This window comes from Phascolarctos cinereus, unplaced genomic scaffold (assembly GCF_003287225.1).
Source record: "Phascolarctos cinereus isolate Bilbo 61053 unplaced genomic scaffold, phaCin_HiC Scaffold_2;HRSCAF=192, whole genome shotgun sequence".
In the NCBI taxonomy this organism is placed as follows: Eukaryota; Metazoa; Chordata; class Mammalia; order Diprotodontia; family Phascolarctidae; genus Phascolarctos; species Phascolarctos cinereus.
This window is the reverse complement of record NW_027555625.1, coordinates 240,395,829-240,446,463: the sequence shown is the minus strand read 5'-3', so window position 1 is coordinate 240,446,463 and position 50,635 is coordinate 240,395,829. Positions and strand designations below refer to the sequence as shown.

Below are 50,635 nucleotides of genomic sequence, written 5' to 3'. Positions count from 1 at the left end.
TCTCCTTCTTATCCTACTGGAGGCCTTGACATCACCCAGACAAGAACACTCCCACAAGGCAAAGTCGTAACTGCCAAGGCCTCCTAAGGGTTCCATCCTCCAGTTAAGGGTCCCAGAATCTGTCTTTGTGCTACTGCGGCTCTGAGAAAAGTTGTCTTTCCCCATGTCCAATAATCCTTCTGTCATAGGAAGAGAGTTTAATAACAGCCCTAGATCATAAGAGTATGTACGTAATAAATGTTAGCCTGGTCCAGGCCAGGCCACACTGAGAGTTAAGGGTATGGGTCCTTATCACTGTCTCACATTGGGTGGCTGGGGCTGAAGATTAGGAGGCTGTGAGCTGGCCAGCTGACAGATCCTCTTGCCAGGTCTACTAATCAGTGGCTCTGGGAGCCTGAAGTCCCAGCCTTTGGTGGTCTCATTACCAAAAAAAGAAAACAAGTTATAAAATGAGTCAGGTCAGCCTTTCATTTTCACTCACTGGCTGACTTTTTGGAGGCTGAACCTTCTCACAAGGCTCAAAAGCAAGTGAAAGGGGCAGACACTGTGGGTTTGTTTTTTTTTTTTAAGACACATGTTTGATTGATGCTTTTTCAACTTTACCATCACTTCCTAATAACATCTCTCCCTGTCTTGTAAAAGCCTTCTCTTGTTAAAAAGTAAAGTTAAACAAAACAGACCAGCACACCAGCTCTGCTTGACAACATATGCCTCATTCCATACCTATAATCCCCGGCCTTCCTACAAGAAAGAGGGAGCCATGCTTGCCTTGGCTCCTCTGAAGTTACGACTGGTGACTGGAGTGATGAGAGTTCTGAACTCTTTCAACATGTTTTTTCTTTACATAATGGTAGTTGTGTAAATTATCAGAGTGCCTGGTCACATAGTAAGCACCTGATACTTTACCTATCTAAATTGTTCCACTGATTCTGTTTATTGTTCCTTGCATCTTTTCATATGTCTCCCCATTTTTCTTTGAATTCTTCATCTTCATATGGGGTGGCTTTTTAATTTTCTCCTTCTTTGGCCTGAGCTCCCTCAGTCTTTCTGGGCTACTGATAAACAGATTCATAATCTGTACATCGTAACAGAGGCAGCATGGTGTATCAGGTAGAATACTGGATTTGGACTCCAGAAGACTTGGTTTCAAATCCTGCCTCTGATACTTAAAGTTACTAAGCCTCTCTGCCTTAGTTTTCTCAGCTGTAAAAGGAGGGGGCATTCTTGTTTATCATATTTATCATTTCTTATAGTGCAATAATATTCCATTTTTCATGCACCACAACATATTTAAGCATCTACCTCATTTCCAGTTCTTTGCTAATACAAATATCTTGATATCTTTCTTCCTGTCATTAACTTTTTGGGCCACATAGTTATTTTCAAAACTACTAGATTAAATTGAAAACTCTCCTTTCTCCACAGAGTAATTTGCATAGAATAATATAAATTGTGTAAATTTGCTTTGTTTTTCAAAGTTTATTTAGGTTTAACCTTTACTTAAAACATTTTTTGAGTTCCAAATTCTCTCCCTTTCTCCAGCCCTTCCCCCACCCCCTTGAGAAGGGAAGCAATATAATACAATATACAATATCAATTATACATGAAAAGTCATGCAAAACATATTTCCATATCAGCCATATTGCTTTAAAAAAAAGGCAAGAAAAATAGAGTGAAAAAAGTATTCTTCAATCTGTACTCAGAATTCATCAGTTCTCTCTCTGGAGGTAGATAGTATGGGTCCTTTACAATTGTCTTGTATCATGAGATTGATCAGAGTAGCTAAGTCTTTCGCGTTTGATCACCATTACAATATTGTTGTTACTATATGCAATGTTCTCCTTGTTTTGCTCATTTCACTTTTCATCAGTTCATGTAAGTCTTCCAAAGTTTCTGTAGGGAAATGGGAAATGGGGGAAAAAATTTTAGAAGCCCCTTTTTGTGGCCCATTTTAGCAGAAGACCAAACATTTATGCACTGAATGGAAGGCAGGATCATGTCTACATGAAATCTTCCTGGATATCCAGATTCAGCACTAAGACTTCCTACCTATATCATTAGTTCCTTCATTCATTCCTTCAGTGAACACTTATTAATCACCCACTAACTGTACGAGATGCTACAAAGATGAATACAACACAATCTTTGTCCTCACAAAGCTAACAGTCTGTAAGATTTCTCACTCTTTTCTGTACAAGGTATATGCATCTATGTCTCTGCCTGTTTATGTGATGCTGGGCCTCAGTTTTTCACATTTGCATAATTAGTGAGTTGGACTAGATGATTTCTAAAAGCCCTTCTAGCTCCAACATTCTGTGACTTTACCATTTGCCACTTGGATGTCTGGTACCAACTTGAACCCAAAATTCTTTCGACTGGGGGAAGGAGACAGCATAGACTGGGGAAAGAGGTAGAGTTGGGGAAAAACCCTCAAGAGAAAAACAGAAAATTCATAGTGGGGCAAGAAGGGTCTAATGTAGTTGTAGAGCCCAGGCAATGGTTTTTAGAGGACTAGAAAACAAAATACATTTGTATCTTCAGCACATAAGTCATCCTTTCCCACAGAACGTAAAACATAATACAAAGATGTCTGCCCGATAGAGTATGTTGGATGAAGCAGTCCAACTTTTCTGGCAAGTGGAAAAGGCATTTCAAATAGTTAGGGTAGGGGTTAGAAAGGCTAGCATTTTATGAAAAGTAGAATGTAAGATCCTTGCAGGCAAGAAATGTTATTTTTAATCTTTGTATAAATACCTAGCATGTTTATAGTGCTTACTAAATGCCGAAAAATCTAAACAGCTTATTAAATGTGAACAGTAAGTTACTTGGAGATGGCCTAACTTGAGAGAAGCTGATTTTCCTATTCCCTACTCACACTTTTTTTCAGACAAGATCATACCATCCAAATTGGGGAGAGGCAGCTGGTGGCTGCTTACATACTCCTAAGTCATGCTTAAATAAATAGAACCAGAAATCACACTCCCAAAGGAGGCAGGGGAACCATCAACAGCTGCTTCGGGCGCCAGGAGAATGTCCTGATGGATGAATAAGGAAGGAGCTGGGGTCATGACTGGAGTGTGAGGTTTGCAGAACCAAAGCAGAGAACATTGCTCTGTCTAATGGGAGCTCATTCCCCAGTGGAAATCAAGACATCTGAATCAAGCCACATATGAACATAAGAAGAAAAGTACTACTGAAATACTGCTAAAAAAATCTTTCAGGTTATGCTTTCCTGCTTCCTGGGGAAGGGGAGAGAGAGAGAAAGGGAGAGAGAGGTGGGGGGGAGAGAGACAGAGAGAGAGACAGACAGACAGACAGACAGACAGACAGAGACAAAGAGAGAGAGACAGAGAGAGAGAGAGGGAGTGGAGGGGAGGGAGGAGAAAGGGAAAGAGAGAGACAGAGAGCCAGACAAAAACAGAGAGACAGAGAGGGCCTTAGCTTCTCTCTCTCTCTCTCATCCTCAAAAAATATTGCTATTAATATTTCAAGGATCTGCGATTTCAGAGGTGTGGGTGCTCCATTAGCAGAGATCACAACCTTTCCATGATTTGGTAAATAGTCTTTGGGAGAGGCTGCAATGGAAAAATGTATCACCCTGAGGCCAAACTTCTGATAATGAACCTCTCTGACCTTTTCCTTCACAACAGATATAGTCAGTCATGGGGCCTGTATTCCAAGCCCTTCACTCTTGGTAGGAACCACCAGAGCTTGTGTTCCACGGCAGAAAGGCTTCTCCGGATAATAAAGAAAAGTTAATACAGTAAATGCTCTTACTAGGCACGGCTAATTGGGAGGGGGGTGCTCTTATGAATTAATAGAGGTGGAGCCCTATGACAAAATGCTCTTTAAAATTTCATTGGAAAGGAGATCTCTATCAAGTCAAATCTTAAATGGCACACAGCAAACACTTAATAAATGCTTGTTGAATAACTAACTGAATATATGAACATATGCCTTTGAAGAAATTGTGAGGAATGAAGTGTAGTTCTTTGTTGGGTAGCATCCAGTGGGCAGGACATCAAAATGTGAAACCAGCATAAGTAGAAATTTATTTTACACTAGTCAATTGAACATCGTGCATGGGCCACCAAATCACAGAATCTCAGAGCTAAAAGCGACTTCAGAGCTCCTTTAATCAAGCACTCCCTGAAGCAGACATCTCCTCTTTTCCTGACAAGTGTTGTCCAGCTTTGGCTTGAACACCTCACTTGATGGGGAGCTCACTTTCTCTCCTGAGCAGCCCACTTCCTTCTTGGACAAATCCCTCTACCAAATCCAAATCTTCCATTCACTTCTCCCAGTTCTGCTTTCTCAGACCAGGCAGAACAAACAATCCCTCTTTTTTTGCAGTAGCCCTTCAGATATTTAAATATTGCTATCATGTCCTCTTCAGTCTTCTCTTCTTCAGGATAAACAGCCCCAGCTCATAGATCATGGGATTATAGACCTAGCTCCAAAAAACACCTCAGATGCCATCTAATCCAACTTTCTTATTTTATAGTTGAGGAAAATTACATTCAATGAGGCAAATGATTTGTCTAAAGTCCTTCCAATGGATTCTCATATGGCAAGGACTCAAGTCACCATTGTGACAGCTCTCCTTTTGGCTTGTTTCATTTTCTCCAAGTGTTTCCTAAAATGTGGCCCCCCAGAAAATGAAGATTTCCAAAGAATTCCCCCAAAATTAAAAAAACAGAAAATATCTTACAATTTAAAACTACATCGAACATAATTTACTTACCATTTGATGATTCAGTAAGCACTTTGGAAAGAAAAGACCTTGGAAGGCTCATGGTCACTATAAACATGAATTATCCTTGTTCAGTTGCTAATTAATGGAGAGCTCTGGTAACTACAGCTGTATCTGTACAGCCAAAAGCTTTTGGTAACCAGATCTCACACCTTATATCTGCTCCTCACAAGCCTTAGCAAAAACACAGAGACCCCAGTTTCCTGAAATGTTTGAAAAGAAATGATAATTGGATACCATTTCCATGGAGTCAGCAACTGGCTACATGAACTACACTGAGAAAAGACCCCAACCCCTGCCTGGAAGCCTCCCTGTTCAAACAATGAGAGGACCTTCAACTTACTTTGTTTCCCAAACTTCAGCTTACAGTAGCATCGTGGAAAATATCCGACTGCATGATAACAGCTTCTTATAATCAAAGGCCTCTGGGTATCTCATCCTGGCCTGGGAAAGAATGAGGAAGGACAAATCCTTTCATGTGTCATGTTAGAAGCAGAACCCAGGAGTTCCAATCCCTAGTCCTGTGTCCTCTAAATGAGATTTACATAGGACCACTCCAGGATTTTATTAGCTAATATAATTATGCCTACTGAGCTAATGGTACAAAAAGAACCCATAGGGGATCCTAGCAGAATCCCAGAAGGATCACTGTTTTCATTGTAATCATTGCAGAAGGCTTTAGATTTGTCCAGACATTACTGTACATCCACTCGTGCGTGGATGAGACATGCAAATGTTTCCTGTTAACCCAGCCTGGGAAGGGGCTGGGAAGTCCCCTTGACCAGCAAGCATTTAGGTGCCACAGATCCCAGGTGACAGGAGAAATCCCTTTGGCCAGGGGCCTTCCTGTTATGCCTTAGGGCCCAGGCCTTGCCCCATTAAACCTGCTGGGGAGGCCAGGGATGAAGAAAGGAGGAGGGTCTGCCAGGCTCTGGCCACCTCAAGGAATGCAATGTGCCTCAGCTTTTAATAACAAGCATTAAAATAATCATTCTAAAAATGTCATCTATCAGGCCTGGAAAGCCACTCTGTGGATGGCAGTGCCTATTTTTAGTTGTTTACAATTCAGGTCACAGAATGAACCAATTTCAATTGTTCAATGGGGGAGGGTGGATGTTGGGAGATGGGGGGGGGTAGAGATTTGTTTTTATTTTTCTTCTCTGCCTTCAGAGTTTTTCCACTGGCTCCATGGTTACCAGGCAGATGCCACAGCCATTTTAAGGTCAAGGGGGAGTAGATAGCAGCAGAGCAGTCTATCAGTAAGAGCAGGAGGTACCCCAGGAACTATCTGGTGGGGCACGGGGTACCCAGGGGCCAGCTGGGGGCTGATGCATGAAGGCTATTCACCATCAGTGGACTCTTTTCAGGATGCTTCTGAATCTGGGATTAGGGCTTTTTACTTATTTATTTATTTGGGAAACAAAGAAACTCCTGCCTCAGCAGGATTCAATTGGGCCATGAAATAAAGAGAGAAAGGGCCCCAGAGTTGGGGGTGGGGGAGCCGGGTAAGGGATTGGAAAAGGGGACAATTAGCATACTCTTTTTTTTAATGTGGGGAGAAAAGGTTAAAAAAATAATTTGGGTGCCTCCTCGCCCTCTACCCAATTGTCCCTCTGGAAGTAAATAAGACAGAGGAGAGGAAGTTTGGTCAAAAGAACACTGGATTTAAAGTTTAGGTTCTGCCACTGACTGGCTTCATTTGGTTTCCCTGGGCCTTGGTATCTTCATGTGTATAATGAAGGGATTGGGCTAATGGTCTCCAAGGCCTCTTCCAGCCTCAGATTCTTTGAACCTGCGATTACCTGGATGATTGAGGATATATCTCAATAGTCCCTATTCTCCCACTCTAACCTATTCCAGTAGGGAATTTTCCAAAGTAGAGAAAGCTGAGAAAGGGACCTCCATGAAAAAGACAGTATAGCTGAAGACAGAAGCAAGGGGTTCACCAAGAAGCCTTTGTTCTCAGTCTGGCACCAAAGCCCTCCATTGGCTGAGGGGTAAAAAAATAATTCCTTCTTTTTAAGGCAGAAGTCCTAAGAGTAGTTGGTAGCAGGGTTGCTCATTTGGAATTTTTCTCCCAGGTTCCTATGTACAAGGGTCTAAGCCACTAGGACAGGCATTTATTGCCGCCCACCCCCCAACCTGCCGTCCCAGGCTCAGGCTACCCATTTCCAGTGTTGACCTTCCCCTGACCTGGGAACCTGGCAGGATTTATACCTAATCTTCATCATTTCCTGTAGGATGAGAATCTTTGCCAAAGTTAGATCTGCCTTCCCGGTTTTTTTCCAGCCAGTTCTGCCCACTGTGCCCATTCTACCTGCTACTAACAGAAAAAGGCTTATTGTCAAAAAATGAGCACTCTAGCCCAGAGACGCGAAGGGTTGAGCTGGGGCTCCTCAGCTCCTTCGGGTGTCCAGACCATTGTAGTTTTTGCCGTTCTTACACATTTTTCATTCCTCTTCTACTCTTCCATTCTTCCTTCCTCTTTCTTTTTCCCTCTTGTATCCCTATGTCTTTGGCTTTGCTTATTTTTGCAGCCTGGAGTTGCTGCAGAGTCATTTTCAGTTGTGTCTGACTCTCCACGACCCCATTTTGGGAGTTTCTTGGTAGATAGCACTGGAGTGGCTTGCCATTTCCTATTCCAGCTCACATTACAGATGAGAAAACCGAGGCAAACAGTGTAAAGTGACTCGCCCCGGCTCACACAGCTGATAAGTATCTGAGGCCGGATTTGAACTCAGGTCTTCCTGACTGCAGGACTGGTGCTCTACATGTGCCATCTAGCCTCGGTTTTCTTCAAATTCAACCTCTATATGCTCTTCAAAGCCCAGTTCAAATCCTAACCCATCCATGAAGCCTTGTCTGAAGCACTCCAGACCATGTGTGGCTCAATCCCTTCTCTGAACTCCAATTCTACATGTTACTTGGCCGGGGCGGGGGGGGGGGGGGGCGCGGGGGAGGATGAAAACAAAACCAAAAAACCTTCTCCCAAGCACAGCTATCCAAAAAGCGGAACGATGCAGCGGGTTCCCCTTCATAAGAGGTCTTCACTTGGCAAGAATATAGTGGATGAGGTGGCCATGAGGTTCCTTCGGTCTCTGAAATCCTGTGATGCTGCACTTTCTATCAGGCACCAGAATCATATGTGCCTTGTGACTCTCCTGTACTGTCGCTGTGCTGACAGTGTGACCTCCATGGGAGCAGAGATGGAACCTTTTATTTCTTTGTATTCACAACACCAAGCCTAGGCTGGTCCCATGAGAGATGATCCTTGCTTCAATACTCCAAGGGTCCACGATTTCATCAATGGGTTCATCCTCTATCAGCACAAAGAGTGACCCCTTTACTCCTTAGCAGACAGCCTTCCTGAGTTGCTAGGGCAAAAAAATTGATCATCCTGGGATCAAACTGGTGATGACCTTTTTCATTCAAATTTCGCACATCTGGGAACCTCATCGTCCAAGATCAAATCAACCCTGGTACTCAGACCTTATTAGTACCCTCTGATTGGAGAACAGGTTGGAGTTCCTCCCCAAGCCTCCGTTTAAGGAAGGTTCCAAGGCATCTCTTCACTTCCTATCTGGTTGTATTCCTTTCTATTTTCCATCATGTCCCAGAACCGGGTACCTTCCTCCCTACCCACTTTTGTGTGCTGTCTTTCCCCATTAGAATGTAAGCTTCTTGAAGGCAAGGCCTGTCTTTTTAATATTTGTATCTCCAGTATGCAGCACAGTGCCTGGCACATAGTAGGTGCTTAATAATTATTTATTGAATGACTAGCAACTTGTTTGAGACTTGGCAGAGGATACACTTCACTGTCATGGCCTTTGAAAAGCCAAGGCATTCTCTACAACGAAATGAGCGACGAGTCATTATAAAAGGGTTTTAGAGGCACTCCATAAATAAACTGTGCTGGGTGGTTGGATGAATGGTTCATTGATTGCCTGAGCCAGCCTACCTTTAGGAGTGGCCATGGCAGTGACAGATCTTATGGAATGTAAGCACCTTGAGGGTAGACTATTTTGTTTTTGTCTTTGCATCCCTTATAGCCTTACACTTTGTGGACACTTAATAAACACTCATTGGATTAAATTGGCCAATCTGCATGCATAAACATCTATCTGACACCTATGCATCCATTCCTGTATGATGTCCCCAGTGGTCCAGAGAGACTCACAGATCAATTAAACTAAATTCTTGACGCTTGATGATAAGTTACTTGGTCAAGGTAAGGTCAAACAAAATGTGTTTTCTTTTATCTAAAAAGACTTATTAGTGAAGTTTTCTTCAAAGGTGTTAACCCTCTCAAAAGCTACTGTCTTTGACTCAAAAGCAGATGGAAGGTTTTGATTTTTTCAATTGATCTGAATGGTCTGTTGAATACTCTTACCGAATATTCACTAGAACCCAAAGCACAGAAATCTTGCTTTTGTCTCAGGGGAATTTTAAAAACCTATTAAAGTTTTTAGAGCTAATACTTTCTTCTGTCTTCTTGGTGTTGCTAGGCTGATAGTAACACACCCTGAGGTTTCCAACAGGAAATATTCAGTCCCCACAAGTGTCTTAACAAGATAAGTCACATCAGAGTGTCTGGAGCGCATGAGTATCACCCTAAACCCCTCCCTTCCCCACCGATACTTTATTGGGACAACAAATGTTTTTTTAATGGCTGGGTCAGGAGCTGTTGGTTAACCTTGTTGACCTCCATTCGTGTTTTCAAATTTAGAAGCACAAGGAGATGGGCGGGGGGTGCTCTCTGTAATGAGAAGTAAAGCCCTGGAGAGACTGGTGTCTAGATTCAGACTTTGGAAATCTGAAACCACTCTCCGTCAGATGCTGGGATATTCCCTATATGTCGGAAACAGGAATTTTCTGCATGTAAAAATAGAAGCAACTGGGAAAGCAAAGGGACGAGTGATGCTGAACACATTACAGCAGAGAGCCCTTCAGAGAAACGTGTACAAGGTTCATCTCTTCTCTTGCATCAGCCCTATGGTGCACACTACAGAAGGCCAGCCACCTGGGACCCCTTTAAAGCATAGGTACGCATGCTAGGGTCCTGCTTCAGTCTTCTAATGGGCATAGCAAAACAGAGAACTTGAGTGAGAAAATATTTAGGAAGTGGGCCCTACTCAAAAAGCTTAAGTCAGGTGAAAATGCTATGTTTGGGATGTATGGTGGAAACAGACTGGCCTTTGGGACGAGAAACCTGAGTTCTGGACCTAGCTCTGTCCCTCAACTTGTCCTAGGATCTTCAGCAAGTCCTTCAAGTTTCTGAGTAGCTTGGCAGGTCCTCTTCCCAACATCTCTGTTTTGGTTCATGAGGACATTATTCTTCTGGGCATCAAGGTTTAAGACACTGAAGTCTCACATCCAATCATTCACCAAGTCGTATCTAGCCTTCCTTTGCAAGGTCTCTCCCGTTATTAACAGGAACACAGAATCAGACCAGGAAGAGGCCATACAGATAATTTGCCTACATTCCTGATTTTATGGATGAGGAAACTGGTGTCCAAAGACAAACTGCCTTTTTACCAACCATCCCACTGACATCATCCTAGCTCAGTCTTTTCCTGTACCTAGACTGTTGGAATGACCTCTTTTTAAAAAACACCCTTTAATTTATTTTTAAAATTTATTCATGGATCTTGTTTCAACACAACATATACTTCCCAACAAACTGTCTTGAAAAAAGCACAATCTCCCACTTAATCACTTGTTAACAAAAAGGAAGGAGCTTTGGCAGTCAGGTATGCAATGGCTTGTTACCTGATCTTTGTCTCCAGTCTCTCTTTCCTCTCTTAGCTATCCTACACAGCTAAGGATGCATAGGGGAAAGTGTACCAGCTCTGGGGTCACAAAACCTGGGTTCCAATTCTTCTCGTGACACTTTGGCAAGCCACTTATTCCTGAGCCTCGATTTCCTCACCTGTAAAATGACGGGCTTGGCTTGGAAGGTTTCCAAGGTCCTTTTAAGATCTACAATCCTATGTCATCATATTGAGTTTCCTGGAACATACTTTTCATTCTGATACTCTCCTGCTCAAATGCCTTCCATGTGTCCCTATTGCCTATTGAACACAGCCCAAATTCCTTAGCCTGGAACTCAAAACTCTCCACAATCTGCACCCTACCCCCTCAACCTAGTCTTTCTTGACTCTCTTATCTTCCATAAAACTTCTCCAGCCAAGTTGTTCTGTTTCTTCTCTCACTAATTTTGTGTTTTCCTGCTTCTACCATTTTGTCCCCTTTGCTCCCTCTGCCTGGAATACCTTCCCTCCCTACATCCCCCATCTAAATCCCACCCTCACTTTAAGGCCCATCTGGAATCCCACCTGTTCTGTGAAGTCCTCTCCTTACTTAACCCTGAAGGCCAAAGGTGAGCTTTAACTCCCTTGAGTCCTATGACTCTTTGAATTTCATTATGGTATTTGGTATCTCTAGCTGAAACCACAGGGCCAGACATTCTGAGCCAAGAAGGACCTTGGATAACATCTATTTCAAGCCCTTCTCTTTAAAGATGGAGAGGCTGAGGTCCAGAGTGTTTACATGAGTTGCCCGTGGCCACATAGTCAGTGTTCGAGACAGAATTTGAACTCCAGATCTCCTACAGTTAATCTAGGGTTCATCCGACTGTGCCACTGGAAAATCCTTTAGTTGGAGTAAGGTCAGTGAAAAGCCAAATGCAATGCAACTGACCCTGGGGTGTGGCAGGCCTGAGATTTCTAGCAAAAAGAAAAAAACATTCCCCCAATTATACTATTGTGCATATAGATAATGGAAGGAGAAGGCCTCATTGCCTCTCTACCTTCTACCTCCTTACAGAACGTCCTCTTTGCTACCAGGCAGCTAGAAGGTATAGAGAATAGAGCATGGGGCCTGGACTGAGGAAGATTGGAGTTCAAATACTTGCTTGTCTCTGCCTGCCTCTGTTTCCTCATCTGTAAAATGAGCATAATAATAATAATACCTACCAACCAGGGCTACTGTAAAGATAAAATGAAATGATATCAAGGTGCTTTGCAATCCTTAAAATACCATAAAAATGCTAGTTGCTGTTATTATTACCAACTATCATGTTTGTGAGCTTAGGTCAATAAAATTAAATGTAATCATCTACAGAACTGAATTCATGCTTCCTCATTATAAAATATTTGTAAAGACCTAACACAATATAGCAGGGGCTATAGCAGGCTAGCATACAGTAAGTGCTTAATAAGTGCTCGTTCTCTTCCTTTCCTTGCCTCTTTCCTCTGAACACATATGGATTCCTGATCATGGGGCCCTACTATCAAAAAATCTGGATTCCCCTGTCCTAAATCTCAGTATAATGCTGCATATCTATCAGGTACTTGGTCTTCGTGGAATGAAATAGAATGACATTCCAGTGGGATTAAGAGGAAAACAATTGTAATGTAGAGAGAGAAATTATGCATATACTATGTAATACATGTATATGATACTATATATAACTATATCTTATGTATGTATTATACACATGTAAAAGATATGTGTATATGATATATACATGTGTGGTATATATCATTGTGTATATAAAATATGCATATTGTATATATAACTATTATATATAACAGTTGTTATACACACAAAATGCATCTATAAATATAATACATGTGTGATATATAACATGCTACATATGTGTAGTATAATATAAACATTTCTATTAATACTATATTATTAGAATATAATTGTATATTGCATTATTTCATCATATAACATATTATAATGCAATATATTATATAATACCTATGTATTATGTAATACACGTGTAATACATGGTACATGTATTACATATTATATGTTATTTTGCTATTCCTGCTTTTTAAACATATTACAAGTTCTCCATAAAGCATTCCTCTCAAATAAACTAAAAGCTTTCTGCTTCGCTTTGCCATATAGCAGAAGTGGCCTCCAGGCTGGGAAGACTACACTGTCAGAGCCCAAGGCTCCAGGGGTCCCAACAAACCAGAAAAGGGGTGAGACCAGCCTGGCTAAGTGAAGAAAGGCTTGTCATTGGGGAGGTGGCCACCATTTTGAAATGTAATTTGCATTCTTTATATTTTTTAAAAATTCATGTTTCTACATAGCACCATTAACACTTACAAGGTATCTGCCTTACCAGAATGTGAAGTATTTTACAGACGAGCAAACGGAGGCTCAAAATAGAATACATCTGCAGTAAGCACCTACCAAGTGTCAAGCACTATGCTAAGCACTGAGAATATACAAATAGAAAAGCAAGAAATCCCTGCTCTCAAAGATCTCATGTTCTAATTGGAAGAGACAACATGTACAAGTGAGTTCATTACAGGACAGAGAAAAAGGCCTGTTGATTCTTAGGATGAAGCTTCAGAGCTGACGGCAAGGCCTAGCAGTCTTTAGAGGCCACTATTAGGATAACAATAACTAATAACATTTATATAGTATTTACTAAGTACCAAGCACTTTATTATCTCATTTGATTCTCACAACAACCCTGGGAGATAGGGGCTATTATCCCCACTTCACAGATCAGGGATCAGAGCCAAACAAAGGTCAAGTGACTTGCCCAGGGTCACACAGCTAGTAAGCGTCTGAGGCCAGATTTGAACTCATGGCTTCCTGACATCAGGCCCAGTGCTCTATCCACTGCACCACCCAGCTGTCCCTAATGAGACAGGGAGCTCATAATGAGGAACAGGTAGTGGAGTACAGGTTGGGGTTACTTGGGGAAGGTACTAAGCCCTCCAGCGGAGGCTACCCTCTAGCACAACATGATGGCCTCTGGGACAATGGGGATATGGGCCCAGGCATTAGGCCACGAGAAGAAAAGTGATTTGCCTAAGCTCAAACTAGTCACACCACACAGTCTCATTCCTTGGTTCTTGTGAGTGGCTTTTTTACAAGGCTGAAACTACCAAGTCTTCTTGACCACATTGGCCCATCTTAGAAGTTCAGTTCAAGTTAAAGCTCTCTACTTTTTACTGGTGAAAAGCAAGAAGGCAGTGTTTAAAATAACTAAAATGCGACCTGTTACAGGTCACTGGAAATCTGACCTTTCTTCACTCCGAGTTTCAAGCAAAACTCCAAAAGCACCTCCACCAGGCCTCCCTGCTGCAAAAAGAATTCTTTAGTAGACCCTAAGCTTATCAATAGCAACACAGTTGGGGCAGCTAGGTGGCGTAGTGGATAGAGTACCGGCCCTGAAGTCAGGAGGACCTGAGTTCAAATCTGGCCTCAGACCAAACACTTGACACTTACTAGCTGTGTGACCCTGGGCAAGTCACTTAACCCCAATTGCCTAAAAAGAAAAAAAACCCTAAAATAAAACAGCAACACAGTCTTCTACTGTCCTCCAATCTCCTTAACAACTATGTATTACAGCCCAGCAGGTCCCCACGGCTTGTGAAAGCTGGCTCACCCACATGTAGCCCAGCCCTGACTACTTTGTTGGAGGGATGAAGTAGAGAGTGTTCAGTATTTACATAACTTGGCTGCATCTTCAGAACCAGTTCTTAAAACCCAGAAACCAAGAATGCCAAATTCAAATAACCTCAAAGGGACAATGAAATCCAAACAGGCCTGGGCACAAGGTTCCAAATATTCTAGGGACCCCGCTATATGTGATAGGTGACATTCGGCCTCACAACCCAGTGCTGGGACAAACCAGAAACTAGGGATGGACTCCCTGAATGGTAATGCTTTTGTTTGAGGATTTCAGTTTCTACTTCTGAAAAATAAGGTTGGACTAGGAGATTTTCTTTCCAGTTCTCTTCTAGCTCTAACGTCCAAGGATTCGGGGTTTTGGAACCCTAATGGTTAGTCCTCTAAAACGACAGACAGTGTGGGTGCAGGTGATGGCTAAAGGTAGCCGGATTTTTAACTAGAGGGTGGAGGAATAGCTAGGCTAACCAATCCTGGCGAAATTACTCTGCTAATATTAGATCATAGGAACCTTCCTGGCTCTCTCCATTGGGGATTCCCCACTCTGATTCCTAAGTAAGAGTAGATCCCACTCCATTCCATCATCATTGACTTAGTCTTATGTCCCCTTCTGGGGAGTGTGAGGGGGTGAATAATATACAATTATCACATAGAAGAACAATCTGAAACAGTTTATTGCTTTCTTGGTAAAAATCCACTTAACTTATATAGACTGTTTTCTTTATTTAGACAGCTGTCGTACCACAGGCATAAAATGTCCTTTTTCCTTTTGTTCAGATAGGTTAACACCATTGATCCGTTCCTAGCATTTTCCCTGGTTCTGCTGGCTCCCATCCTACAAACTTCCTTTATTTTACATAAATACTGTCATCATTTTCTCTCCATAGGTTGCAGCAATAACAAAAGAGCTTCTAAAGTATACAATACGTTCTGTATTCCTGGGGTAATAAGGGAGGAGCAAGTAGCATTTTTTCCCCATTTAAAAAATATACTTAAATTTTGAGATCTGAACAGTGTAACAATTAAAATAAGAAAAATATTACAGTGCGTTGTTGACTGTAGGAATATTTTACTTTCCACCGAGGACAATATTCCCTTTTGCATGTTGAAGTGATTCAGTCATTTTCTTAGAAACTTACCTACATAAAATAATTTAGTAAATGAGAATTAAACCAGGCAGATACTTACTACCAACCTTCTGTCTGCAATTCACAGCTCATGCGAATAAAATCGCAATAAATATTCAAAAAATAGTTCTTTTTTTTTCTTCAGTAAGGCATCTGAGTATTATTACAAAGTTTTTGTACAACCAGAAGGGGGGGGGCAGGGAAGAGAGAAGATTGTTACTCTGATTGGCCGAGTATCTCTTTGTACCTCATGGTAAAGAGCAGGCTTGCAGGTTGACATGTCAGGAGTGGTGGGAAGGAAGAGAGAAGAAAGATGTTGGAAGATGAGACGTATTGGAAGCAGACCACGAAATTGTGCAAGTAATTGTATGGTTTTCAGTTAGATTTTTCCACCATTTTTAGGCCATCATCAAGACACTGTCCTGATTATAAAAACAAAACAAAACAAAAACCAAAAACAGAACTCTCTTTTCTTCCATGAGAATAGTAAAGATTTGAAAGGGTTTTTGCCTACCCTTAATACTATATAAATAGCTCAGGCATTCATATGCACCTAAAAAGTTTTTCTGGTGGGGTTTTTTGTCTCTTTTATGGTGGGTTGGTTTTTTTGTTTTGTTTTTGTTTTTTTTTTTTTGCTGGTTTTTTTTGTGTTTTGGTTTTGTTTTGTATCCTCACTGTTGGAGCGTCTTGCTGTATCCTCCAGAGGTCAGACTGTCCTTCCTCAGGTCTCCTCACTGCATCCGGTCAGGCTGCAGCTGGGGGGGCTGATACTGCACAAAAGTGGTGGTGCCAGCTGCAGGGTTGGTGGCAGCGAGTGGAGCCTGCACGGCGCTGGTGTAGCCGTATCCCACGAAACCAGCAGCAGGAGAGGAGGCGTAGGGGTACTGGTCATAGGCAGCTGCGGTATACTGGGTATAGGCTTGGCTTGCTGTAGCGTAGTCTATGTACGGGGACGCAATCGACTGGACAGGAGCGGGGATCACCACGCTGGGCTGGACGATCGCTTGTGGGTAAATATAGTGTGGGGTGAGCCTGTGGAGCCAAAGAAAGAGGGGAAAAGAAGACAAGAAACAGTTAGAAAGCTGAAGAAGAAAGAGGGGACTAGCTCAGTTAAATTCACAGAATGATAGCAGCTACTGTGGTGGAAGCCCTCTAGGACCCGAGACCATTCTAGTTAGGCGGCATCATTACAGGACCACAAGTCCCAGCTCTGACCCTTTGCAATCACATGACTATGAACAAATCTCTTTATCTTTATCCTTCGTGAATCCTCCCCCACAAACCTAACCTGCAGTGATTTCTTCCTTTCTTCTGTCTGTATCAATCATCTGGCACTTAGGGTAACTGATTCCTTTTTTTTCTGCTTATATCAGTTGTTTGGCACTCAGCTTACGTTGCTTCCTGGTACCTCTTGTGTCTACAACCCTTCCAGCTGTTAGCTGTAATACATTTTAATTCTTCCATGGCAGCCTATTCTTCTCATCCCCAAGCAGATGGTAAGCTTCTCGAAGGCTAAGACTGGGTATATGTGTGTACATAGATCTGTATCGACCACAGGGCCTTCAACTTAATAAATGCTTACTGAATAAGTGAATGTCTACCAAGTTACTCACTGTGTGTATAGCCATTATAGGGGAAATCATATGAAACGCAATCCCTGCTCTTAAGAAGCTACAATCTAATGAGGAGTGTGGGTGGTGAGAGAGGAAGACCTACAAAATATAATGACACAAATCCTAATGATAGCAGCAGCTAGGTGGCACTGCCCTGGAATCAGGAAGATCTGAGTTCAAATCCAACCTCAGACACTTAGTAGCTGTGTGTGCTTGGGCAAGTCATTTAACCCCAATTGCCTCAAAAAAAAAAATCAAAACAAAACAAAAAAAAACCTAATGATAAAGGGAATGTGAGATAAGCGCAGAGGAGAGGCCTAGGGAAAGTATTATGAAAAAAATACATTATATGAGTGAATCAATGAATGACTAAATAGGACACTTAGGAAAAGAGAAGCCAAGCCACAGTGTTTAAGTTAGAACAAAAGATGCATGATGAACTCAGATTCCTCTTGGAGGCTGAGCCAGCCATTCTTTTCTCCTTGGTCAGTGTCTAGTAAATACAATGTTAGGCCTTTCTTGTGGGGGACTGGCCATTACTCTTCAGTCTTGCTGGAAATCAAGAAAGGGCTGAATGAGAAAAAAAGGGTGGGAGAGAGAAAGAGAGAGGGAAAGAGAGACAGGATGGGGAGAGAGAGAGAGGATGGAGGAGAGAGGGAAAGACAGAAAGGATAGGGAGAGAGGGAGGGGGATGGGGAGAGAGAGATGGAGAGAGAGAGTGACAGAGAGAGAGAAAGAGAGACAGAGAGAGAGAGGAAGGAGGAGAGAGACAGAGACAGAGAGGGAGAGAATCTGACACAGAGCAGACTCTTAAGAAAAGTGTGTTGATTGACTGGAGTAGAAAGAACATTAGACTAGGTGTTGGGAGACCTGGGTTCTGGTCTCAGCTCTGCCCCTAATTCAATTCAACAGAACAAACTGTTGTTATTCCCCACTTGTGATTTTGCTGGTGCAGGCAATTATGCCCAGGAAACTCTCACCAATGCCAAAATTATTCTGCAACTTACAGTCAACAGAGTTGCCCAAGAACTTAAGTACATCATCAGGCCACAGCCTCCTGTGTAACTCTGGGCAAGGTACCCTTTCAGGCTTGGTTTCCCTATCAATAAAATAGGACAACACTCTTGCCTTGCCTACCTCAAGTGGTTCTTTGGTACAGGGGAGGAAACGGGCATTTATGTAACACCATCACCTTCCTGATGTCATGACAATGAAGGACAAACACCAGCAGCAACTATGTTCCAGACCCTGGGCTAAGCTCTTTACAAATGTCATCTCAATTAATCCTCACAACAACCCTGGGTGGCAAATGCTATTATTATCCCCATGTTATAGCTGAGGCAACTGAGGCAGACAGCAGCAAAATAATTTGCCCAGGGTCACACTTACAGCTAGTGTGCGGCTGGATTTGAACTCGGGTCATCTTGGCTCCAGGCCCAGCACTCTCTGTCCACTGAGCCACTTAGCTCATGGTACAATGCAAACAGCATGGGCTCTGCAGTCAAAGGGCCTGGGTTCAAATTTCATCTCTGAAGGATTTTTTCACCTGGATGAGCTTGGATTATGTAACATTTCCTCTCTCTGGGCCCGTTTCCTCATTTGGAAAACAAAGGGGCTGGGCCAGAAGGCTCTAACTCTCTGGTCCTATCTGATCCTCACCATGAGATAACTGATTAAAGGTACTTTGGACAAAAATGTAATGCTCTATAAAGATGGGATTTATAATGTTCATGAAGGCACTATGAAAATTACAGAGCATGATAGGGAACCTTAAAAAAAAATAACACTATTGGTCAAAGGAGGGGAAAAGATCTAAAAGCTCTCTGGGACGTAAAACTCTAGGGGACACGAACTTTGGGCTAAGGTTCAAGTCAGGTTTTATTTTATCCACAATTGCTTGTCTGTCCCTGGTCTGACTTAGGGCTTCATTTAGGCTCCAGTTTGCTACAAATAGCTCCTGGGTCCTAATGGGCAAGTAATGGACCCCAAGCCTGGATTCTTCACTCAGGGATACCTTTAAATTTCCTTGCCTGCCTCCATACCTCTCTTAACACTGGTGGTGCTAGGTAAAACACAGCATTCATTCTGTTTACTTTCTTCAGTGCGATAGTCTTCCTGCTGTTACCATGTCAACACACCCAAGCCTTTAGAAACAGGCAGTGACTTGCTTTATATTCTGCTATGGTGACCTTTGATGATGTTTGTCTTTCAGGCCCCGAGAACCCAAGCTGGGGAGGGAAAGAGGGAGAGGTTTTCACCCTCTCTCTGGTCAGTCCTACCAGACCAAAGAAACAATAAGAGACTCTCCCCTTTTGGGGGAGAAGTCATGCTGGAAGGCAGGAATGAGCTGTAAGAACTGCATTTCTCCCCACCCCCCCACCCCCCACTCTGGGAGTGTGTGTGTGTAGAATTCAGACCTTGGGGTCATAGGATCAGAGATTCCAGAAGAGACCTCAGAAGCTAACTAGGCTGACTTCTTCATTATACAGATGAGGAAAGTAGGGACTGGGAAGGTTTAGAGGGCTTGTGCAGATGATAAGGGTCAGCGTTGGAATTTGAACCCAAGTCCTCTGACTTTAGAATCTTACACCATACCACAAGTCACCTCTCTAGCCCATCCAGAGAGCCTCCAGTTTTCTGGTTCTTGGTCAACCCCAATCCCCTCTTTTCTAGGTGAGGGTACTATTTGCCAGGACCTCCACAAGGAGGAAACTAAGAGTCAAGAAGAGTTTGAAATGCAACTGTCATTCTCCCCACACCCTCCATGGCAATTCCCCCAAAAGTTCGAGAAGATTCAGTGCAATAACAGGGGAGAAGCTATAGTGCTGGTGGCCAAAGATGCTACCAACTTTTCTTGTATCCACTCCCCTCTGGATCTTGGGGGGTTAGACTGGATGATCTCAAGGTCCCCTCCAGCTCTAACAAGTAAGGTTTCTTATATAAAGTTCATAGAAAATCCCCTTATGATTTCAGGGTAATGGAAAATACCTGCAGGTTACCTGGACAGCAGGCCTAGGTTTAGGGTCTCCCTTGCCCTTCCCTATACACCCTCCTACCTTATTTCCTCTCACTTTGTACCACAAACCTTCCCCTTCCATTGCCCTCCAGTGAGATGGCAGCATCTGGTTTCCATCCACTGCTTACGACAGGGCAGAGCAACTATGGTCCCTCAGTACCTCTGGGCAGACAGGGCAAGTTTTTTCCCTGGGACTCTAACAGACCACAGGTCTATCCCTGCAGCAGCTAATTTCTGTCAATATTTACCACTCCAGCCTCGCCTCAAATGGGGTTTTAAACAAACAAACAACAACATGATAACCCAGACTCCCCCATGGCCTGCTGGGGCATGTGCCTGGGTTACTTTCTAATCAGGCCACCCTCCTTTGGTTCACGGAAGAAACTAGAAGCTTATCTGCTCTGGTCACTGACGGGGAGAGGTGTTGGGTGGAGGGTGGGACACCCTGGCAGAGAGGGCAAACTTTAAGCTACAGATTCTCTGCCCAGGTCTTCCTACTTCACCAGCATGTGATGGTATGGGCCAAGCTCCCCAAGGCCAATTAGGCAAAAGTCCCATGATACCAAGCCATGTGCCAGACAGAGAAAGTCTCAAGGGACCCCATCACAGCTGGGAAACAACAGGTTTCCTTGGGGGAAAAGAAGGCAACTGGCTCTAGCTAATGATAATGTTATAAATAATCAATCAATAAGCATTTAAGCATCTACTAAGCGCCAAGTACTGGAGAGACAAAGACAAAAAATTAAATCATCCCTGCCTCCTATGATCCAAAAAGGGAAAAACAACATGCACATATAAGTAGATGCAAAACAAACACACAGATGTGTAGTAAATGGAGGGGGGTGCACTAGCAGCTGGGGGATCAGAAGAGGTCTCATGGGGAAGAAGGGGTTTAAGCTGAACTTGGAAGGAAACCAGCAATGGGATCATTGTTCTGAGCTTGTTAGAGACTGTAAAAGCCATCTGGTCCAAATGACCCATTTTAAAGATGAGGAAACTGAGGCCCAGAAAAGTGAGATGACATTCTAAGGTCACATGGTAGCAAAAAGAAGAGCTGAGACAGGACCTGTGACTTTCAATTTGGGGCTCCTTATTGTTGCTATTACCAACATGTCACATTTATGTAATATAAAGCAGAAGTTTTGTTTTTCCTTTCGTTCCCCAGTTGGGGAGGGTAGAGAGGGAAAGGGAGAAAGAGCAAAAGTGGGTTTCTGTTGATTGAAAAAAAATGTAAGTAAAAAAAATTTTTCTGTTGGGTGTTCCAAAAGTCAATACTATAACAACATCCCCAACAAGTGATGAAGCAGCCTCCCAAAGCAACCCATTCCACTTTCAGACGGCCCCTAGCAAGTTTTTCTTTGCATGCAACCGAAATCTGCCTCCTCTGAAACCTCCACCCACCACTTTTAGTCAGGCCTTGCCTTCCACAGACAAGCAGAACAAGGGAGTGTAGTGGAAAGAGATCTGGTTCTTGACAGAGAACGTAGATGTGCTCCTTGCTTCCTGTGTGATCCTGGACAAGATCACTTCCCTCAATGAGCCTCAGTTTTCCAATCTATAAAATGGTGTTTGGACCAGATTAGCTATCTAATGTTGCTTCTAGTTCTAAATTCTACGATCACGTGAGTCTAAACCTTCTTCCACACTTTTCATATACTCTGGGCCTCTCTTTCTTCTATAAAATGATAATCAGTAGTACCGGTAGTAGTGATGCTCAAAGGGCTAGCTCAATCACCAAATGGGATATTGCAAGTCAAGCCTCCTGATGGTCTTAAAACCTGTTATTATTACTACTCTTTCTTTCACCCATCTCAGGACAGCTATCCCCACGCTGGCCCCCTCCCACTACTACCACCAGAAACCCTTCTTGGCCCCAGGTTAAACATTCCTGCTTCCTTCTCTTCACCCCGACATGGCGTGACCTCGAGGCCCCTTGCCATCTCGGTCACTCTCCTGTGGGGGCTTTTTGCTTAGGTCATAAATCTAAAGCAGGAGTGGACCTCTCACGTCTAGGCTGCCTCCCTTACTTTACAAAAGAGGAAACTGAGGTTAAGCAGTGAAGCCCAGAATTGGAACCACACCCAGAGCTCTTTTGTCCCCCACTACACCTGGGGGTGCAGAACCAACCAGATATTCCAGACACTGTCTGCCAAAGGCAGACTACAATAGGGCTGTCACCTTTCATCCTGTGTACACTATGCAACTCTCTTTATATAGCATCATATGACATTAGCTTTCTCGCTGGCCGTGTCACACTGGTGACTCATACTGAGCTTGCTGAAACCCCCAGTCATTTTTTTTTCCATTCACTGTTGCCTGGCTATGCCTCCACAGCTTTGTAATTGTGAAGGTGATTTTTCAGAAGCCAAGTACAGAACTATACAGGGTATTCCACAAGTCTGAGTGCAGTTTTAAGTTTTAACGGTTCAAAACTGCACTAAGACTTTTGGGACATCCTGTGTATTTCTCTCCCAAATTTCTTCTTGTTGGATTTGTTCCTTTTTTCTAATCTGTTAAGATCTTTTTGGATCTGAATTGTCATCCAGTGTCTTAACCATTACTCATAATGTTGTATCATCTTCGTTACCACTAACCCTGTGGTGGGTTGTGACTCCCACAAACTACCAGGGTCCTGACCCATCATCTCCAAGCGAGGAAGAAACACCATGATCTGACTCAACCGTGTCAAGATACCCAGGACTTCTCCTTGAAGTTTTTATTATGTAAGGCCTCTATTAACCCCCCCTTAATTTTTCCCTAAAACTTGAGAGGCAAAGGATGATACAGGTTTTGTCCTGGGGAAAATGTACCCAGGTCTTTATAATCCTCACCCAAGACATAATCCCAAATGCCTGAACTGGGCAGTCCAACACCCTTTGGATCTAGCAATTCACTGAGGGGTGAGCTGATATTTACCTCTACACTCTTTAACAAACCCTTTCTTGGTAAAGTCATGGTGTCAGCAAAATTGCAAGGGAAATGTTTAGCCTACCTAAGGAAACAACCTGTTTTCAAGAACTAGGCCTAGGCAGGACCACTCGCCTGAATCTATTACGCTAATTATAAACTAAACTTAAATATTACAAGGATTCAGGATTTCCTAAGTACGTGTACCCCTTCCACCAGTTAGGCAGACTGCAACTCTACTTTCAACCTGTTATTAGGCGATGGACTTTACGACCAACTGTGCCTGAAAAATTCAGCCTGAGGCTTATCTGATGACTCCTTCTGAACAGCAAGGCTAGTCCTCTGATGACAGACATACAAGCTCAGTCCAGGAGGCCTCCTTGAAATCTTTTCAGCCAAAGCTTCCTCTGCTGGTGCAGCCTTCAAGAACCCGTGTGACCTCTGAGTTTCAGTTAGGAGGAAAAGCTTAATGGAAGATTTACAAATTATTCATAGCCATTCATTAAGATCCCAGCCAATAGAAGTGACCCTAGCTTCTCCTTCTGCATCCTGGGCTACGCCAGCAAGCCCAAGTTCTGGCAAATCCCATTAAGTTATAAAGTATGGGACTCCAGGGATGGACTTTAGATACGACGCAAAGATCTGTCAATTAAACAGCAAGTATTTATGAAATGCTTACTATGTGGTAGATACTGTGCTAAGCACTAGGGATACAAGAAAGGAAAAAAGGAGAAAAAAAAAACCACAAAGAGTGCCTGCCCTCAAGGAACTCAAAACCTAGTGGGAGAGACAATAAGCAAACAGCTATGTGCACACAGAACACTATGTGCATTCTAGATAGATACAGAGAAAGACAGGTAGACAGATAGAAATCTATATGCATTCTATATAGATAGAAAGACAGATAGATAGATGACAGACAGACAGACAGCCAAATAAATAGAAGACAGACAGATAGGCATAGATACAGATACACACACAGAGTACATGGAAGGTATCCTCAGAGGGAAGGCACTAACAACAGGGGGAACTGAGAAAGGGCTCCTGCAGAAGGCAGGAGTCTTGAAGGAAGCCAGGGGACCTTGGAGGTAAGAAGGGAGATCATTTCAGGCCTGGAGAAAAGTCAGTGCAAGGGACAGAAATGGGAGATGGAATGTCATGTGCAAGAACAGGAAAGAGGTCAGTGTTGCTGCACGTAGGGGAGTGATATGTTAGAAGATTGGAAAGGTGGGAAGGCCTTTCAAAGCCAAACACCATTTTTAATTTGATTCTGGGGGTAATAGGGAGCCAATGGTGCTTAATGAGTAGGGAGGTGACTTGATGAGACCTAAAGTTTAAGAAGATATCTTTGGCACCTGAGTGAAAGATGAATTGGAATAGGGAGAAGCTTCAAACCAATCATATAGCTATTTAACAGGACAGATGTGAGGACCAGAATACAGTCTTGGGAGATACCCACAGTTAGCAGGTATGACCTGGATGAAGATCCAGCAAAGAGTGAGAAGAAGAGGTCAGGTCGGAGGAGAACCAGGAGAGAGCAGTGTCACAAAAACCTACAGAGGAGAGACTATACAGGTCAAGTCAAAAGGCTGTGGAGAGGCCAAAAAGTAGGAGGGCCAAGAAAATGCTATTAGATTTGGTGACAAAGCCTAACAAAATGGGAGGGGCTCCTCACTAGACCATCAGCCCCCAGCTGATGATTTATTTTAACGATGGCAAGTCATGGAACAGTGCAGAAAGACTTTGATAGGCACTGGAGAGGTAGCACTGAAATCAAGGCTCTTTGGAAGGTAATGAAATAATTTATTAAAGCAGGTCCTCTACAACTTCCATTCAACAACACTTTGTTTAGCCTTTAGCTTAGATGTTATATATTTGAAAGTAATCTAGAATCATTTATTTTTAAATACAGCTTTAATTCTGCCTGTCCCTAGACCAGTTTGGTTTCAGTCACTTTGGACTGAGCTCTGTACGGCTCAGTGTGGCCATGGCCTACCAGACACCCAGTGATGGGCAGTTCCTACTTCAGAGTCCAGGTTACAAAGTTCCTTTTGTCCCCTGAAATCTTAACCAAGTATCAGAGAAATGGGCACCACCAAAGTGAAGAAGTTATCCGCTAGGGTGAAGTGAAAATAACTAAGAAAATGATATAGACAATTGTTTTCCAAGTTTGGTCCTGTCATTTCAATCGTTTAAGGAATTCCTGGTAAGGAAAACACCTGTACCAATGAAGATCTCTAACCCTCTGTAGGCTACAGATATCTTAGAGAGCTGTTCAGGGCAGTAGGAGGTTAAGTCCTTGCCCAGGATCATAAAGCCAGTCCATACCTGAAGCAAGACTTGAACCCAGGGTCTTCCTGGTTCAGAGGTTAGCTCTCCATCCACTGTGAAAAGGTATTTAATACAATGACCACAATAACATCTCCCAAAAAAAAACACACCATAAAAACCCACTAAAACAAAGTAGAACTTTAGCAGCCAGTCTTAGTCCCAGAGAAGAGATGAGGAAATGTACCACTCTTCTTTTGGTAGAGAGTTCAGCAAATTACAGGCATGTATACTATATGTCAGGACCATTGTGCTCACTGGTCCTATTTAGCTGATCTTCTTTATGACAAGGGAAGTCTCACTGAGAGAGAGAGAGGGTGTGTGTGTGTGTGTGTGTGTGTGTGTGTGTGTAAGTGTATCTGGCAATGACTGATGTAAAAACAAAAAGCACTGATAAAACTTTAAGACGTAACCTACTGGCTATCCGTGGAGGAATCAGCTGATATTCTTCCCGTCAATAGTATTCCCTAATATAAGATTCCAACATCTATTCAATGCCAGTATCAAGTCACCTGAGATCAAGGACAAATTGAACATCTGCTGATTAATGATTATTTCGTCGTCCAAATGGGTAAGAAATGAAAAGTCATGGCCACGGAGTTTAAAAGGATTGACAATTATATAGAGTTTTAGGCTTTACAAAATGTTTTTTGTACAGTCTCTCTGATCCTCACAACCCCCTTACACAATAGATACTATTGGTTGCAGAATTTGACATTCAGCAGCCAGCCAGTCCAATCCATACCCAGAAGGAACCCCTCCCATAACATAGCTGAGTGGCAGTCCAGCCTCTATTTGAGCATGCCCCCCTGAGAGGTGCTGGGTTCCCTTTAATTAGAGGTCCTCAGGCAGAGAATGGATGACCACTTGTATTATCATTCACATTGTATAGTTCTGGAAACCAGGCCAAGTGTCACAAGCAGGACTCAAATACAGACCTCTCCAGACATACTACAAAGTGTAGCATTGTTCCCAAAACCAAGCTTAGAGATGCTGATAGAATTATTCAGAGGAAGTCAATTACTCTACATTTCTAAGTGACCATTGTTCCTCTGACCCACAATAAAATTTAATCCTGGGGCAGCTAGGTGGCTCTGTGGATAGAGCACCAGCCCTGGAATCAGGAAGACCCGAGTTCAAATTCGGTCTCAGACACTTGACACTTACTAGCTGTGTGACTCTGGGAAAGTCACTTAACCCCACTGCCTGGCCCCCTCCAAAAATTAAATTAAATCCTTTGGAACCTAAACTAGAGTCACACTACAGATCAGGCATTAACTTCATTGATTCCCTAATCCTGCTTAGTAGAGCATAAATTCCTTAGCCTGGCATTCAAGGCCCTCCAATATCTGCCCTTCTTCCTCCACAAATTTAACCACCATCACCATACAAACACAGTCAGGCTGGACTTTTCTGGGAAAAGCAATTGGGGTTAAGTGACTTGCCCCAAAGTCACACAGCTACTAAGTGTTTGAGGGTGCATTTGAACTCAGATCCTCCTGACCCCAGGGCCAGTGCTCTATCCATTGCAGCACCTCGATGCTCCCACAGTATCTCAAACACATCTTTTGCATCCACCCTCTCAGTGCCCCACTTCACAAATTAATTCCCCCTGACCACTTATCTGAACCCTACCCATTCTTGAAGGTCCAGAGTTCACCTCCTGACACTTCCATATTGTCTTCCTTGACTTTCTGAGCTCACAGGAATCTCTCCTCTCCTCTGAACTAGCCACCACTCATAGTTTGTAACTTGCTTGACTTTTACCATATTCTACACTGAGCACAGTCCTGGCCCTACCTGTAATGCTGTGGGAAAAGCAATGGCTTTGGAGTCCTAAGACCAGTTTAAATCCTTGCTGTATCATCTTCTAGCTAGATGATCCTGGGTACATCACTTCCCTCCCTAAGCCTCAGTATCCCGACTTCTAAAATGATCTGTAGAACTTTCCTTACAGGGCTGTTGTGAAAAGCCAAACCAGATAATGTACAGAAAAAGCACCTTGGCAATTAAAAAGTACTATTAAAAAAACCAAACAACAAAACTTTGGCCAAATTACTCAACCTCTCTGAACCTCCCCAAATTTCTATATCCGTTAAATATATAGCTTACATTTAAGGAAGTAATAACTTATACTGCTTAATTTAGAGTTGTTGCAAAGAAACCCCATTTTACAGACCTTTTAAAAGACTACAGAAATCAGGGATATTATCATTAATTTCTACAGTATTCATTATGAGGGCCAACTTTATCTCAGACCTCTTTGTAGCACCAGGGCTCACCCAAGCAGATGATTCAATATTTGCAGATTTGATTAAAAGCCAAAAGACTGCTCTGTCAGGGGAAAGAAGAGTAATTAGGCAATGTGAGTCCGCGTGTGAACAGCGGTGGGGAAGGGCAGCTTGGGGGATTCCCAATGACTAAGCTTTGGCTGGGACATATATCAAACCTGAGTGGAACTCAGAGGGCTCCCACCGGGGACCACGAACAACAAATGTCTGTACTTGACTCCCAAAGCAGAGCCTGGGAATCACAGCCTCAGAACAGAGGCTACCCCAAAGCACAGGGTTACTCAGATGCCATCACAAAAGTAATAAGGAACAACTAATCATGATGATATAGGACTTTACAATTTACAAAGGACGCTCCAAGAGACAACCCTGTAAAGCAGGAAGTACATGTTTAGCATCGGTTTCCTCACCTGGAAAAGGGAGATAAGAAAGGTTAGGACTTGTCCAAGATCATGAAGCAAAGTACCAACAGAGATAGGGCTTGAATCCACATCTCACTGAACAAACACAGCCCTCTTTCCATTACATACGGGGCTTTCCTTTCCATTCTGGACAGTGGGAACTAGGAGTCCAAAGACCTGGGTTTTAGGCTTAGCTCCACCTCTAATTCACCAGCACCTTAATGAATGGCCACCTCTTTCTAGATCTCGGTTTCCTCAGTGATCTATAAGGTCACTTCTAACTCAGAAATTCTATGGTTCTATATCATACATGCCTTTCCCTTTCCTGGTAAACACCAGAGTAGCTATAGATTTCATTTCCAATGGATGGCAATTAAAGAGAGCTCTGCCTTTTCTCACAGACTTGAAGATCATAACATGCACCCTCCTGATTAATCTGATAAAGATTGTATCTAACCCCTCCCAGTCAGTTGCACTGTTGCCTAAAACCAAGAAGCTTTTTTCTAAAAAGGGGAAAGAGAGAGGCTAGGACTAATGGACTGTCATCCACAGCTGCTGAGCACGTGGGGGATGCTATTTTGCATCAGATGTGTGAAGTATAAGAGGAGAACTGATGACTTAGAATAATGTCCTCTCACACAAAAGCAAGTTAGTTTTTTGGAGGACAGATTTAGCCAAAGAATGGGAGAAGCAGCGAGGTGGAAATGGTTGTTTCGTTCATCTTACTCATATCCCCAGCACCTAACACATAGTGGTGCTTAATATGATTGATACAATACAGGAAAATTTGAGGAGGGACAGAGCACTAAGTATTAGGGAGATCAGAAAAGGTTTCCCATAGGAGGTAAAATGTGAGATTGGCCTTGGATGAAACTAGGGATTCTTGGCAAAATCACAAAGAGATGAAATATCAAGTTTAGGGAACATCGAGCAGGCCTCTTCTGTTGGATGTCAAATGTATACAAGAGAATAATAACATGAAATAGGCCCGACAGGCAGCTGGGAGCAATACCATGGGGGCTTTGTTGCCAGGGTAAGGCATCTGTACTATAGTCAAGGGCAAGAAACTGCTAAAGGCTCATGAGCACCATGATGACATGTTCATGCCAACACTTCAAGATTTTTTTTTGACAGGTGTATAGAAAATGGATGAGAGAGAAGACGCATTAGATACCAAGAGTCCTACCAGGATGCTACTGTAATAGCTCAGGCGAGAGGTGATGAAGATGCAATCAGAGAGAAGGGAGCAGATTCAAAAGATGTTATGAAAACAGAATTAATGAGGCAAGGCAACAGACTGAATATTGGGGAGGGGGTAGCGAGGGAGACCAAAGAATCAAGAACGACGTCAATGGTTTTGAACCTGGATAAGTAGAATGACTGTGGTATCCTCACCTGAAAGAAAAACACTGGTAGGAAGGGTAGATTTAGGAAACGTAAGATAATGAGATTTGTTTCAAGTATTACAGAATTTTAAAAATTGAAAGGGACCTCAGCAATTAACTAGTTCAACCTATACCCCAAAGTAACAGTCAATATAACATAGCCAATAAGCATTCATCCAATCTCTGCTAAAAGGCCTCCAAAGAAGGGGAATCTGCCATCTCCCATGGGGACCCATGCCACTTTGGAAAGGCTCCACTTGTGAGGAAGTTTTTCCTGACATCAAGATCAAATTATGCTCTTCGTAATAACCTCCACTCCACTGATCCTTGTTTTGTTTTCTGAGGCTAAAAAGATCAACATGACAGTCCTTCAAATTCCTGAATCAATCTATCGTCAAACCCTTCTCCCCCCACTCCCAACCCCCACACCATTGCAGGCTTCTCTTCCCCAAGTTAAACATCCCTAGTTCCTCTAGCTTGATCTTCAGGAGACTGACATGCCTACAAAAATCCATCTGAAAATAGCCAGCAGGCAGTTATTGATGAGGGCCTGGAACCCAGGAGAGAGGTTAGGGCTGGATATGTGGATCTGTGAGTCATCTGCATAGTGATGACAATTAAATCACTCAACCCATGGGAGGAAAGGGAAGAGAAGAAAGGAGAAAGGAAGAGAGATAAAAGGGGAAGGAAGGAGGGAGAAGGAATGGGAGAGGGAGAGATAGAGGGGAGAGAGGGAGAGAGAAGAAGAGAGAGAGAGAGAGAGAGAGAGAGAGAGAGAGAGAGAGAGAGAGAGAGAGAGAAGAAGAAGAAGAAGAAGAAGAAGAAGAAGAAGAAGAAGAAGAGGAGAGAGGAGGAAGAGGAGGAGGAGGAGGAGGAGGAGGAGGAGGAGGAAAGGCAGAGGGAAAAGGGAAGAGAAAGAGAGGGTCAAGAGAGAGAGAACAAGAACACAACCACACAATGGAGGAAAAAAAATGACATTTATTTGAAAGAAGGATGGGAAATTCCTACCACATGAATCCAATAGGTTCAAAGAAAAAAAAACTCTAACCACTTGGGTTTGAAACTTCTGGATACTTGGACACCCTTTTAATAAATTAATATAAGCCCTCCCCAAGTCATGGGAATGACTGGCATTTGGGAAATGGGGAGCATGAGATGAGGCTGGGTTGCTCTGTGTACCGCCTACTCTAGAGATGTTGAGCTCAGAAATGTCCATTTTCCGATCTTTCAAGCACTCGGATGCAAAGGCCTCTTGGAAATGGCACAACATCCAACAGACAAATGCCACCCCCTGGCAATGACCTCCATTCGGGAGACAGGGAAACAAAGTCCTTTATGTTCATTGGCAAAGGCATGCACACCCTGGACGCCCGTCAGAGGAACTTGGCTTCCAGAATGGCGCTGCTCAAAAGAGACTGCTTTAAGTAAATAAGTGTGATTCCAAATACTTCACATTCTCCCTGCTCAGGCTAGAGGAACGTGTTGGCGGTTTGGCACATTCCACCTCCGGTGACATCTAGGTTGCTACGTAATGGTCCGGATATGATGACAGGCTTCTATAGTGCCTGAATAACGCATAACAATTCAACTCTACCCATCAGGCTTGGGCTACAGAACATGACTTCTCTCTTCCTCAGGCAGAGGCATCTGGGTGGATGGGAAGCCCCAACTCTGAACCAATGGAGAAAATCACCCTCTGAACCAAGCTTCAGCCAAACCCTTCGACAAACAGACCATCACTAGAACGCTCTAGCATTATAAGCTAGCAGATGTCCTGGAAAATGTGGGGTTGAGGAGAGAGGAGGGCCAAATAGGACTCTATTGCTATGTCACCAGAGAACTCTGGTTTCCATTTTCCTTTCTATACAGCAAAAGGGCAGGGGTACATTGGACTTGATCACAAGTTTTGTAAAAAGGAGATTATGTCTAACCTAACTCCTTCATTTTACAAATGAACACCCTAAGGCCCAAAAAGGAAATGATTAAACCCCAAGGTCCTAACACAAGAGACGAGATTCGAACCCAGGTCTTCTGATGCTGAATGCTGTGCCCCTTCACTTCACCATGATGTTCCTAAGGTACCCTCCGGCAGTGAAAATTTATGACAACTGACATTTGGATCCCACAAAGTGGTTTAAGGAAATCTAAGGAGTTAACCACAAAGCCCCATGAATTCCCTTTGGATCCCTGACAGGTCAGTATAGTCTCAGCATGAGTCGTTCAGGACTCAGGTCATGGCTATGGGATGGACCAAGAAACTTAAAAGATCATAGGATTTAGAGCTGGAAAGGACCTTACAGATCATTTAATCCAACACCTTTCATGATGAAGAAACTGAGGCTCAGACACGAGGCCACTGGCACAAAGCAACAGGGCTGAGGTAGGGACCCAGATGTCCTGACCCCTACCCTAGGGCTACCATAGCTGTCTCTCTATTCTCTGGGGCCTAAAAAAGAATTGACAAGTCCAAGCAAATCATTCTCCCAACGTCACTGCGTTAGGCCCCAAGAAAGGGGCAAGGACAACTCAGAAATCAACCCAATAATTCAGCAAAATTAATTTTTCTAATAAGGCTCCCCTCTCCCCAAACTAAAAGTTACCTACAAATACAATCTCTTCCCCATCATTGCTGTGACCTAGCAGGTAACCTGCCAGGAAGTTTTGGTTGAGAACTTATTTGCCAATTAGGAGATTTCTCTGTGTTCTTGGTCACTCCCTAGAGAAAACTTTTTATTTCTCCTTTGCCAAGTTAAGGGCAGGCTTAAGGAATGTGTTGATCTGGGTCCAAACAAAGTCTGCAGATTGCTCTACAACACTACTTATTAGAAGGAAGTCATCCCCCTTAGGGGATAAACCAACACAGATGGGCAGAGGACAGATGTTTAAGTGGGCAGATGGTGCTGTAAATTAACAGGGAGAAGGGTCCAGCATCAATAATCCACAGAAGCTACTCAAACTCAGACAAGTAGAAAAAAGTAAGCCTTATGTACTTGACCGTCTTTTGTTGGACCTTGGGAAAGCACTGGGGGGTTTCTAAAGGAATCTTCTGCATTCCTCTGGTCACGAGGATCACTTACGGCTAAGAAAATATAGGAAGCCACACCAAACTACTATGGAGTTGTCTTGCTAACAGTCTGACCTGAACAATGTCATGAGAAGGGGCGTGATCCTGTGAGCCACACAGCTCAAATACAGAGCTAACCCTGCCCTCCTCCCTTGTTCTGCTCCAGGCAACAAGAGAGCTACATAGTCCATCACCCTGGAAACTGAGTACAATACAACGGAAAAGATGCTGGAGGTTCAAATCCTCACTTCTTCCTGAATGTGTAGGGCCAGAGCCTTCTTGGGAAGTCACCTCACCAAGGCCACTGATGGAGGGCGAAGGAATGTCATTTTCTTTTCGTGACAACTAGATACCTTACTCAATTCAAACAAAGTACAGACAAAAGCATCTTGGGTTTACCTTCATACACCCCCCCAAATAAAAACCAACCAAACAAAAAATAAATAAACCCAACATCAGTGTACTTCCTCCCCGTCTGTGTTTCCTCTTCCTTCCCACTAATCCATACCGAAGACAGATGTAGAAACATGATCTTTTGGCTAAGAAAAAGCCCGATAAAATGACTGGGATCAAAGTAGTGTCATACGATGGAAAGAGCAATGCCTTAGTGGTTAGAAACCCCAACTAATCGTGTGACCTCAGGCAAGTCACAAACTCTCTGTGTCTCAGTTTCCTCTCGCCAGATGAGGCTAACATTCATCTTTTTGAAAGAAGGAATAAATGGGGTAATATATCTAGACAAAGGTGAGAGATCACTGCTGCTATTAAACCAGAGGAATCAGACAGACCTCTGAGACTTCAGCTAGAACCCCAGAGGAAGAGTCCACGACAGTATCACAATGACCAAGAAGTGCAACACTGAGCAAAAAATAGCTCCATCAAAGCAAAAATAATACTCGTCTCTTAAAATGCAAAACAGCCTTACACATATATACACAGTCAGATGAACTCATTTCACTTTTCTAAAGCCCCTGGGGACATGGGCTGCTGGATGGCTGTCTGGGCAAGCAGAGGTGAAGCGTTCTGAAGACCAAGGAGAAACAGAAACTACAGTCTTGAATACGGGTCTGAGGAACCCAAGGGCCAAGTCAGGGTTGTATGGCCTGATCTGGGTTCCATCAGTAACTTACTATGTAAGTTGTCCCCTTCATTAGAATGTGAGCTCTTTGAGCAAAGGGACTGCTTTCACCTTTTTTTGTATCCCTAGTACTTGGCACAGAAAGTACTGTGCCTCAATTTCCTCATTACCTCTTCTCTGAATGCCAACAATAGGTACAGTCTCAATAAATATAAAGAAGCATAGGACCTCCCCCACCCCCACTACCACCACCAAGGATGCCCAGTTCTACCCCGTCCCCCACCCACTCTCCCATGCCTAGATATGTCACAAAGAGTCAACATGACTTGATCAAGATAAGGTCATTTCCATTTCTGACATGGTTACTTGACTAGTCCATCAGGGGAAAACATCAGTTTTCCTAGATTTCAGCAAAGCATCTAACAAAGCTATTGTAGAAAACGGGGAGATAAGTTAAATTCAGTACACTTACGTAGATTCCAAACTGGCCTTATGACAGGACCCCCCCAAAAGCTGTCATTAGTGGTGTGATAAAACCTTGGAAAGAAAGGCAGTGTGGTGCAGTAGATAGAGAGCTGGCCTCTGAGACAGAAAGACTTGGGTTCGGATCCTACCTCTGACACATCCTGGCCATATGACCCTGGATGAATTACTTAACCTCTCAGTTCTCCAGGCACCCTAGACAACTAAAAACTAAATCACAGAATAGGTGCCTATTAGCATTGTTAAAAGTTGGTGCAGTGGATAGAGTGTGGGTCAGGAAGACTCCTCTTTCTGAGTTCAAATCTGGCCTCAGATACTTACTAGCAGCGTAACCTGAGCAAGTCACTTAACCCTGTCTGCCTCAGTTTCCTCATCTGTAAGATTATCTGGAGAAGGAAACAATAACCCACTCCAGTATCTCTGCCAAGAAAACCCTCAATGGGGTCACAAAGAGCCAAACACGATTGAAACAACTCAATGAAAACAAAAACAAGAGAATTTCCTCACTGGGAGGCTCCTGATACCAAACAAACAAACAAAAAGTCAGCTTTGAAGGAAGTTTCCAGTGCTGTGTCCCAGAAATCCATGCCTTTTAACATTTCTATCGATGACTTAGATTAAGCCATAAATGGCATGCTTATATACTTATCAGAATTGTACAGGACATTAACTTAAAACAGTACTACCCAACACACTGGAGGCCGGGAGTCAAGAAGGTCTTGATAAGCTCGGACTCTAAGATGAAATTTAATAGAGACAAATGTAAAGTCATACTTGGGTTCAAAAATCAATCTCACAGGGTGTGTATGTAGCTAAATGGTTCATCTAAAACTACCTTGGAGTGGAGTGGCGTGCAAAGCTCTATGTGAGTCAACAGTGGATTTGGCAGCAGTAAAGCTAACTCAACATTGGGCTGCGTTTAGAAGGGGATAAGGGCCAGGATCGGGAAGGTGGCCTGGTCAGATCCCACTGGGAGTACTGAGCTTCATTTTAGTAAAGACAATGGATGGACTGAAGAGCATCCAGGAAGAGGATGGTGAAAGGCCTCAAGATCCTATCTTATGGGGTGACGTTGAAGGAAGTGGGAATGTTGAGCTTGGAAAAGGGAAGATCGGGAAGTGGGGCTGGGGGAACATGATGGCCTTTTACATACTTGAAGACAGCTATCCCACACAAGGTGAAGTAACAAATCCTCTTCCTAAATCAACTGTAGGACCTTAGGTCAAGATATTTTAACCTCTCTGTTCTTCCATTTCTCAGTAACTCCCTCTGAACGCCCACTGCTCTGATAGATGGATGATAAATAGATATAGGTAAAGGATTTAGTAACACTCACAGCTAGCATTTACATAGCCCTTTGATGTTTGCAAAGCACTTTACAGGCTTAGCACGGTGCCCGGCACACAGACGGCACCTGATAAATTTGACATACCCTATTTCACACTGTTTGATATTGTATCATGAGTCACAGAACTTCAGAGTTGAGAAGAATGTCAGAGTTCGTGCAGTCCGTCCTCAAAAACAAATGTGCCCCACAACATTCCCAATAAATGGCGGCCCATCTCGCCTCTCCCAGTGAATTTTAAATTCGTAATGGTCAAGACTTAGAGAGGAAATTTGGTACCATAGACAGAATCCTGGACACAGAATCAGAGGACTTAAGTTTGAATCTCAGCTGCAATAATTACAAAACGCATGACTCTGGGCAAAGGCCAACATCTCTACAATTCAAATGCCTCATCTGTAAAACATGCGTACCCCTCCTGGACTTACACCACCCCTCAGAATTGCAATGAGGAAAACTGCTTTGTCAACCTTTGAAAAATAGAAATGTGAGTTATTATAATGTTTCTTCTATACCCCCCCAGCCCACCTCCTGAATTAAACAAGAACAAATAAATAATTCCACTTAATAATAATAACAGCATCATCACTGTGCCTCAGTCAGGACTTGAACCCAGGTCCTTTGACTCCAAATCCAGTGCTTTTCTATTGCACCATCCTGTTTCCCACCAATAAATACTTCCTGGTTATTGGAAGGGAACAGAACCCACATCTGTGTGCTAGGTGCTGTGCTAAGTACTTTACATTTGAGACTCCTTAACAATCCTGGGATAGAGGTGCTCCTATTATCTCCATTTTATAGTTGAGGAAACTGAGACAAACAGAGATGAAGTGATTTGCCCAGGGTCACAAAGCTAGTAAGTGTCTGAGGGGAGATCTGACCTCAGATCTTCCTGATTTCAGGCCCATTACTCTAGCTGCTACACCACTTAGCTGCCTCTATCTATAGCTATCCATCCATCTATTCACTTACCTATATCTGTATCTAGATAGATATGTATTATGTATGTATATACGGATGTATATTATACTCTGTGAAATGGAGACAGCCCTAAGTCCTACCCTCCCTAACAGACGTATTGTAAGATTCACAGATTTCTTGTTGGTTATTTATAAATATTTATTGTAATTGTTACTATTTTTTGTTTTGGGGGAAAGGTTTACTGTAAGAGTCACAGACCCAATGTCTGTGAAAGGTTCTGACAAGCTATAAGAGGGCCACACTTCATCCTCAAGGCCCTGGCTCTCCTCACTGGTGGCTTCCTCTCCTTTCAGACAAAGTCCCAGCCAAGCTTCACTTCATTCCTAACTCTCCAGCCTTCTCATCTTCTCTGCCCCTCCCCCCAGCTCCTCACTTTAGGAATCACGATCACATCAATTTTGCCTTGTTCTTGGGTGGGATATATCAGTCTTCTCCCCTAAGGTCCCACTCCCCTTCTCTGGATCTTTTTGGACAAAGGGCCTCTTCCTGGCCACCCTTTCCCTTTGTGTGTTGTTGCCATTAAAAAGCTAGGCAGTGCTAAGTGCTTTTTACAAATATTATCTCACTTGACCCTCATGACAACCCTGGGAGGCAGGTGCGATTATTATCCCCAATTTACAGTTGAAGAAACTGAGGCAAACAGAATTTAAGTGACTTGCCCAGGGTCACACGTTATTGTCTGAAGTTGGATTTGAACTCAGGGCTTCTTGACTCCAGGTACAGTGCTCTATCCATTGTATAACCTAGCTGCCTCAGTGAATGGCACATAGGTTTTCATTCATCTGTTAAACAAATGTAATAGAATACACATACATACACACACACACACACACACACGTGTGCATGTATGCGCATGCATGTGTGTGTACGCACATGTGTGTGTGTGCATGTGTGTGTGTGTGTGTGTGTGTGTGTGTGTGTCTGCCTATGTGGGGGATGGGGTACAGACAGGCTGAATGGAGACCTCTTCATCTGTCTCAACAGATTTCTAGGTCTGCCTTAAATGGGAAAAGGTTGGGAGGGCTGTCCACACTGATCCTGCCAGGGACTGGGCAGTTCCTCCCACCTCATGGCAGGGATGCAGCTCATGGACAGGATCAGGTGGGGGCCAGCTGCCCTACGAGAACCACAGGGCTAAGTAAAGGACCCCCTCCCCACCAGGTCCCAGGCATCACATCAGAGGCAACAACCAATAAAATGGATTGGCCACAACAGTTTGTGGCAATGTTGTAGTTAAAAACAACCACCACCACCCAGAAAACAACACATTTAGAACCAGAGGCCCCCAGCTATCAGATCTCTAAGGTCCCAACCAGCTCAAAATTCAAGGATATCCTATGATATCTTCCCAATGACCTATTCCCTAATTACCCGGGATAGCTTCCCTGTGATATCTTAACCTGTAACTAACCCTAACCCTAATTCCAAAGACATCCTTCCATCTCTAAAATACCCATTTTCAGCGGCTTATTTTGTCCTCAGAGCCTCTCTGGCTCTGGTCCCTTCACCCCTCACAGTGCCCTCTACCCATCACCCACAGCCTCAGCTGTGACAAGTGAGCTCCAAGTGGCCTGTGCCAAGATTTTACTCTCTAGGGTCTGGTGGGAACAAGGCGGTATGGCTGATGGGTTTGCCATCTGTTGCCGGTGCCCAATGGTGCCTGAACGCAAAGTGGCTCCCTCCAACACCCCGTAGGCAGAGCATCCAAATCAAACTCCATACTTTGCGTGTCTAAGGCCAGGCTGAAAAGAGAGCCTCCTGGAGCTTCAGGCCTGGGTGTTCTTTCACACCCAGCATAAGAGGAAATATTTCTAAATGGCAAGCGTGTAGGCCAGTAGGGGAATGGGAGGGGCCTAGGCTTGGGAACAAGCCCTTGGAAAATACTGCTGAAAATAACTGCAAAAGAAAGGGGCAGGGGGGGGAGGAACCCTCTCTTCTGTTACTGGGCCTGGCAAACAACAGGTGCAGGGTGAGGCTGCCCCCAAGGGTGGCTCCTGATGGAGAAGAGCTGTGCCCCTGGACCCCCACCTTTGCTTCGGATAAGCTGTAAAACAGGAAACGGGGGGGCTGCAGTGGGAGGAGAAGAGGCGGGGAAAGAGGGTACAAGGACGCCACTTGTCAAAGGCATCCTGAAAGTAAAAACAACCCATGTGACTGTTTGAAAGTGTCACCACAAAAGAGAGATAAAAGTTGATTTCCTTCTATCTTTATTTTTCTCCTTTCTACTCCAAGGGAGTAGCTTCTAAGGAGAAGCAGCAAGGAGGAAGGAAAGGCCCTCGGCTCCTAAAAGTTGCTCCATATCCTGCTTCTACCCCCCTCCCCCCACCCGGCCCCTCAATATAAGATCCAGGGGGATCGCTGCTGGCTTCAGAGCTGGGAAAAGCTTCCCAGACCCTCAGGGGCAGGATGGCACTTTTTGGAGAAAACATCCACAAAGGTATTTTTCCAGGAGCGTCCAGGCCAAAAACAGACCTCATGCTCTAGATGCTCATGCCCTTTGTCGCTGACTGCTGATACACCTGGACTAGGCCTAAGCCAACTGCAGCCCTCGCCTGGGTGATTACCTCACTCAGGGAGCCTTGGACTTCTCTGATTTTTTTCATTCCATGAAAATGGCAAAGAGGAACCTGCTGGCCAGTATCCTACACTCTCTGTGGTCTTAGAACCATCCCCATCACCCAGCCCCACTCCTGCTATTCCGCTCAGAGATGCTCTAAACTCCTAGGCTTTCACCCCAGAAATATCTGCAATTAAGTATCACTGGCAGTTATATCCTACAGATCTCTTCAAAAAGTGAAAAAATGAAAAGCCAATTTAGAGCTTGGTAGATTATCCATGTGACCTGGGGCAAGACACTAAGCCTGCTGGGATTTAGCCTCCTGCCTATAAAATGAGGGAGTCTGATTACATAATCTCAAAAGGTCCCTTCTAGCTTTAAAAACAAATGAACAACTACAACAAAAACAAAACCCTGAATACTTTGCAAGGTCTTCTTAACTACTGTTGAATCTTTTGTGATCACAGAGTCACAGATCTGGAACCGAAAAGGACCTTATAGACTACCACCTATTTTCATTTTACAACTGAGGAAACTGAGACCCAGGGAGGCAAAGCAGCTTAGGAGGTCACACAATTAGTGTCAGAGGTAAGATCTGAACCCAGGGCCTCAACGCCAAAGTCAGTACATTTTCCACTGTACCATGAAGCTGCTGATCAGAGGGTTGTGATCTACATGTTAAAAAATTTTTTTTTTCTGTTGTAAAGAGATCACCTATCCTACTAACTCCTACCCAACTTAAATACCACCTTCTACAGTAAACCTTCCTTGATGCCTTTATCAGAGGAAGAATTCTCAACCTTTGGGGGGGAGGGGAAGGAGGAAAGAGGCATCTGGTAAAAAATTGTGATTTTTTTAAAAGAAATCATAACTGAAGGATTTCGCTACATTTTCTTCTGCTATGCCTGCAGCCCCCTTTTCTCACAGACGAGTTCCTCCTAAGGCCTCCTTTTTTAGGGAGGGTCCAAGGGATGGCCAATCTTCATTACCCTCCCAGCTGTATAACTTTCCAGACAGCACACCTCATCTATAATCTCACCCTGGAAATTCATCAGTCCCTGAAGCTTTTTCACCCTGGAATCCTTTCAGCTCTGCCAACCCCCTTCTCCCATTGGTGAGTTCCTGAGAGTCCTGGGGCACATGCTAGCCAACCTTCATTCTGACTTTCCATACTTCAAAATTCACCAGGTATTTTTGCCACCTCAGTCCCTCCCCTCGCCCCCAGCTCCCTTTTGTGTGTGTTGTCTTCCCTCATTAGATTGTAAACTCCCGGGAGGGCAGGGCTTATCTTTGTTTTTGCAATGTATCTTTATCCCTAGCACTTTATGCCTGGCACATAATAAAGATGTACTTCCCAACCCACCCCCATTCACGTTCATGGACCCTCTGAAATCTTAATGGCAAGTTAAGAATCCCTACCCTAGATAATAACGCTTTGCCATTCAGACCTCAGCTTTGTACCTCCTTGATGTACTTATGTATATTTTTTATTATAACTACCTACAGCCATAATACAATGACTTATGAACAAGAAGTGGTATAACAAATATCATTCAAAAGCCAGGAGAATGTTGTACACAGTCACAGCCATGTTGTGCAAAGACTAATATTGATAGACTTAGCTATTCCCAGCAATACAAGGATCTAAGACATCTCCAAAGGCCTCATGATGGAAAATGCTATCCACATCCAAAGAAAGAACTATGGAGTTTGAATGCAGATCGAAGCATGCTATTTGCTATTTTTTTCTTCTGTTTTATTTTGTTTCCTCTTTCTGGCAGTTCCTCCTATTGATTCTAATTCTTACTTACAACATGACTAACGTGAAAATATGTTTAATAGGAATGTATATGTATAGCCTACATCAGATTGCGAGCTGTCTTGGGGAAGGAGATACGGAGGGAGGGAGGGGGAAAAAAATGTAAAACTCAAAAGCTTATGGAAGTGATTGTTGATAAATCAAAATAAATTAATAAAGTTAAAAAAATAAAGTCAGAAAAAAAGAAATCCTTCAAGAAATATATGATCAGAAAAGAAGGTAAGCTGGTCATGAAGTGAGAATAAAAGATAACAGACGGGCAGCTGGTGTGGTTACACACACAGGCTTAAAGCACTTCCTATAGGAGGCAAAGGACTCAGAGTACAGGGAGAGACATATTTTTTGGACAATGGGGGAATATGTATTGCTTAACTAGACATATCTGTTACAAGGGCTCTGTTTTTCTTCCTTTTTCAATGGGGGAGGTGGGGAAGGGGAAAGGGTAAGAAGGTGAATTCTAGTTAACTGAAACAGAAAATTTAATTTTTAAAAGGACCTGTAGAATCAATTCAACAAGTACCTACGTGAAGCATGAGAGCTATAAAAACAAAAATGAAATAGTTCCTGTCCTCATGGAGCTAGCATTCTATTTTGGGGGAAAGGCAGCATGTATATGCATAAATGTAAACTTCTACCCAGCTCCAACCTTATTTCACATTCTTTCCCTTTGAGGACTCTCAGGCAAACTGGACTACTAACTAGTCACTGAACTATCTCCTGACTCCACAGCTTGACAAAAGCTGTCCCCAGTGCCTAGAATGTACCCTCTCACTGCCAACTTTCAGAAACTGACTTTCCTTGAGTTCTATTCAAATGCCACCTTCTTCCAAGAAGCCTTCTCTGATTCCCCTAGCTGTTACTGCTCCCTCTTTCCTCCAATTTTCTTATGTTACTTTGACTACATTTATTCCCAGATCATCTGACTCCAAAGCCACCATCATTTCTGCCATACCATACTGAATCTCTAAAGTTATATCTCTTTATTAGAGGGGTCTGGTGTCTCGGTGGGTTAAACACTGGACCAGGGGTTAGAAAGACCTGAGTTCAAACCTTGCCTCAGTACTAACAGTGTGACCCTCAGAAAGTCACTTAATATCTGTTTGCTCAGTTTCCTCAACTGTAAAATGGAGAAAATAACAGCATCTACCTCCCAGGGTTGTTGTGAGGAGCAAATGAGATACTGTTTGCAAAAAGCACTTAGCACAGTGCCTGCCACATAGTAGGTGCCATATAGATGGCTATTCCCTACCCCATAAGAAGCTCATTGAGAGTAGAAGTTTTGTTTTTTGTTTTGTCTTTGAACCCTAATTTGTGTATATACATACATACAACATACATATATTTTTACGTATGCAACCCATATACACATATAACAGATGCTTAATAAATGTTCATGGAATGAACTGACCCATACCCATACAACAAAAGAAAAAGCACCAGAGTCTTTAAAGAAAAATCCCAGGATTCTCTGAAATGTATTATTAATGTGTTCTACTTAACTCAGGCGAGAGACTGAAAAGTTGATCTGAGAGGCACCCAGTGCAAGGGGCAGCTGGGGGCGGCTTTTTCACTTGTTGGCAGGGCAGCCCAGACTGCCCCGATGCCAAGCCACCCCTCACCCCCACACCAATCACCAAATTATCAGACCTTCTCATTTTGCATGTGGCTTTTCCAGGCAGACAAAAGCAAAGCTGAGTCAGACTGCTTCCCTTTCCCCAATTGTTTGGGGAAAGACAAAAAGGGCGCTGACGGCCGAACTCTTCGGGCTCAGCGAGCAAACACCTGACTGCTTGCCTAGGAAACCAGGCATGGAGCTATTAGCAGCTCAGGGTCACACGGACAGACACACGCACTCTCCCTCTCCCCACCCTCTAGCTAACTGTACTTTCAGCAACTGAGAAAAGCACCAGAGCAGAAGGCAGCCCAATTCCTGAGTTTACTGATCCTTGCAAATACAGAGCCAGCTGATTCCCCATCCACCTACTCGATGCTCAATCCTCCTCTTCAAATTCACTCCTCTCCTTATTGTCCCTTGGCAACTAATATATAATTTAGAGTCCATGTTGTCATATGCAGCAAACAGCAACTGCCTATGAATTAGTAACAAAATGCCGGTGCCAGAGGATGGGAACAAAAACAAATCAACAGTCACCTGCACAATTACACAAGGTTAAATCTGTCACCTACTTTTTCCACCCTTGGTTACCTAAGGACAGAACTGTGAGCCTAGGCTGCCATGATCAGAAACACACAGGAGCAAAGAAAGGGCTTTCTGCCTGGATTACATATAATGAAAAGCATTTGGTGGCTCCCTCAGCCTCCCCCCCTCCAATTCATAATAACGATCCTTCAGGCTGGTCCAGCACTTTCACATCCTTCACCTCTTTTAATCCTCATATAGCCCTGGGAGACAGGTAGGGAAAGAATTATTGTCTCCAACTTTACAGATGAGGAAACTGAGGTTTAGAGGTTAAATGACTCACCAGTTGAGCCAGACTGAAATCCTGATTGAAGGTCTAGCTAGGGCTCCTTCCACAATCCAGCATTGTCTTGACCCCAGCCCCGTCCATCCAACCTATTTCCTTTCTAGACCACTGTAAGTGTTATATGCCAGGGGTGGTATATAACATATGGCATACATGCCCTGGGGTGGCATATAACACTATGATCTAGAAGGAAGATGTAATGAGCTCCCTGTTATAAAAGGTCTTCAAGTAGAAGCTCTCAGTTTAGGTATCAACTAAACTGGATGAACTCTTCTTCCCAATATGACCCAGTATGAACACCCCTGATTCAATGGGAACTGGAATGTCAATTATTTTTCCAAGGAGATGATACATGGACTCAATTAGAGAAAGGTAACCTAGTGCTCACAAAAAAGGGCCTATATTGCTCTGTAAGCCTTGACCCCACCCCCCACAACCAACATCCCTCAAAAAAGAAAACCCCTATCAATATTCTTTTTCTCCAATGGTACAAAGAGACCTACATCAATCATTGGGCACTTGAATGAAAGTGGTATGACAGGGTCTATTATTCTCTTGAAGTACACTCGTCCTTTTTTCCAAACAGCTGCCAGACCCTATTAGATGTACAGAATGAGGGCTGAGCAGGGATGGGATCCGCTATTGAAAGGGGACAGACAATAGGCCCCCTTGCACTGGGGATTCAGTCTCTGTACAACATCTGGCCAAAATCAATTTCTGACCTAATGTTCCTTTCATTTGCTATCAGCCTTGGCTTCATGTGTAGTCTGTCATCTCCTTGAGCATGAGAACCTGTGCTAGGCTGCCCTAAAAAGACTCTGGGGGTGTGGCTAGCCTTCAGTCACACATGCTAGTGGCACTTCTGACCATGAAGGACTCTATTTTCATGATCCTGGGCACTGCCTGGGTTTTTCCTCCCTAGTTCTCATAGTTTCAAGTTTCTGAATCCTTGAGAAAATGGTCTTATTTCTTTTGTACATGGGGTAAGGTAGTTTAGGAATAAGACGAGAGAATATGGCTTTTGAACCACAGTAAAGCCAGAATACAAATGTACTATTTGGGCTGGAGAATTTTAGGACAAATGGATTGCTGCCTTCTTTAAAAAAAAAAAAAAACAAGAAGCTAATGGACTTGTTCCTACCCTCCAAGAATTATTCTCTCCTCCCATTCCCCCCAACCACATTAAAAAAGCCATATTCACTTACCCATAAGACCTCTGGATAAAAGCAGGGTGCAACTGCTGAACACCAATTGTAAAACCTAAAAAACAATATGTTGGAAGTGTAAGAGGAAATACTGAGGGCAATTAATGGGTTGTTTGCACATGTGTGTATATAACCACTAAAGTGCAAGCTGTCACATGCATGAGTCATTTTTTAACACGCATCTCTCAGCTCAAAAGAGGGATCCAGACAAGGTCCCAATCCAGTCACGGTCCTCCTCTAGGCAGAGCAGGTCACACTCACTATTCAGCTGCAGAGGTAGGTATAAAAATTCTCTCTCCTTTCTCTTTTGGTTTTCTAGAGGAAGTGACACAGCTCTGGAGGACAATAACAATAACCACTCACATTTCTATAACACATTCTGCCCAATGGAGCAGGCAGGGGAATTATTTTCCCCCTTTTAATTGTTAAGGAAACTAAGACTCAGAGAACTGACCTACAGTCCCATGGCTCCTAAGAATCTAGATCTCTTCTTTCATGCTGCTCCCCTAAAAGAACTACCATTGTATCTTCGGCACAGGTTTTGTTCTGGCCCCAGTAGACCCTTCCTAGATGTGGGGCTCACCTCTTTCAAACCAAATTCCTAACTCTGACCTGAGCACCAACACCAAAGTAATGACATTGTGGAACACTTAATAACCGACAACAGCTTGTTCAACGACAGGATAAGGCCGGGCCGATGAACATGCATTTTGTACTCCACCATCAATAAGTACACTGAATATAATAATGTGAGCAGAGAAAAGATGGAGGAAAAAAACAAACCAAGGTTGTTGCTCTCACCAGTGTGAATACTCCTTGGCTTGGCTCCCAGATATGCCAAATTAACATTTGCTTTCCGGCCATCTATGATGGGGTTGGGGTCTTTACAAGCTCTCTCTGCTGCAGCCCGGTCTGCCATTGTAACCTAGAAGAAGCACATGAGTTCTCAAGGGTCTTATCCACAGAGGGTCTATAAATTTAATCCTCCCATCTTAATATTCACTCTCAAGCAGAATGAGTAAGCAAGGAAGGAGGAAGATCACTCCAAAGGGAGCTCAGGGTGTTTTTCCTTTCCACATCTGCTTTACCCAATGCCCCCTGGGATAGTTCTCTGACTTTCCTCACTGCCACTGAGCAGTGCCCACGGTGCAAAAAGAAAAGAAAATCACTCAAAGAGGGATAACAATCGCAACAAAGCACCTTTGTTGATTATGTAGCAAGAGGCACCAGTGGGGCAAGCATTTTAGGTAGATCTGAAACTTTCAAAAGCATCATAAATAATAAGTGAGAAGGAAAGACACCAAAGTCGGTCAAGCAAAGGGCTCCAGACTCAAGTCAGAGGTTGCTCCATCCCACCAAGTCTCCCTAACTTCTCCCACTGGGAGGGATAGGCTTGCTAGCAAAACATGGTGTCACAGAATACTCAGGAGGAAGGCTTAGGAATCAAGGATAAATTTGAACACGGTGTCCTTTCATTTGCAGGTTCTCTAGGAGAGAACACTGGAGTAGACGACAGAGAGGTGACAACTCTTCCCTCTCCCTCCAAGGGCCTCTTGAAGATTTAGGATAAGAAGGGGAGACTACATATAAGATTTTTTTTTAAACTTTCTCCTGCAAGAGTTCTGAAATGAAAATGTGTTGTGAGCCACCTGCAGGTGCAGAGAACCCGGGAAGATACCGTGCTCTCCGGATAAGGAGCCACAGGGAGGGTCTCAGTGTGCCTAGTGGTTGGGCTATGTATATGCTCAGTGGGGGAGAGGCACCATGGGGGGCGGGGGAGTGGGAGGAGGGGACGGTTGAAAAGCTGGGGTCTGAGCCGAGTTCAGAGATGGAAGACTGAACGGCTCACTAGTTTACACAGACGCAAACAGCAACTCCAGCTGAAAGGTTACAGATAAGATGGTGGGGGAGGGAAGAGGAGGGGAGAAGAAGGGGGGAGGGGTGGGGGAGGAAAGTAGGAGGGAAGAGAGAGAGACTGGGAGGCCCAGTTCTGCTGACAGGTACTACGATGAGGATGCCAACACCCTGGCAAATGGCAGAGAATACAAATATATTAATTAATTTATTTAAAACCTTCTAGAGTTCAGCCCTAGAGGAAAGGCACGTGCGACCGGGGAGGTCGGGATGGGGAGAACCAGCAGACAGCTTGATCACTTCCAACCTCTAAAGTTTTCCGCTTCCAAGGGAGGCGGGGGGGGGGGGAGAGGACTTGGTGCTTAGCCGGGGTGCGGGGTCACTTACAAAGCCGTAGCCCCGGGACTTGCCCGTCTGGCGGTCGGTGATGACCACAGCCTCCTCGATGTCCCCGAAGCCCTCGAAGTACTTCCTTAAGGAGGAGTCAGTGGTGTGGTAGGGCAGTCCCCCGACGAAGATCTTGGTGAACGTGGTATCCTTCTGGAGGGTGTGCATGGTGCCGGCCGGGGGCCGCCCGCTGCTCAGCGAGCACGGCGCCTGTTGGAGGAGCATCCGCGCCGGGGCCGCGCGGCCAGACGGAGCCCGGGGGCCCCGGAGAAGCCGCGCTCGGGCGAGGCGTGCGCGCCTACCACCTCTTCCTCCCAAAAAAACTGCTCCCTCGAAGTGGATCTCCTTCCTGTTCAAGATACAGGGAAAATCCGACTGTTTACTCCAAGTTCAGCGCATCGGGGAGGTGAGAAGCAGGTGGTGCAAGGGGCCCCAGGCGCGCACAGCAAGGAGTAGAAGAGAGAAGCCCAGAGCACCGGCGCAACCCGCGCGCACAGACCTAGAGCGTCTGGGGAATCGCCACCCCGGCTGCAGCCCCGGCTCTTTGTAGGCAGCACCGCCCCCTCCCGCCCTCGGACCCGCCCTCGTCCCGCCTCCAGCACGCCCCCGGGCGCAGCGATCGCTGGGAAACGTAGTCCCTGACCCAGCCCAGCCCTGCCCTGCCGTTCCTGTCCCGTCCAACCCAACCTAAACCGGTCCAGAGAACCCGGCTTTCTAGGACACAAGGTAAAGGTGGGATTTTTGCAGTTCTGGATCCGGTGCAAGTGATGAATGAAAAATAAAAGTCTGCGGGAAAGTGGAAGAGACTTAGGTTTCCGAAGGAAGGGATTTCCCAAATTTGGAGTCATAGAATTTAGCATTGTAAGGGGCTTCAGAGATCCTCTCCTCAGTCAGACACCTTCGTTTTACAGAGAAGGAAACTGAAGCACAGAGAATGCCCCAAAAGTCTTAGTGCATTTTTGGACCATCCTGTGTAACTAGCGGATTACAAGTAGCAGAAATAGGCCTGGAACTCGGGTCTTCTTAGTCCAAGTTAAAATAAAGAGCCTTATCCGACATACACAGATGAAAGATACACATACAGAGATGGAAGAGGAAGGAAGGAAGGAAGGAAGGAAGGAAGGAAGGAAGGAAGGAAGGAAGGAAGGAAGGAAGGAAGGAAGGAAGGAAGGAAGGAAGGAAGGAAGGAAGGAAGGAAGGAAGGAAGGAAGGAAGGAAGGAAGGAAGGAAGGAAGGAAAAGAAAGAAAAAAGATGCTCTAATGATATAAGAACAAAAGAAAAAGAAGATAGACATACACGGCTCTAATGCAGAAAGTAGAGAAAGGAAGGTGATACACATACACAGATCTAAAACAGAGAGAGAGAGAGAGAGAGAGAGAGAGAGAGAGAGAGAGAGAGAGAGAGAGAGAGAGAGAGAGAGAGAGAGAGACGTGATACACATACACAGATAGCCCTAATGCTCAATATAAGGAGGAAAGAGAAAGAAAGGAAAGAAGGAAAAAAGAGTTTGCCCTGACTGTGTCACGGTAAGGACTATGTAAACCTTAAATTGCTTTTGAAATGAGAGTTATGTTCTGCGTCAGGGACATGGATGAGGTAATTTGCAAATGCTTTGCCTGCTACAATCAGCGCGAAACCCGGGCGTAGGCACGGGCCTGCAGATGACATGGTGAGATTCCCGGACCTCCAGCCATAATCCCCGCTTCGCTACCCCAGCCCGAGTTCACGCAGATCGCCAAGCGCCTCGCTCAAGGAGCACCGTCGGCGAGCCGGAGAAGCCAACTCTCGCAGCAGACTACAAGTCCCAGGAGCCTCGGCTGATGCCCGGGCCCTTGCCAGCTCCGAGACATGCAAAAGAGCCCAGGGCCGGAGCCGCGCGGGCTCTGAGTTGATTTGCTCTGGGTAACCGGAGTCATTTGCCTAAGAAATGAACGTTTGCAAAACAAAACAAAACAAAAAAGTTTGTGCCCTTGGAGCTTGCTTGAGAAAAAGTCTTTAAGGGGGGGGGGGGACGCGGTACAAGAGAGGTACTTTCTAATTCGTCTTTCCATGTACTTTTAATTCAGATGTTTGGGTACAATGAGGGCCTGTACCCCAGGAAGTAGGGTTGAGAGAAAGAAACAGTGGTGAGGAGTCTAGGGTAATATAGCCTGGGACTTGACCCCTTGACTAGACAACGGGGAGGGGGAAAAGATGTGAAGGGGGTGTGGGATGAGGGAAGATATAGATAACAAAGGGACTGATGAAAATGAGAGGCACAGACACCTTCCCTCCCTTTTCAGCCTCTCCGCCCCCCCTTCACCCCACCCCCCTTCCCCAGACAGAGCAGGAAATTGGGCAGAAAGTTAGGGAATCTGACGTTTTTCAGTGATTGAGCTGGGGAGGCACACAATTTCTGTAAGCTGCCCTAGAGCTCAACCTATTCTTACTTCTCCTTAGAAAAGTGATGTTTTTTGTTTGTTTTGTTTTTAAGAAAACTGCCATTCAGAGGATCATAGAATAGAAAGAGGAAGAAACGTTAGAGATTATATAATTGGATGCACCACTGTCTCATCTCATTTTACAGAGGGGGAAAATGCCACCCAGGAACTGGAAGTGATTTGCTCAAGTTCACACATACTGTAAGGGACAGACAAGGAACCAGCCCGATAAACCTAGCATCCTGTTAGGCATAGTCTACACCCAGCTTTTGTATTTTTAATGTAATCACACAATGCCAGAGTTGGAAGAAAACTAGAGATCAGTGCCATGAAATATAAAGAATACTTGAACTTTCCAACTGCATTTGAAGTCATAGGACTTCGTGGGACTTCATTCTTCAATGCATTTGACAGATGAGGAAACAGGCAAACAAGGTTAAGTGACTTGCCCAGGGTCACAAGTGTTTGAGGCCAGATTGGAACTTAGGAAGAGTCTTCCCAGACTCCAGGCCCAACGCTCTCTATCCACAGCTGCTACCTCGATGCTCCAGAGTCATGAGACCTGAATTCAAATACTGGATCAAAGTTCACCCACAAAATAAGGGCTTTGCATGGGAGGACCTCTGAGGACCCTTCCAGCTCTAGTTCATTTCCCATTTTGCATGTGAGAAATGTGAAGCCCAGAGAAGGAAGGAAAAGAACATTTATTAGGTAACTACTAGGTACCAGGTACTTTATACCATTTCATCCTCTTAACAACTGTGGGAGTTGGTGTTATTACATACCCCATTTTGCAGTGAAACTGAGGCAAAGCCTAAAAGTCTTGCCTAGGTTCACACAGTGTCTGAGGTCACATTTGAACTCAAGTCTTCCTGATTCCCAGCCCAGCGTTCTATCTACTGTGCTGCCCAGTGACTTATCTAATATCCCACAGCAAGTGGCAGGGCCAGAATGGCACTCAGGTCTTCTAAGTCCCATTCTATTTCCATGGGTACCTCCTCCAGCTAATCTATATGGTCCATCTAAATTGAAAACTGGCTAATGGCCACATCAGTTTGATAATCCCTTAACCACAATGATTTGCTTTGATCAGAGATGCTGCAGGATACATTCAATCTAGACATCTGCCAGTCAGGATAGTTATGAATCACCACAATAGTCACCTCAAGGAGGAGGGAGCTCCCTGAAGAAAACTCAGTGACCATGCGTTGAACAACATCCATCCCAAGCAAAGAAACTCTGTAGTCATCATGACATTGGCTGCTGCTCAGATTCAGACATGCTATGTAGTCAGCACCTGTCCTTGCACAATCTGAACATCTACCAGGAAGTTCAAATAATCCTGTTTTTTGTCTGCAGCCATACAGTCTGTAACAGTGACCCACGAGGCCTCTGACATCCTGAAGGGTTATCAGAAAACCAAGGAAAAATCCAAGTGTGTTCGGTGTTGTTTGCTAGTCATGCATTTTATCATCTTTGAAAATTCATTAACTTGGGTATACTATAAATATAAGGTACTGATGATGCTTTGGTCTTTGAATCATCTGCAGTTTCATTGATATGGTTATTCCCTCCAGCATAAGCACTTCCTCCTCTGTCTTTTAGTGCTCAGTCTTCCAGAACTGCCATGGATAGGAAAAAAAATCACTTGTTTCTTGGCCAACCCGTTGGAGAGGAGCCTCTTTGAACT

General features: G+C 44.0%; 1 protein-coding gene and 1 long non-coding RNA gene across 2 annotated transcripts; both read right to left on the bottom strand.

The window, feature by feature from the left end:
• Positions 1-1,459: 1,459 nt before the first annotated feature.
• Positions 1,460-7,674, bottom strand: LOC144455872 (uncharacterized). The gene is made up of 2 exons (XR_013484694.1): positions 5,097-7,674; positions 1,460-1,893 (listed from the first exon to the last, which is right to left on the bottom strand). It is a non-coding gene; the product is annotated as an uncharacterized LOC144455872 (long non-coding RNA).
• A 7,179-nt stretch (positions 7,675-14,853) lies between these two features.
• On the bottom strand, positions 14,854-47,023 carry RBM38 (RNA binding motif protein 38). Its single transcript, XM_020981444.2, has 4 exons — positions 46,525-47,023; positions 45,085-45,208; positions 44,284-44,338; positions 14,854-16,356 (listed from the first exon to the last, which is right to left on the bottom strand). The coding sequence occupies exons 1-4, from the start codon at positions 46,747-46,749 to the stop codon at positions 16,056-16,058; spliced, it is 705 nt and encodes a 234-aa protein (XP_020837103.1). The 5' UTR covers positions 46,750-47,023; the 3' UTR covers positions 14,854-16,055.
• Positions 47,024-50,635: the final 3,612 nt, after the last annotated feature.

Coding starts and splice junctions, on each gene's coding strand:
- RBM38 (XM_020981444.2), bottom strand. CDS start 46,749: ATGCTCCTCCAACAGGCGCCGTGCTCGCTGAGCAGCGGGCGGCCCCCG. Junction 45,209..46,524: donor AGTCCCGGGGCTACGGCTTT/GTAAGTGACCCC, acceptor TGCTTCTTCTAG/GTTACAATGGCAGACCGGGC. Junction 44,339..45,084: donor GCCAAGGAGTATTCACACTG/GTGAGAGCAACA, acceptor ATTGTTTTTTAG/GTTTTACAATTGGTGTTCAG.